Here is a 71,207-nt window from a genome sequence, read left to right as displayed (position 1 = left end):
GCAGCGGGGTGTTAGGGTGTATAGGGAGAGGTATTAGCAGTGGGGTGTTAGGGAGTATAGGGAGAGGTATTAGCAGCGGGATGTTAGGGTGTATAGGGAGAGGTATTAGCAGCGGGGTGTTAGGGAGTATAGGGAGAGGTATTAGCAGCAGGGTGTTGGGGTGTATAGGGAGATGTATTAGCAGCGGGATGTTAGGGTGTATAGGGAGAGGTATTAGCAGCGGGATGTTAGGGTGTATAGTGAAAGGTATTAGCAGCGGGATGTTAGGGTGTATAGGGAGAGGTATTAGCGGCGGGGTGTTAGGGTGTATAGGGAGAGGTATTAGCAGCAGGATGTTGAGGTGTATAGGGAGAGGTATTAGCAGCGGGATGTTAGGGTGTATAGGGAGAGGTATTAGCAGCGGGATGTTGGGGTGTATAGGGAGAGGTATTAGCAGCGGGATGTTGGGGTGTATAGGGAGAGGTATTAGCAGCGGGATGTTAGGGTGTATAGGGAGAGGTATTAGCAGCGGGATGTTGGGGTGTATAGGGAGAGGTATTAGCAGCGGGATGTTGGGGTGTATAGGGAGAGTTATTAGCAGCGGGATGTTGGGGTGTATAGGGAGAGGTATTAGCAGCGGGGTGTTGGGGTGTATAGGGAGAGGTATTAGCAGCGGGGTGTTAGGGTGTATAGGGAGAGGTATTAGCAGCGGGATGTTAGGGTGTATAGGGAGAGGTATTAGCAGCGGGGTGTTGGGGTGTATAGGGAGCAGGATGTTATGTTGTATATGGGGGGTATTGGCAGCAGCGAGATGGGTGGGGTGTATATGGGGGGTATTGTCATCAGCGGGATGGGTGGGGTTATGCCACTTTATAGAGCATTGAGACCTTACCCAGAGTTCTCTGAAGAATTACTAAAATAGTGCATGGTAGGTAACATGATATACCTCAAGGGCCACATGTGTGACCCATAAGCCCTCAAAAGGGCCACACATTACATATAGTGCACAGGCAGATGGGACGTGACAGCTGTGGGTACACGCTCCTTGATGACGGCACACTGATTACTGTCCCCCGGCTTTCCTTACACTGGGAACTAGTGATTAGCACGGCCATGAGGCAGCGGTAAGAAGCTACAATCCAAAACGGCAACATCTCTGCTCTGGGGATAGGGGGAGAGCGGGCCCCCGAGGGCCCCACACAGCCCGTGTCGCCTCTTGCAGCACATGGTCTCTACACCATAAGGCTAATCAGGAAAGATTAAATGACCTTAATATGTGCAGCTCAGAGGATGGGAGACCTGAAACCCTTTATGTATGTGACATGTTCAGCAAAGTACAGTATGTACACGAGGGAAGCATATTTCAGGGAGGAAACGTGCTAGAACCAGAAGCTATTCTCTGACGCTGGAGGGTGGCAGCTAGGGGGGTATATGAGGGAGTATCATTTCACGGAAAGGGTGGTACATTTGTGGAACAGCATCCCAGCAGAGGTGGTAAGGGAATTCAAACATACTGTAAGACTACATCCTACATTTCAAAGAGAGCCCCAAGGATCTAATGGGGTCTGAGGCTTTGCAGCAGAGACAGAAATACCCAGTCTAGGTGGGCCAAGTGGGTTTTATCTACCCCCAAATTCTGTTCAAGGTCTCATCACTAGTTTAAGTAAGAGACCCTGATTCCCGGCCGCACAAAAGGAACAGTTTTTATTTAGAAGAAACCCAGATTACAAAGTTGCAGAATTTAGGGCTGAAGTATAAAGCCGTTCTTACATGTGTCCCTGAGATCCATCGGTCCCACCCTGACTTAACCAGGTCACAGGAAGACTCGCGCAGGTTTCCCAGCTGCTCTGTAATTAGTCTCCCACATTGTACTGCACAATACACGGCTCCCGTGAAGTGTTTGTGTGGCCATGAGAACTCTGTCCTTGAGCTCCAGAGCAGTGTTATATTGTGTGTTTCCATAGGGCGCTTATTTTGTGTGTGTGTGTGTGTGTGTGTGTGTGTGTGTGTGTGTGTGTGTGTCACCCGGACTCTTTAAACTTCACAGACATACTGGCACCACTACAGAGGTAAGTATTTCTGGAAGCAGGGGGTTCCTGGAGCTGAAATTAACACAGTTCAACCCCAGAGACCACCCCCCCCTCCCCCGCTTCAGTCCTATAATGAAAAACTGAGACCTGTATTACTGTTTTCAGTTGCTTGCATAAAGATTATACACAGACCGTGGCTGGCAATCCTGCTGCCGATTTACCTTAGTTATTGGCAACATGTTAGACATGAACCAGCGTCATGCAGAGACCGGGGGAAAGGGATTACTGCGCTAAGTAACTACGTCTCCGCCTCCCGTGTTCCTGCTCCCGCTGTGCATAGTGTGGAGGAACAAGACCAGCCATAGAAAGGGGTCCTGTCGGGGTGGCACCTGGGGAGGGGTCCTGCCGGGGTGGCACCGGGGGAGGGGTCCTGCCGGGGTGGCACCTGGGGAGGGATCCTGCCGGGGTGGCACCTGGGGTGGGGTCCTGCCGGGGTGGCACCTGGGGAGGGGTCCTGCCGGGGTGGCACCGGGGGAGGGGTCCTGCCGGGGTGGCACCTGGGGAGGGGTCTTGCTGAGGTGGCACCGGGGGAGGGGTCCTGCCGGGGTGGCACCTGGGGAGGGGTCTTGCTGAGGTGGCACATGGACCCCCCTGCACCTCCCATTTGTGTAATTAGTTCAATTAGCAGTTGGAGTTCCAAAAACATCTAGGAACAATTTTGAGGCATCAAGTGTATTTTTTTCACAGCTTGGGTGTGTTATCGAAGACATTTATCATTTAGTTAAACACAGCAGAACGGTCTGCAGCTATTACAGTATCACAGAACTATCACACCTCCGGAAAAGCAGCTGTAATTCTACCCTCCCATGCAGGGCTCTGTATCTCGTGCAATGCTATAAGGACCAGCTGCGGGATGGTTGCTCAGTAACTCCTCTTCCTGCTAAATGATGCTGTGTAGGTGTCTGTATTATTGCCGGGATGGCCAACTGCAGTCCTCAAGCGCCACTAACAGCTCAGGTGTTCAGGATATCCCTGCTTCTGCACAGGTTAGTTGTTGCCTGAGCCACTGATTGAGCCACCTGTGCTGAAGCAGGGATGTCCTTTAAAACCTGTCCTGTTGGTGGCCCTTGAGGACTGGAGTTGGCCGCTCCTGGATTATACGGTTATCGGTTCATGGCGTTACGTACGTAGCAGTTGGATTTCTCACGCGTTGTAGCTTTTTTTTTTTTTTAACAAGAAATGTTATTAATGTTTCATTTACATAAAGGCGAGTAAGGGGCACACTTAGAAGTTGATAAATTCAATGTAAACATTGTATACAATGCAAGTTGTAACCTGTAGAAGTGAGCAACCAGGATTATTATTCCATTATATATTATTTATTATTATTATTATTATTATTATTATTATTATTATTATATTCCAAATGGGATTGAAAGTTACTTGTTACTGAAACTCTTTGTCCCTGGATTGTATGGCTTGGAACATTATTATACGATACAATGTGCTGCTCTGTGATTCCTCCCGATGTACTCTGCGCAAACTGTTACCCCTGTTTATCGGTCACGTGTTTCCCACCCCGTGGGGCGATGAGGCTGTGTGACGGTCTGCTCCCATGTAGCTGGGGGGAGAGGGAGACAGGATGGGCGCCAGGCTTCCTCTGTGTATATAACCTTATCAGGGTTCTGGGGGGTGAGGGAGACAGGATGGGCGCCAGGCTTCCTCTGTGTATATAACCTTATCGGGGTTCTGGGGGGTGAGGGAGACAGGATGGGCGCCAGGCTTCCTCTGTGTATATAACCTTATCGGGGTTCTGGGGGGTGAGGGAGACAGGATGGGCGCAGGCTTCCTCTGTGTATATAACCTTATCGGGGTTCTGGGGGGGTGAAGGAGACAGGATGGGTGCCAGGCTTCCTCTGTGTATATAACCTTATCGGGGTTCTGGGGGGGGTGAGGGAGACAGGATGGGCGCCAGGCTTCCTCTGTGTATATAACCTTATCGGGGTTCTGGGGGGTGAGGGAGACAGGATGGGCGCCAGGCTTCCTCTGTGTATATAACCTTATCGGGGTTCTGGGGGGTGAGGGAGACAGGATGGGTGACAGGCTTCTTCTGTGTATATAACCTTATCGGGGTTCTGGGGGGTGAGGGAGACAGGATGGGCGCCAGGCGTCCTCTGTGTATATAACCTTATCGGGGTTCTGGGGGGTGAGGGAGACAGGATGGGCGCCAGGCTTTCTCTGTGTATATAACCTTATCGGGGTTCTGGGGGGTGAGGGAGACAGGGTGGGCGCAGGCTTCCTCTGTGTATATAACCTTATCGGGGTTCTGGGGGGGGTGAGGGAGACAGGATGGGCGCCAGGCTTCCTCTGTGTATATAACCTTATCGGGGTTCTGGGGGGTGAGGGAGACAGGATGGGCGCCTGGCTTCCTCTGTGTATATAACCTTATCGGGGTTCTGGGGGGTGAGGGAGACAGGATGGGCGCAGGCTTCCTCTGTGTATATAACCTTATCGGGGTTCTGGGGGGTGAGGGAGACAGGATGGGCGCCAGGCTTCCTCTGTGTATATAACCTTATCGGGGTTCTGGGGGGTGAGGGAGACAGGATGGGCGCAGGCTTCCTCTGTGTATATAACCTTATCGGGGTTCTGGGGGGGTGAGGGAGACAGGATGGGTGCCAGGCTTCCTCTGTGTATATAACCTTATCGGGGTTCTGGGGGGGTGAGGGAGACAGGATGGGCGCCAGGCTTCCTCTGTGTATATAACCTTATCGGGGTTCTGGGGGGTGAGGGAGACAGGATGGGCGCCAGGCTTCCTCTGTGTATATAACCTTATCGGGGTTCTGGGGGGTGAGGGAGACAGGATGGGTGACAGGCTTCTTCTGTGTATATAACCTTATCGGGGTTCTGGGGGGTGAGGGAGACAGGATGGGCGCAGGCTTCCTCTGTGTATATAACCTTATCGGGGTTCTGGGGGGTGAGGGAGACAGGATGGGCGCCAGGCTTTCTCTGTGTATATAACCTTATCGGGGTTCTGGGGGGTGAGGGAGACAGGATGGGCGCAGGCTTCCTCTGTGTATATAACCTTATCGGGGTTCTGGGGGGGTGAGGGAGACAGGATGGGCGCCAGGCTTCCTCTGTGTATATAACCTTATCGGGGTTCTGGGGGTGAGGGAGACAGGATGGGCGCCAGGCTTCCTCTGTGTATATAACCTTATCGGGGTTCTGGGGAGAGGGAGACAGGATGGATGCCAGGCTTCCTCTGTGTATATAACCTTATCGGGGTTCTGGGGAGAGGGAGACAGGATGGGCGCCAGGCTCCCTCTGTGTATATAACCTTATCGGGTTTCTGGGGAGAGGGAGACAGGATGGATGCCAGGCTTCCTCTGTGTATATAACCTTATCGGGGTTCTGGGGTGAGGGAGACAGGATGGGCGCAGGCTTCCTCTGTGTATATAACCTTATCGGGGTTCTGGGGAGAGGGAGACAGGATGGATGCCAGGCTCCCTCTGTGTATATAACCTTATCGGGGTTCTGGGGAGAGGGAGACAGGATGGGCGCCAGGCTTCCTCTGTGTATATAACCTTATCGGGGTTCTGGGGTGAGGGAGACAGGATGGGCGCCAGGCTTCCTCTGTGTATATAACCTTATCGGGGTTCTGGGGGGTGAGGGAGACAGGATGGGCGCCAGGCTTCCTCTGTGTATATAACCTTATCGGGGTTCTGGGGGGTGAGGGAGACAGGATGGGCGCCAGGCTCCCTCTGTGTATATAACCTTATCGGGGTTCTGGGGGAGAGGGAGACAGGATGGGCGCAGGCTTCCTCTGTGTATATAACCTTATCGGGGTTCTGGGGGATGAGGGAGACAGGATGGGCGCCAGGCTTCCTCTGTGTATATAACCTTATTGGGGTTCTGGGGGGAGAGGGAGACAGGATGGGCGCCAGGCTTCCTCTGTGTATATAACCTTATCGGGGTTCTGGGGGAGAGGGAGACAGGATGGGCGCCAGGCTTCCTCTGTGTATATAACCTTATTGGGGTTCTGGGGGCAGAGGGAGACAGGATGGGTGCCAGGCTTCCTCTGTGTATATAACCTTATCGGGGTTCTGGGGGAGAGGGAGACAGGATGGGTGCCAGGCTTCCTCTGTGTATATAACCTTATCGGGGTTCTGGAGGAGAGGGAGACAGGATGGGCGCCAGGCTTCCTCTGTGTATATAACCTTATCGGGGTTCTGGGGGGGTGAGGGAGACAGGATGGGCGCCAGGCTTCCTCTGTGTATATAACCTTATCGGGGTTCTGGGGGGTGAGGGAGACAGGATGGGCGCCAGGCTTCCTCTGTGTATATAACCTTATCGGGGTTCTGGGGGGGTGAGGGAGACAGGATGGGCGCCAGGCTTCCTCTGTGTATATAACCTTATCGGGGTTCTGGGGGGGTGAGGGAGACAGGATGGGCGCCAGGCTTCCTCTGTGTATATAACCTTATCGGGGTTCTGGGGGAGAGGGAGACAGGATGGGCGCAGGCTTCCTCTGTGTATATAACCTTATCGGGGTTCTGGGGGAGAGGGAGACAGGATGGGCGCCAGGCTTCCTCTGTGTATATAACCTTATCGGGGTTCTGGGGGAGAGGGAGACAGGATGGGCGCAGGCTTCCTCTGTGTATATAACCTTATCGGGGTTCTGGGGGAGAGGGAGAAAGGATGGGTGCAGGCTTCCTCTGTGTATATAACCTTATCGGGGTTCTGGGGGAGAGGGAGACAGGATGGGCGCCAGGCTTCCTCTGTGTATATAACCTTATCGGGGTTCTGGGGGAGAGGGAGACAGGATGGGCGCCAGGCTTCCTCTGTGTATATAACCTTATCGGGGTTCTGGGGGAGAGGGAGAAAGGATGGGTGCAGGCTTCCTCTGTGTATATAACCTTATCGGGGTTCTGGGGGAGAGGGAGACAGGATGGGCGCCTGGCTTCCTCTGTGTATATAACCTTATCGGGGTTCTGGGGGGGTGAGGGAGACAGGATGGGCGCCAGGCTTCCTCTGTGTATATAACCTTATCGGGGTTCTGGGGGGGTGAGGGAGACAGGATGGGCGCAGGCTTCCTCTGTGTATATAACCTTATCGGGGTTCTGGGGGGTGAGGGAGACAGGATGGGCGCCAGGCTTCCTCTGTGTATATAACCTTATCGGGGTTCTGGGGGGGTGAGGGAGACAGGATGGGCGCCAGGCTTCCTCTGTGTATATAACCTTATCGGGGTTCTGGGAGATGAGGGAGACAGGATGGGCGCCAGGCTTCCTCTGTGTATATAACCTTATCGGGGTTCTGGGGGAGAGGGAGACAGGATGGGCGCAGGCTTCCTCTGTGTATATAACCTTATCGGGGTTCTGGGGGTGAGGGAGACAGGATGGGCGCCAGGCTTCCTCTGTGTATATAACCTTATCGGGGTTCTGGGGGGTGAGGGAGACAGGATGGGTGCCAGGCTTCCTCTGTGTATATAACCTTATCGGGGTTCTGGGGGAGACGGAGACAGGATGGGCGTAGGCTTCCTCTGTGTATATAACCTTATCGGGGTTCTGGGGGAGAGGGAGACAGGATGGGCGCCAGGCTTCCTCTGTGTATATAACCTTATCGGGGTTCTGGGGGGTGAGGGAGACAGGATGGGCGCCAGGCTTCCTCTGTGTATATAACCTTATCGGGGTTCTGGGGGAGACGGAGACAGGATGGGCGCCAGGCTTCCTCTGTGTATATAACCTTATCGGGGTTCTGGGGGGAGAGGGAGACAGGATGGGTGCCAGGCTTCCTCTGTGTATATAACCTTATCGGGGTTCTGGGGGAGACGGAGACAGGATGGGCGTAGGCTTCCTCTGTGTATATAACCTTATCGGGGTTCTGGGGGAGAGGGAGACAGGATGGGCGCCAGGCTTCCTCTGTGTATATAACCTTATCGGGGTTCTGGGGGGTGAGGGAGACAGGATGGGCGCCAGGCTTCCTCTGTGTATATAACCTTATCGGGGTTCTGGGGGAGACGGAGACAGGATGGGCGCCAGGCTTCCTCTGTGTATATAACCTTATCGGGGTTCTGGGGGGTGAGGGAGACAGGATGGGCGCAGGCTTCCTCTGTGTATATAACCTTATCGGGGTTCTGGGGGAGAGGGAGACAGGATGGGCGCAGGCTTCCTCTGTGTATATAACCTTATCGGGGTTCTGGGGGGTGAGGGAGACAGGATGGGCGCCAGGCTTCCTCTGTGTATATAACCTTATCGGGGTTCTGGGGGAGAGGGAGACAGGATGGGCGCCAGGCTTCCTCTGTGTATATAACCTTATCGGGGTTCTGGGGGGAGAGGGAGACAGGATGGGTGCCAGGCTTCCTCTGTGTATATAACCTTATCGGGGTTCTGGGGGGAGAGGGAGACAGGATGGGTGCCAGGCTTCCTCTGTGTATATAACCTTATCGGGGTTCTGGGGGGTGAGGGAGACAGGATGGGCGCCAGGCTTCCTCTGTGTATATAACCTTATCGGGGTTCTGAGGGAGACAGGATGGGCGCCAGGCTTCCTCTGTGTATATAACCTTATCGGGGTTCTGGGGGGTGAGGGAGACAGGATGGGCGCAGGCTTCCTCTGTGTATATAACCTTATTGGGGTGCTGGGTCCGTGCAGCTGGGGGGTGAGGGAGAAAGGATGGGTGCAGGCTTCCTCTGTGTATATAACCTTATTGGGGTGCTGGGTCCGTGCAGCTGGGGGGTGAGGGAGACAGGATGGGTGCCAGGCTTCCTCTGTGTATATAACCTTATCGGGGTTCTGAGGGAGAGGGAGACAGGATGGGCGCCAGGCTTCCTCTGTGTATATAACCTTATCGGGGTTCTGGGGGAGAGGGAGACAGGATGGGCGCCAGGCTTCCTCTGTGTATATAACCTTATCGGGGTTCTGGGGGAGAGGGAGAAAGGATGGGTGCAGGCTTCCTCTGTGTATATAACCTTATTGGGGTGCTGGGTCCGTGCAGCTGGGGGGTGAGGGAGACAGGATGGGCGCCAGGCTTCCTCTGTGTATATAACCTTATTGGGGTTCTGGGGGATGAGGGAGAAAGGATGGGTGCAGGCTTCCTCTGTGTATATAACCTTATTGGGGTGCTGGGTCCGTGCAGCTGGGGGGTGAGGGAGACAGGATGGGCGCCAGGCTTCCTCTGTGTATATAACCTTATTGGGGTTCTGGGGGATGAGGGAGAAAGGATGGGTGCAGGCTTCCTCTGTGTATATAACCTTATTGGGGTGCTGGGTCCGTGCAGCTGGGGGGTGAGGGAGACAGGATGGGCGCCAGGCTTCCTCTGTGTATATAACCTTATTGGGGTGCTGGGTCCGTGCAGCTGGGGGGTGAGGGAGACGGGATGGGTGCCAGGCTTCCTCTGTGTATATAACCTTATTGGGGTGCTGGGTCCGTGCAGCTGGGGGGTGAGTGAGACGGGATGGGCGCCAGCAACTTTGTAGTTATGAACACGATTGAATTTATTAGCAGGTTCTTAGATACACAAGTTCCCCAGATGCATTCCTGGGGAGGTGCAGATTTATACCCAGCGGTAGGGGGATAGAGACACCTCCCTGCTGGGAGCCTGTACTTATATCCCTCATCTTTCTAGGGAGCCTGACTACAAGGGCACGTCCCTATCTGAGAATATAAGAACAGGGCCACCTACCCGTTCCTAACTACTTACAGAGCTCTACACAGTGACACCCCTCTGTTGCTCTCCCCCTGGGGTTTGAGGGTGGAGTTCTTCTCTCCTATTTATAAGCTCTCTCCCACTCCCTGTCTCGGGGCGGAAATGGGGCGGGGCTAGGCCTCTGCTGAGTCGCCCTAGACCAGGTGACCCATCAGCATATTTCGGAAGCAGGGTGTGGCTTTGCAACATACTATCTAAAGCGGCAGGTGTTCAATATCCAACTCCTTCAAACCCCTGAACCCCTTACACCCACATGGTAATCCCAAAGGGAGGGGTTACAGAAGGAAAAAGAGGAATGCAGTGTTTCTGCTTTAACCGGCGGCGGGCCGCGTCTGCAGCAGCGCTGGCGTTACACTTGGAGACTCTCCCCTTCATGACAGAGACACTTTCTCTTTAATGTGTTTTTAATGCAGGTGCACATTTTGCTGCCATTTCCTGCCGTGGGGATTAGACGGGCCAGGTCTCCACCATTGGTGTGATCGGCTTTTAATGCTCTCAGGAAGATTGCTAATACTCTGTCATTACGCGATGGATGGAGGCAGACCGATAATATATTCCTTGAACGCGGGCAGAACCTTGTGTTGAGCTGTCAACTGCGGGGATTTAAACATTTCAAATGTAATCTGTTGAACGTCGAGGGGAAAAAAACTGCTACATCTGTTTTTTTTATTTTATTTTGTTCCCCGTCTGTGAGTGTTTTAGGGATTCATCCAGAACAGCTTATGTTTGAAAGGGAAAATCTATTTCAACACACATCAATGTAGCATATTTCCTAATTACAGCAGTTTCGCGGCAGAAGGATCGGTGTCGGCCGGTCCCTTACAGGATGAGGTGGAGAGGTCAAAGCCTTTGTTACCTATGGTCAATCCAGGTGGCTCCTTAAGCCACAGGGTGGCATAGTGATACAGGAGGAAGCGGTCACCCACCTGCACCGGGCCTCAGACCGCAGGCGCAGTTGAACTAAACTTGTTGAACTAGTAGTTGACTGTTATATAGAGAGAACTTCTGTCCCTACAAGAGTATATATCACATCACTGGATAGTACAGTTACACTGCTGGCAAAATAACATATTGGTCTATCCAGAATGCCCCTGTGCTACATTGTAATTCCGATTACAGGAGCACCATCTCTACTGATGAAGGGTTGGTTTGACGACCAGAAATGGCTGGTGGCAGCTACCTAGGGTGAGATGTTCTTCAACAGACCGATGTTGGCAGCATTGGCCCAAAGTGCATCTCCTCTTAACATCGTGTACGTGCTATTTTTGAAAGACATTCTCCTTTTTCCCCTCGCGTTGTGTTTTACCTCTTGGAAGAAATGTCTTCATGTGACAGACGGCCAACACGTTACAAAGCACCGTTCTCTGTCAGTCCCAACTTTTCTATAATCCTCGTGTTAACTTTTCCATGTTAGCTGCCTGAACTATCCGTCCTTTCACATGTATAAATCTCCCCTCTCCGTAGACATCGAGGGGTGGAGGTAGCAGCCTGTTCTTGCAGAATACTGTGTCATTTTTGAAGTTCTTAAACACATGTATTCCACAAACCCCACGCACCTAATCCCTACTCTGTGGAAACCAATTCACTCGGGTCTGGTTTACCAGTTTTCCATCTCCGCAACAAATCAGGATCGTTTGACCATTAGTTACTTTAAGTCTTTTAAATTCCAACATCTGGGAATGCAATTGCTACCTTAAAACAAATTGTTAAACCCATGATGGTTATACACCACTCTAATGGCTTCAGCAGACTGTCTGTCGCTGGTGTCTGTATGCATTGGGGCAGAGTAAAGGGGTTTACCTTAGGTGACCAGACAATGTATTGTTTGTGTGATGAAGTCCAGTGCACATTTGATTAAAGCGGCACCCTTCCTTTATCTTGTTTCCTTTAAGTAGGGGTACGACGCGTTCCATTGTCTGTCTGTTTTGTTACATGACTTTTGGGCGAGTGGTAAGTTCACGCCCGAGTGTAAATCACGCTCATATATACAGTGACTTAGAAAATGGGATATCCGTATCTTATTGCCTTCCCATAACTGATGTATTGTCATAACAAGCGCAGATATAACTTGGCGCAGTGAGGATCACCACGTGAGGCAAGAGTGGTTTACACCCGGAGACCATAATCCAGTTATGTCATGGAATTTGTTTCTGAGATCGCGGTGTATTTCGGTTATACAATGGCACATCTTGTGTTGTGTATTCAGAAGGTGAAACTTCTGCACAGAAAGTCCTGTTCTTGGCTTCCTAGATGAAGCATAGTAATCTATATCTATACCCGTTGGTGGCACAGCATCTTCTTGTAGCGCTCTGTTGCTCTCACGTATGTTTCTTGTGCCATGTTATATCCTGAGCCCGGTGCTAAATCCTTACATTGTACAATGAAGAGATGAATGGAACAGGTGCAATACAGAGAGAAAATAAATGTATGGTTCCCCCTAGTAACACTGCAAGGAAGGTCGTTTGGTTCCACGGGAGTGGACAGTACTAATTTTGGAAGTCTTTCTATCCTATCAGACCCCCTTCCTACCAAGCTCAGTGATAATCATTTACTTTACAGTACTTCACACTTCTATTGGGTACAATTTGTACTATTATAAAATATAATTTGTAGGTTGTGGCCCAAGGATTAAGGCGTCCTAAAATGTAGGGAATCTTGGGTCTGTGTATCTACCCCAGAAGAATAGAAGGCTTGCTGGGGTTTGTCCATGTCCTGTTTTTAGGCGACAGATACCAGCTGTAAAACTTCTGTCTCGTGTATTTCACTTGCCTCTTCTCGACCCGTTCCACCAGCTCTGTAATTTTGCCTCCACAAATACATATTGATCTGCCTGCTGATCCTGCCCCTTCCTTGCTCTTCAGATGGATACTCCTAATTATAGTGACACGCTGTCTCTTGTGGGGATGAAGCTGTCCTAAACCATTTAATCCCATTAAGAGATAACACCTATGCCCTTTTCACAGCATTTCACAGAGCTGTGCGCTTGAATTCCCTGTTGTATTCGGCTCATGTTCAGCTCTGGAAAGAAACGCCAAATCAGTTTGGTTCATTATATTTCAAACTGTTTATTACGAGCTTTTTAAAAGATTTTGTGTGTGTCGCGCACACACACACACACACACACACACACACACACACGTATTCTCATCCAAATGATACTCTTTAATAACTGATAACTATATTAAAAGTAAAACAAAACCTAGGTTTTAAACTTCAACTTGTTGCCTTTCAAACCTCATATCCCACATCGGTATCCGCAGGGGGAGAACCGTTATAGGCAACGGTATAGGAATACCTAGTGCCGGCAAAGCCGAATACACCAGGATCACTGAGAAGAAAGTGGAGATCTTCACCGTGTCATAATAAGTTTATTATAGGCTGACATCCTGTTAAACTGCTTCAGGAATGCAGCCGGCCTGCACGTATGATGAGCATACTGTGGGCGGTGCTGATCCACTTACCCTGATGGGATTAGATAATCGTGCTCAGGTGCAGCAGTCCCGCACAGCCGGTCCTGGGTTACACGGCCTGTCCTTCCTCTGTGCGTTACTTATATCACATATAACCAGGTGTGGGCGGTGTGAATGCTGCATTCCTACCTGTGAGCTGATAAAGTGCATGCATCTCCACCCTCCTGTCTTTTTGCAGCTCTTTTTAGCAATCCCAGCCCTTTTTAATTCTGTAGGTATCAGTTGCTTACAATTTTGCCTCACTGGGAGGTTAAAATGGCCACTGATATTCACTCATTGACACGAGGTTGCCATGGTAACCGCTGATGCCCGTGAACCCTCAGCAGTTCATGTTCTGCTTATCTATTTCTATCAGGGTATGTTATAACTTCATTTCGGTTTTTATGGGGCTGGTGCTTTAAGTTTTGGGACCGCATAGAATGCGTCCAAGGATACTGGAAGCGTGTAGGGGTGTGCTGGCAGCACCATTAATAACCCTATATACACAAAATGAAAATGTATAACTGCTGAAGAGGCGACTACAGGCCGGTGAGTCTGATCAGTACTAGTGACTTACATGGAAACCTCGCTGATAGAAATTAGGTGAACAGTGTAACAAAGTAATGCGGAAAGGTGTTGGGGTGTATAGGGAGAGGTATTAGCAGTAGGATATGGGGTGTATAGGGAGAGGTATTAGCAGCGGGATGTTGGGGTGTATAGGGAGAGGTATTAGCAGCAGGATGTTAGGGTGTATAGGGAGAGGTATTAGCAGCACAATGTTAGGGTGTATTGGCAGCGGGATGCTGGGGTGTATAGGGAGAGGTATTGGCTGCATGGTGTTGGGAGAGGTATTAGCAGCGAGGTGTTGGGGTGTATAGGGAGAGATATTAGCAGCACAATGTTAGGGTGTATAGGGAGAGGTTATAGCAGCGGGATGTTGGGGTGTGTAGAGAGAGGTGTTGGGGTGTATAGGGAGCGGTATTAGCAGCGAGGTGTTGGGGTGTATAGGGAGAGGTATTAGCAGCGGGATGTTGGGGTGTATAGAGAGAGGTATTGGCTGCATGGTGTTGGGGTGTATAGGGAGAGGTATTAGCAGCGGGGTGTTAGGATGTATAGGGAGAGGTATTAGCAGCAGGATGTTGGGGTGTATAGGGAGGTATTAGCAGCAGGATGTTAGGGAGTATAGGGAGAGGTATTGGCAGCGGGGTGTTGGGGTGTATAGGGAGAGGTATTAGTAGCAGGATTTTGGGGTGTATAGGGAGAGGTATTAGCAGCGGGGGTGTTAGGGTGTATAGGGAGAGGTATTAGCAGCGGGGTGTTAGGGTGTATAGGGAGAGGTATTAGCAGCGGGATGTTGGGGTGTATAGGGAGAGGTATTGGCAGCGGGATGTTGGGGTGTATAGGGAGAGGTATTGGCTGCATGGTGTTGGGGGGTATAGGGAGAGGTATTAGCAGCGGGATGTTGGGGTGTATAGGGAGAGGTATTGGCAGCGGGATGTTGTGGTGTATAGGGAGAGGTATTGGCTGCATGGTGTTGGGGTGTATAGGGAGAGGTATTGGCTGCATGGTGTTGGGGTGTATAGGGAGAGGTATTAGCACAGAAGTACTTCACGGAGAAGGTGGTGGATCTGTGGAATAGTCTCCCAGCAGAGGTGGTAGATAATATTACAGGACAGGAATTTAATGGTTGGGATAAGCCTAAGGCTTCATCCTAAATACAAAACAAAGGGATTAAATAGTCCGAGGTTTTACAATCGAGAGGAAAATGGTGACGCCCAGTGAGCTGTGGGGTTCTTATCTGCCCCACAAAATGTTTGTTTCCCTTTCATTTGTCCTCCGCTGTTATTTCCCTGGGTGAACGCTTCAATTCGTGGCATGTGGGGTATTTAGTGTATCTGGCACCTTCTCTTCCCCTCCCCCCCCCCCCACTGAACCTGTGTTGAAGGGATAAGGGAGATTCCTAAATGCCCGCAGCTTGTTTTCCTTAATGGCGACGTTCCCAGAAACTGGATGAATCTTCGGGATGCAGAGACGGGGAAAATTCTGTGGCAGGGAACCGAGGATCTGTCTATTCCAGGGGTTGAACACGAAGGTACCGTCTGGGTTTTATTCACTGCCTCTACCACCGCGATCCGTGTGCCGCCTTCTACACTGCATGACAAACCTTCACATTGTAACTAGGCCAGGGGTTCTCAGCCCCCCCCTCCCCCAGCACTCTCCCACATTCGGTCTCCGTTCTGCGCATGCGCTACGTCTCTCCACCTCCCTTATTACTTCCTCTCATTCCCGCCCACGAGACTGCACCCCAACTCTGGAATTGTCCCCCCACGCACAATCGCACTCTCCCGTACCATGCATGCCTCCATACATACAAACCTCCCTTACAGACGCACTGTATCCAACACTCTCTCCTGGCTTCTCTCTCTCTCTCTTACTTTCTAACTCCGTCCCGGTGACGGCCAAACCCTGGCTAGGAAACTCGCACATTGGGGCGGACTCGTCTTTCCTAATGTCTGTTTACCTTAACATACATGTGCTCTTTAGTCATACAATGTTATCGTCCTCCCTCCCACATTGTACTGCACTGCAGAATATGTTGGCGCTATCCAAACAAAAGATGATCTATCTTTCAAACCTGTATTGTACATCCCTAGTATTGATTGTAGTATTTGAATCCGAATCAATTTATGCAGAAAACGGTTAAAAATATAAATAAGAGCGCATTTTTTGTCATATTCCTTTAGACAATCATAATAAGCATTTATCAAGTGGGCACTTTTATTGGTAAATGCAGAATATTAACCATAAGCTGCAAGCAAACGCTGCAACATCACAAAGCAAGAACTTGATAAAAGGTGACATTAAATAACCCCACAGCAGGGGCGACAAACTCCAGTCCACAAGGGCCACCAACGGGTCAGGATTTAAGAATATCCCTGCTTCAGCACCTTGCCTGTTGGTGGCCCTTGGACTGGAGTTGGCTGCTCTAAAGCAACATCCACTTGTTAGACGGCTGAGTGAATTTCTGCGCTCTGTGTTTTTAACTGGAACCGTCTCCGGTGTTGTGTGCAAATCGCGCCCCTGGTGGTGAGGGAGGAGAATGCGCTCCCACGTAACCTCTTCCCCCTGTGCCTCTGCAGCTCGAGTACCCAAGAAAATCTTAAAGTGCAAGGCCGTGTCCCGAGAACTGAACTTCTCCTCCGCGGAACAGATGGAGAAATTCCGGCTAGAACAGAAAGTCTATTTCAAAGGGCAGTGTCTAGAAGGTAAGAGGCATTGTCGCTAGGAGTGCACGCGGCAGGACGCGCGCACGCGGCAGGATGCGCACACGCGGCAGGACGCGCGCACGCGGCAGGATGCGCACACGCGACAGGGCGCGCACTCAGGCTGCTGCCGACCTATCTTTATTCTCTTATTAGACATTCCCTTTGCTGCCAGGGAGGCCAGTAACACCTGTATGCCTGCGCTTTTTAACCCTTTGAGTGCTGCCCACGTCATGGGTGGGGGAGAGGCAGTGTAGCAGTATTTCCTAAAGTATTCAAAGGTGTTGGAGCAGAGGCGGCCAACTCCAGTCCTCAAAGGCCACCAACAGGTAAGGTTTTAAGGCTATCCCTGCTTCACAGGTATCTGTCAATGACTGAGCCACCTGTGCTGAAGCAGGGATACTCTTAAAACCTTGTTGTTGGCCCTTGAGGACAGGAGTTAGCCACTCCTGTTATAGAGGAATGGCCTACTTGACACGGGGCATCAGCCATTAGATAATAGCTCAGGGATTCCTTCTGTGATTTCCCAGAATTCCCTGGTATCTGTTTCTCCTGTGTCTTCTAAAACTCTTCCAGAAGCTTGGGGGGGGGGGAGGGGGGTTGCATGAACACTGGGAGAGTATATAGAGAGTTATCCCCACCTAAAATTGAAAGGGTAAGGTCCCCTCATGGCTGGTGTTTTCTCCCACAAAATACCAGAATTTGTCTGGGGTATAGTTTTTTCCCGTGGGTATTTAATATGGCTGCCACTGGAAATGGAATATATGAAGGCCACACAAAGTTTTATACATTCTGAGATCGGTGAACACGACGGAGATAAGAGCCCGCTAATTCCAGTTTGACTAAATCTCTGCATACTCGTACTGTTACTGGTGTTGGGTGTTGTCTGTGTTCTGTGCTTACATCCTGCTCATCCAGTCACTTGACTTTGTCTGAAAAGGTTTATTGCATTTTCTTAGCATATCAACTTACATCTCTGTAGAATGAAACCATAAATAGATTTTAAACTGTGCAGGTTTTGCTGGAAAACAGCGCGTGCGATTTTGTCCGGGTTTACATTCAGATGATCATTGTCACTTAAACATTTCTTCAGCAAACGCCCTTGGTGCTGAAAGGGTTAACCCTTGGGAGTGTGCATCTTCTTTTCTCTGCTGGACCTTGCACTGATACCCTCACCCGGCAGCAGGGAACTCTGGGAGTTGTAGTCTGGCTGCCCTGCTGGTAGTGTACAATTACAGACCGGATACAACGCCCTCCACCGCGCGCTTAGCGAAACGAGGTGCTTTCTAAATGGGGTGTCCGTACCGGTCTTAATAGAATCCAAAATATATAGCGCTTTCAAGTCGCTGTATACAAGAATATTTGGGTCTGTGGTCATGTGCCACCGATGCCACGCCAGAGGGTTTCCCCTTATCTTGTCTCGGACGCTCATGCATTATTTTATAAATGACAGCAAAGCCGAATTATCCCATCGAATGTGAAACTCTCCATTCTTAGAGCACATCGAAATATATAAACATCCGGTGACATTACTTAGTTTGAAATGTGTAAAATAAAGACAACAGATAAACCTATTGCATGCGAGCCCGTTCCGCAGTGTTTATAACGGGCCTTGCATGGGGGGTGTACAAGCTGGAGATATCAGTCGGTGGATGCTGGTAACGTGGGACTCCCACCTCTAAGGTCGGCCACATTATTGGTATCACTAATGCTCAGCGGCTCGGTAAGATCTCCAGCACGGCGCTTGCACCCGGCGTTACGGTGAGCGCGCTCCTCTTGCTTTGCAGAGTGGTTCTTCGAGTTCGGCTTTGTGATCCCCAATTCCATGAACACCTGGCAGTCCCTGATAGAGGCCGCCCCCGAGTCTCAGATGATGCCGGCTAACGTTTTAACGTAAGTCCCTGAGAGTGAGGAAACCTCAAGAGGTGAGCAGGACCCATGGCCCATCCAGGGCTTCCGGAGATCTACGTCGGGGGTGGACAACTCCGGTTCTCAAGGGCCACTAACAGGTCAGGTTTTCAGGATATCACTGATTGAGCCACCTGTGCTGAAGCAGGGATATCCTGAAACCCTGACCTGTTGGTGGCCCTTGAGGATGGAGTTACCCAGCCCTGGTGTATGTGATCTCTCTGTGACCCAGGCAGACGGAAGCTGCGGGCTGTTCTGTAGCGTGACGATGACTGAGACTGGGGAGGTTTGAGGCCCTTTCACGTGGTTCCTAGCACCTTACAGCCCGACTTGGGACCAGATTAAACTGACACTGTAATGAGAAATAATCAGGCAAGCATCAATATGTACAAATGTGTTTTTAAAATATATCCCGTAAACATTTTGTACCGTTGAGGGTAGATTTTGCTGCCATCATCTGTACCTTTCTCCTTGTCTTTTGTAGTTGGTCACTGCCATGCAGGGAGTGTGCATAACGGAGTATCTCACAGGGGTAGAGAGAACCTGGCCCTTGAGAACAATTAAAACATTTGAGACCAGCCAATGATTTCAGAATACTTACACTTGACCCTTCATTATAATTTGTGTGGGTGTCCCTCATTTAATGTTACCATATAAACCAGTCCCTGCTTTCTGTTTCACACCATTGGGGGCGAGATGCCTGATTTTGATTGGTTACTTTTACTTCCTGGTCATTTCAATGCTCTTTTATCACTTCCTTTCCAGCGGTAATGTCATCATAGAAACCAAGTTCTACGACGACGTCCTCCTCGTCAGCACATCCCGGGTCCGACTCTTCTATGTGTGAAGGGGGAGGAGTTTCTGCTTTTTTTGGGGGGGGGGAGGGGGTTCTTCTATTTTTACACAAGTCTTCTCTCCTGTTGGAAAAAGACTTCCTTGGCGGCCAGTGACGTTTGTATCGGGGCCCCATCCCGAGCTGAAGAGGGGAGCCATTTAACGCAGGCATGAGAGCCTCGATCACACCTCCTCCTCCTCCTCGCATGTCTCTGATCTGCACAGCTGACGGTTACAGACCGGTCTTGCACTGAGCGTTAAATACATTGATCCCCCGTTTGCGCCGACGACAGAGAAACCAGCAGAGCAAAGCCGGCGCCCTGGTCCCACAGCTCCGCTGAAGCACAGGGATATCCACTTGGCAGAGATGCCCCCAACACATTTTAGTTTGTTACATGCCCGTTTGGCAGGGAAGGGGTTAATGTAGTAATGCCCTGCCTGTGGTTGATGTTTCACCCTCCTCGCCTCCCCCCATCCTTCCGCCTGGGCGGGTATCGGAACGCTCACAAGCGGTGCATGGCTGTGTGCTGCAGGGGGGAGGGGAGGTGCATATTGAATCGGGGGCATTCGTGGTGAAGTCCCGCTTAGACCTTAGAAATTGCCGTTACGCGCTCTTGCTCCTCTTAAACAAATCCATCTTTTTCTTTAAATGTATCCGCACGTTGTATATTTGGGAGAGTTAATAGAGACATTTAGTTGCAGGGGCTCAAATACGGCCACCATTATTTTAAATGGCTTTAAAATCCGTTCTGATCCGTGCACCGTTGGGATCATTGCATCACCTGTTCCTCTGTGAGACATGAGACCCCTGTCTATCATGTTAAGTGCTTTGTGCTTTCCCCTGGCCCTACATTCCCACAGCTATGACTTTTTTCATAATTAAGGAAATATTTAGAAGTAGTTGCCTCATGGCTGAGCGCTTTAAATTAATTTTAAGCCCAATATTTGATGCCAAGCCAAGTGTGAGGGGGAAGAGAAAGAGGATGCGTGTGTGCGCGCTTGAGCACCTGTGGGGGGGAAGGGGATGCGTGCTTGTGTGTGGGGGGGGGGGGGGGAGAAGATGTGCACGTGTGAGGTTGAGGAGGGGGGGGGGGAAGGATACACACCTGTGTGAGGGTGAGATGCGCATTAAAGTGGAGCCTTGACAATGAATATTTTATGGATGACCTGTAACCTGTGTATATACATCTAGGTATGTATGTGGTGTATATGTATAGGGCATAGTAGGTGACATGTATGTACAGGGCTTAGTAGGGGCGTGAGCTATGTATGATGGATGTACAGGGCATATTAGGGGTGCCCTTTTTGCTGTCTCATCTGTCTGCACCTCATTGCTTTATATTCTCACTCTTCCCCAGAGACCTCAGGTTGCTGGTTTTGCTGGGTTTAGTGGAAGAGTCAACATTATATTGTTTATACAACACCCTCCCTCATACATTCTCTTAATGCAGTCGGGTTTTCTTTGCTTCATGTAGTTGTAATTGAATGTTTTCTCAGCTGGAGAACAGTCAGACCTGACCGTTTCATCTTCTTCCTCCGGCTCTTATAATTTGCAGCATGAAACCTTCAGCGAAGTAAAATCTAATGAGGATTGGAAGACACAGCTGTGTGAGTTTGTTCCCGAAATGTATACAAAGTATAAAGTGAAAGTAGTGTCACTAATAAGGACTTTGTCACCTTTCCTGGCTCACATCTGTACAATAAACAAACGTTCTTTTTTAGTAAAAACACTTTATCTAACATGAGCTAAAAGCTAGTGATTAGAATGAGTCACCTCGTTTTCAAAACCAGATGTAGACATTTTTGAGTAAACCATCTTTCCTGGTAATTTCTTGGTACAAGTTGCATCACCAACACTGTTATTTGTATGGCAGATTCCAAATCGAGCAACCAATCCAGAACTTTCAATACCTTTTTAGGGGTTAATTCTGTACCCGAAGTTAATAAGGCAATTCTCGGCTAAAATTCCCCCTCGTCTGCTTACCCCCCCAATTAATATATATTAACATTTTCGCTAATTTCCAGTGTTTCTCTCATCCTAGAGGTTTCACATCAGGGATCCCTTCTCCCCCGTTCACCCTCCGGTACCAGGAGCTCAGCCTGCAAGGAATGCATAGATAATACCAAATATCCGGTACCTCCTGCCCTGCCCCCCCCCCCCCATGTCCACTTTGTTACTTTGCACATTCCTTCTGTTGTGCGTTCTGTCCCACATTCGCCCACCTCTGAACTGCGAGGCTTGTAAAATAGACGTTCTGTCTTATACCCGACTGTGATAATAAAACCGATTTGTAAAACAAGCTGATCTGGGTCTTCATTCACTGCCCTGTATATTAGTGTGACAAGGAAAGGCGGGATCTGCAAGAGAGGAAACTGCATTCTGAGCAAAAAACAGCAATTCCTGCTAGTTTCTCTGACAGGGGCGGCCATCTCCACTCGTAAGGGTCACCAACAGGTCCAGTTTTAGGGATATCCCTGCTTCAGTACAGGTGGCTCGACTGAGCCACCTGTACTGAAGCACCTGACCTGTTGGTGGCCCTTGAGGACTTGAGTTAACCACCCCTGCCCTAAAGCAAGAATTGACATGTTTAGAAGGCCGAGTGAATTTCTATGCTCAGTATGTTTAACCAGCAAATGTGCAAATCGCGCCCCTGGTGGCGAGTGTGGAGAATGCATTAAACTGACAAATCATCTGTGAGAACGAGTACAGTCCATTTGATTTCATATGCTTGTGTTCTGCTGCCCTCATGTGGCCTAATTATAGCACTGCAGCTTATGAAAAACAATGACTTGTTTGGGGAGAAAGGTACATTTATTTTTAATTACATGGTCATTGAATGGAAGGATATAACATTGCATAAATAAATCTAATACAAATCCCACGTGTGAGCACAGCTACACGTCTGCGACAGGTCTGCAAACCTCCCCTTCGCCATTATCTCTTAGTATACACTGCTTCTACTGCAGCCAGGGATTCTGGGTAATGGCATATGCAAATGCACACACAGTGTCAATCTACAAGTTCCACAAACCAGTGTGGAATGCGTAAATAAAAAAACACAGTCTGAGGTTATTTTGAAACAGAATAACACGTGAATTTATTCAAGTCAAGTGCACAACGGAGACAGCTTCAAAACAAAAGCTCTCTAAATAATAACACGATATGCCATATATTTATACCCTAAATCCTAAAGCTCCACCCCTTAATGGGGGGGCTTGCACGTCACTAAACATTACCTCATTTTGTAATACATAACAATATTAAAGTTGATGTCATTTTGTAATACATAACAATATTGTATAACTACCTGTCAGCTAGAAACCATTCTGGGGTTAAATGGGATGTGCCTATTCTGTCGCCTAGCAATATGTTATGAGAATAAATTCTACTACAAGAATCTAAGCTTATCTCATGGGTTCTCATAACTTTTAGCCTGTTTACACTTTCAATTTGAAGCTGATTGGATGAGGAAGAGTCAATAAATTTAGCTAGGAGCGAAAAAATTCCATTCCTCTGCTTCACACATTTGTTTATACAGAAATGAAACACAGAAATTAGACTCACAAAGACAAGACAAGATGGCGGATTGAAATATTTAAAACCAGAGACATAACATAAAACACAGACAAAGCTCAGTGCACATCCAGAAAAACTTATATACGGTACAGTGCACAAACAAATATAAAGTCCCCAGCGCTATAAGTCCAAGATACCGTGACCTTAAAGGAAGTCTCTGATCTTTCAAGATTTTAGTTGGGCTTGATAAAGATGTTTCAGATGGGACGGTGTCTTTGATGTAGATGATTACACCTTCTGAAATATAGATGACAGACACACCTGATTGCGCAGCGTATTTCTACAATCAGATCCCTATCTAGGATAATACAGAATCTTACTCACATAAGTTACATCTGTATGTTCATTGGAGAGAATCTGTGGTGGCTCCCCTTCTCCTCTGTTCCTCTCACGAACCCCCGTGTGGAGACAGCTTACTGGGATCAATCACAGTCCTCGATGACGTCAGGGATAGATCCGTTGCGACACCCCCACCGACGTGAGATAAGATGGGCACAATATGGTGTAGTATGCAATTACTTTATTGAGCTAAAACACTTAAACAATGCTTTAAAATACACTCACATGGTGCAATGTGGATGATACTCCGTGCTAATGCCGTCCGCAGCTTGCAAATCCTTCCAGCACAATGGGGAGGTACACTGCTCACAGACACGCTGTCGACTCGGCGTGTGACGTCAGTGATGCAGGAAACCCTCCTCGTGTCAGGACTACAGATGCTGCGATGGCTCAAATCACTAGGCTCCTCCTCCCTACGCGTTTCGTGACACGTGGTCACTTCGTCAGGGGATGGTGGAGCCTAGTCGCTGCTAACTTTTATGCAAACCCAAATGGAGAGAGACTCCTACTGGGGGTGGAGTTAAGCTTAACAATTTACCATGGAATGTCTGCTTGGTAGTGACCGCGCGACTGGGGTTTGTGTCCATGGCAACTCCAAACACAAAATCCCTCCTGCATAGATAGTTGAATTGATATACGAGTATCACAAATATTAGGAATAAAAGAAATAAAAATACAAATTACTTATCATTGGTCTTATACAATTCAAATATGATAAATTGTAATAATGAGACATCCACTAGAATTAATAAAATAATTAAAACACTGAAATTGATGTGGTTCATTTGACATACAAAAATTCCCACTAAATTGAATAAAATGATTTAAGAATCCTTCAGAAAGGCTGCAAGATCGAACTCAATGTTAAGTCCTAGGGGGGACAGGGTTTTGAGTGTGTAAATCCAATAACTCTCTCTTTTAGAAACTGTATTAAGCCTGTCCCCCCCACGCCAGTTACTTTTTGGATTGTCGATCCCTACACATACTAGACCTTCTGGATTCTGATTATGGTGTTGCCTGAAATGATTAGAGACACTGTGTGTCTCGAGGCCCCTCCTGATGTTATAAACGTGTTCCGCGAACCTCCGTTTGAGGGGTCTCCCCGTGCCACCCACATATTGCAGGCCGCACGGGCATTCCAGCAAATAGACACAGAAATTGGTTTTGCAGTTGATGAAAGTTTTTATGTTAAAGCTTTTGCCTGTCACATTAGATTTAAAAGTCTTTGTTTTTATACTGTGTTTACATCCGATACAGTTGGAGCATGTATAGTAGCCCTTGAGGTCACTAAGCCACGTTACATGGCGGTCTCTCAGGCAATCTATCGGGCAGCTGGGAGATAAGGAAGATTTTAGATTTTTAGCTCTTTTAAACACAATCTTAGGTTTAGTGGGGAGAATGCCCTTAAGGACTGGATCTCTTTGGAGAATACTCCAATGTTTATTCATGGTCTTCGAAATGATTGGGGCTATGCCACTATACTGTGTGATAAAAAACGGAAACTGGGCCCGACCATTATCGACTGTCTGCCCTTTTTCACACAGTAGTGACGCTCTGTCTATTCCATTGACCTCTTTAATTGCAAGGTCCAGTTCCTGCTTTTGGTACTCCCGTTCAATAAATTTAGTTCTCAAATCCCCAATTTGCTGGTGATACACAGAATTTTCTGAACAATTCCTCCTAATTCTAAGTGCTTGCCCCTTTGGGATATTACGCAACCAGTTGGGGTGGTGGTGGCTGGATGCCAATAGATACGTGTTGGCATCTACCTCCTTGTGGAAAGTTTTGGTATGGATGATGCCATTAACTACATACAGGGAAAGATCGAGAAAATTTATAGAAGTTCTATTCTGACTGAACGTGAACCTGAGATTCCGCGTATTATCATTCAAATACAGCTTAAACTGTTCAAGTTGATCTAATGACCCCCTCCAGACACACAGCACATCGTCGATATACCTTTTCCAGAGCACCAGGTTTGCACCGAATGGGTTGGAGGACCTGATATGGTCCTCCTCCCAGATGGACATAAACAAGTTAGCATAACTAGGTGCAAACCTGGTGCCCATGGCCGTGCCGCATGTCTGGAGGAAGAACTTATGGTCATGGCTGAAAAAATTATGCGTAAGGATGAATCTGATTCCATCCAGAATGAAGTGTTTCAATTTCTCGTCTACTCCAGCGTCCTGTTCGAGGACTCTTTTAATAGCATCTAGTCCCATCTGGTGATCTATCACCGTATATAACGAGACTACATCGCAGGTGACCCAACAGAAATCCTCCCCCCAAGTCAGATCTCGTACGAGATTCAGTACCTGCGATGTGTCTTTCAGATAGGACGGGATCTGCACTACATACTTTTGGAGTAGATAGTCTAAAAATTGGGAAAGGTTGGAGGTAAGGGAACGGATCCCAGAAATTATTGGGCGGCCGGGGGGTCTGGTGAGGCTCTTATGGATCTTCGGGATGAAATAGAACACTGGGATTCTTGGCTGTTCAATCATAAGGAACTCCATTTCTTTATTGCTAATAATATCATCCCGAAGACCCTGATCCATAAGAGCTGCCATTTCTTCTTTGAAAGAGTCGGTCGGGTTGGACTCTAATTCTCGATAGGTGGCACTGTCCCCCAGAATTCTAAGGGACTCCTCCCTATAATAAGAGGAGTTCATCACCACGACTCCTCTCCCTTTGTCTGCCGCTTTAATTACAATCTGCGAATTGGACTCAAGGGATTTTACTGCCACCTTTTCCTCCTTGCTAAGGTTTTGTTTACGGCATTTAAAATTAGTACTAGCTTCTTCTAAATCCGAAATAACCATTCTAAAAGAGAGAGTTATTGGATTTACACACTCAAAACCCTGTCCCCCCTAGGACTTAACATTGAGTTCGATCTTGCAGCCTTTCTGAAGGATTCTTAAATCATTTTATTCAATTTAGTGGGAATTTTTGTATGTCAAATGAACCACATCAATTTCAGTGTTTTAATTATTTTATTAATTCTAGTGGATGTCTCATTATTACAATTTATCATATTTGAATTGTATAAGACCAATGATAAGTAATTTGTATTTTTATTTCTTTTATTCCTAATATTTGTGATACTCGTATATCAATTCAACTATCTATGCAGGAGGGATTTTGTGTTTGGAGTTGCCATGGACACAAACCCCAGTCGCGCGGTCACTACCAAGCAGACATTCCATGGTAAATTGTTAAGCTTAACTCCACCCCCAGTAGGAGTCTCTCTCCATTTGGGTTTGCATAAAAGTTAGCAGCGACTAGGCTCCACCATCCCCTGACGAAGTGACCACGTGTCACGAAACGCGTAGGGAGGAGGAGCCTAGTGATTTGAGCCATCGCAGCATCTGTAGTCCTGACACGAGGAGGGTTTCCTGCATCACTGACGTCACACGCCGAGTCGACAGCGTGTCTGTGAGCAGTGTACCTCCCCATTGTGCTGGAAGGATTTGCAAGCTGCGGACGGCATTAGCGCGGAGTATCATCCACATTGCACCATGTGAGTGTATTTTAAAGCATTGTTTAAGTGTTTTAGCTCAATAAAGTAATTGCATACTACACCATATTGTGCCCATCTTATCTCACGTCGGTGGGGGTGTCGCAACGGATCTATCCCTGACGTCATCGAGGACTGTGATTGATCCCAGTAAGCTGTCTCCACACGGGGGTTCGTGAGAGGAACAGAGGAGAAGGGGAGCCACCACAGATTCTCTCCAATGAACATACAGATGTAACTTATGTGAGTAAGATTCTGTATTATCCTAGATAGGGATCTGATTGTAGAAATACGCTGCGCAATCAGGTGTGTCTGTCATCTATATTTCAGAAGGTGTAATCATCTACATCAAAGACACCGTCCCATCTGAAACATCTTTATCAAGCCCAACTACCATCTTGAAAGATCAGAGACTTCCTTTAAGGTCACGGTATCTTGGACTTATAGCGCTGGGGACTTTATATTTGTTTGTGCACTTTTGTTACCAGGTTTGGAATAGCCTGTTATTATTGTCACCAAGCTGCTTTTGCTATAGATTTTGTTCTCACTTTGATGTTTATAATGACACATATTGTTTAGCACATTATCGTTAGCACTTATTAATATTTTTTTAGTGTAGGTTAGCGCTTTTTGGAGGGGTTATTTTCTTTGTTTTGTTTATATACGGTACAGTGCCTAAATATACATGTATAAATAACTAATAAATAAAATGGTCTTTTAGTTTAACATTTTGGCCAAATTGTTGTAAGCCCTTGAGCCAAACTTCACGGCAGACCACGTTCAAGGGTCCCTACACTAATATAAATTCTTAATAACCTGTGCATTGCCAGGAAGAATGATTTATAATAAATCTGTCAATATGAGTTGCAAAAGTTCTAAGTCTGATTGAAGCTTTTATTAACCTGTACATTACCAGGAAAAGCACTCTGTAATAGATTTGTCACAATCACACTGCATGCAGGCAAGTTCCCCTGATAGTTGGAGATGCCATGGAGTGAGCTTTTAACCATTTAAATGTGGGAGGGAGTGAGCTTCAATTGGATAGGAGGTTGCCACCCTCCAAAACAGCCAAGACTAGCTGCACAAGAATTATAAAACATACAGAACAGAACAGAATTGCCATGCTCAGTAGCACTTCTCTGTGAAACTTATATGCTTATATATATGTTGTGGGTATTTTGGGGGTTCAATTTGAGCTTGTAGGTGTTCTGTATGTTTTATAATTCTTGTGCAGCTAGTCTTGGCTGTTTTGGAGGGTGGCAACCTCCTATCCAATTGAAGCTCACTCCCTCCCACATTTAAATGGTTAAAAGCTCACTCCATGGCATCTCCAACTATCAGGGGAACTTGCCTGCATGCAGTGTGATTGTGACAAATCTATTACAGAGTGCTTTTCCTGGTAATGTACAGGTTAATAAAAGCTTCAATCAGACTTAGAACTTTTGCAACTCATATTGACAGATTTATTATAAATCATTCTTCCTGGCAATGCACAGGTTATTAAGAATTTATATTAGTGTAGGGACCCTTGAACGTGGTCTGCCGTGAAGTTTGGCTCAAGGGCTTACAACAATTTGGCCAAAATGTTAAACTAAAAGACCATTTTATTTATTAGTTATTTATACATGTATATTTAGGCACTGTACCGTATATAAGTTTTTCTGGATGTGCACTGAGCTTTGTCTGTGTTTTATGTTATGTCTCTGGTTTTAAATATAAATTGCCATGCTCAGTAGCACTCCTCTGTGAAACTTATATGCTTATATATATGTTGTGGGTATTTTGGGGGTTCAATTTGAGCTTGTAGGTGTTCTGTACGGATTGAAATATTCACACAAAATGGCTTCATCCTAAATGCTGTTATGTTGTTATGCCAGACCCCCTAATGTCTCAACTTCGTCACCAGATACAAGGACAGGGGTCCTGCTGAATTACTATGGTGTGCTCCCCTCCCCCCAGTACAAGTGACAAATATAGCATGTTAACATAATATATACTGATTTCGGGAACAGATGGAAATAATCTCAGTAATATTACAGAACACAAATATAACAACCCCAAATGTGTATTGGTGTGGATAAATAAACATGGAAGTAGGATCGCCGACCCCTTTCTGGGGACACGGACAAATGATCAATATCATTTTGCGCGTTTTGTAACATGCTGACATAGTTATCTCTTACTTGGAAAAAAGTGAAGTCGACAAAAGTTTACAGCAGTTTAAAGTTATGGTTTGTGTTGCAGGAGTCACATCTGATCTAGTAACCAAAGACACAGTGAGAACACACAGCACTTAGAAATATGTCTATACCAGGAGTGGCCAACTCCAGTCCTCAAGGGCTACCACCAGGTCAGGATTTAAGGATATTCCTGCTTCAGCACAGGTGGCTCAATCAGTCTGAGTGATGTTGAAGGCAATATACTCACGTCCAAAGGACAAAATATTAGCTGCTGCATGCTTATCAGAAGAGTTTTTTTTATTTAGTGGTACGAGGCAGGGGTGACCTTTGTCACCTTTATTCAATAAAGAAATTGAGCCCATAGTACAATATTTGAGGGAAATAAACGGATTTGAAGGTATAAAAATAGGCACCACAAAGCAAAAAGGGCTATGTTCGAAGATGATATCTTGATTTTTATCTCTGAACCCAGTAAGAAGATAAGAGAAATACTAGGGGCAATCTAAGACAGAAAACAGGAATGTGTGTACATCATTAAACCAGATGATGATAGAGACTTTAAAAAACTGCCTTTAAATGTAACAAAAAAAACCCTTAAGAGAAACCTGGGTATCATGTTTGAACCAGATTTGGGAAAGCTACACCAAGAAAATATCATCCCTGCCCAGATGAGTTTACAATCTGTGCTGGTGGTGCCACCTGTGGGACTTGCCCATGTTCACAAGGAGCTGACACAGAATTGAACCAGGTCCCCTGATTCACACCCGATGTCATTGTTATCAGAGTCAGTGTCTGTACTCGCTTTACCCAAAGATTTTGGGGGGAATTACTTTACCAGATATTAGAAGTTATAATCTGGCATGTTTTTTAGGGACATTTAGGTGATTGGATATTAGACAAAAACTATTATTCGTCACATAAGCTGGAGAGACAATTTACCGAGCCAGTATCGTTAGGGGAACTATTACATATGAAGTGGGTGGAAATTCCCATACAAATAAAAAATAATATTATTATAAGAGACATTATAATATCTTGGAGAGAAGGACAAGATATAAACTAATATACGTTTCAAAATACAGGAAAACAGGTCATTTATTCTAGGGACATCAGAGGAATCTTCCCAAAGCTGGAAAAAGAAAGGAATAATGTGTTTATATCATCTAATTAACAGAGATAAAAAAAAAATCCTATATCTTTTCAAGAATTCACGACAGAAAGAAATTCAAGTGATCAGTAACAATTCTTAGAACTCCCAAATAGAGGTATCAGTAGCCAAGCTTAATAATCAAAAACGAATAGACGATACCGTTCTGTGGCTAACGAAATGCTTTTATTTGTGCGAGCTTTCGAGATACACTGATCTCTTCTTCCGGCGGTGTTACATTGATCGCTTCTTCCGGCGGTGTTACAATGGATAAAGCAAGGTTTAACTTAAAAACAGTGCGTCCTGGAATGTATCTGACTGAAGCCTATCCCTCCCCCCTGTGTAGTATGCGATTTATGACTTGAGGTGTTAAATAGTGTGTGTGTGTGTATATAACTTTATACAGTGCCTTACAAAAGGTGTGTGGAGTGGGAGTGTATACCAATGGTGTGGAAATGTAAGAGGGTGTTGCATTACTAAAAGTGTGTGTAGATACTATGTGGTCGCTATTGGTATATAGGGATGGAATTACATAGATTATTTGTATGTGTAAGAGACAGCTGTACGTGCAATCATATAGCGCAGTATATGACATGGCCTTAAGCATTCATGGGAGGAGAGTTCTTGTGTCATAAGTGACTCATGAAACTGCGGTCTCGGTTTAGGCCACCGCTAAGTGTCCCGAACAGTTGCATAAATTTGTATTCATGCAATCGTCTCTCTTTCGGTGTTCTAAGATTACCTTTGAGTATGGCCACCTTCAGATCGTTCATTTTATGGCCAGAGTCAGAGAAATGTTCGCCGACAGGACTGTCCCTTGTTCCGCGGATTATCTGCTGTGCTTGGTGACCTGCTGGAGAAAAACAGATTGGAGGTTAAGTTTTCTCTCTAATTTGAATAGTTCAACCTCACTGTCAAATCGATTGGGTAGGGTAGTGGGTACGAAAGATGGACCTGTGGACAAGATGTTGATCTCCGCATCTGTAAGTGGATAATCCGACATACTGTATTAATAACAAGGTCTGTGTGTGCTCTACTGTCATGGACGCAGCACTGGCGGTGTCCTTATGCTGCCTCGTCCCCTCCTTGTCTTCTTTCTTTTCCCTTTACTGTGGGGTTTTGCCTTGTCCTAAAAAAAGTACCTCCACGTGATGTTTGGGCCTGAGCAGACTCAGCAGAGGAGCAGCTGGCTTCTGAATCACTCGTCTGAGCACCTGCAGCTTTAGGTGCAGTTCTTTGTCAGACTGAAGACACTTCCTGATGACGTCGGAATATCACGAGATTTGGAGAGGGCAGCAATGGAACAAATGGGAATGGAGATCTTACCCCATGCATCACTGTAAAGGGACGGAGAAAGACGGAAGGAAGACAATTACAGCAATCAGGGACAATTGAAGACACTTGTGGTGGGGTCTATATATATATATATATATATATATATAGATATATATATATATATATATATCTATATATATATCAAACAAAGAATAGACTGCGCTCCTCAGGTGTAAAATCAGACTAATTACCAAATGATTGTATTAAATGGATATAGCAAAGGTGAATGGCAAAAGTGAATGCAACAGTATTATGGATGATTGACTCACACTAATAAAAATACATGCAATATGTTATAATAAAATGCTGAGTGCCAATGTTTAAAAAGCTGCTGTAAACACAAATATATGCCAGTGAACAATACAAATATAATAAAATGGCATGTGTTGGTAGTTATGACTACTGCACTAATGAATCCCTCCTGAATGATACTAAATGAATGATGAATGGAAAAATACAGAAAAAATGACACTAAGTGTGTCAAAGATAAAAATAAAAATAAAAAATGTGAAAAATGTAAAAATATATCAACCAAACCAAGGGTCCATGCTAGGATCTGGCTGCTCTCATCAAGGACCAACGAACTCCCAGAAATCTGTGAACAACAAGAAAAGAAAGCGCCCGATCCTAGTGCAGCATGAAAAAATACAATTTAATAAAAATGAATATGAATAAAACCAACAAATGCGAACTCACAAACACAGGATAAATAAATGCATATAATGAGTATACTCATTCGCCAACCGCCCACGTTGTGCCTTGGATGGCGCGCCCTCTCTCTGTCTGGGTTTTCTCAGCTCTGCTGAACCGACATCCAGCAGGGGATACAGGAAAAAGCTCACCACAATGTGACCCGGAAGTCCTCCACAATGTTAGTGTATCCGGATATGAGGTCTGCAGTCCGTGACCCCGCGATGCAGGGGCTGATCAGAGAAGTCTCTCTGCACTCCCAAAGGCAGTCCGTAATGAGGTGGGCAGTGAGGATAGAGTCAAAATATATATCACCGTGTGACAGCAGCTAAAAAACGCTCTTCTCTACGCGTTTCTTCACATAAAGTGATTTCATCAGGAGATATGGCTCTATAACGGACTGCCTTTGGGAGTGCAGAGAGACTTCTCTGATCAGCCCCTGCATCGCGGGGTCACGGACTACAGACCTCATATCCGGATACACTAACATTGTGGAGGACTTCCGGGTCACATTGTGGTGAGCTTTTTCCTGTATCCCCTGCTGGATGTCGGTTCAGCAGAGCTGAGAAAACCCAGACAGAGAGAGGGCGCGCCATCCAAGGCACAACGTGGGCGGTTGGCGAATGAGTATACTCATTATATGCATTTATTTATCCTGTGTTTGTGAGTTCGCATTTGTTGGTTTTATTCATATTCATTTTTATTAAATTGTATTTTTTCATGCTGCACTAGGATCGGGCGCTTTCTTTTCTTGTTGTTCATATATATATATATATATATATATCTATCTATCTATCTATCTATCTATCTATCTATCTATCTATCTATCTATCTATATATATATATATAAAACTTTTTATATGTTCTCTCTTCATTATGCCATTTGCTATTGAGAAAGTTCCTTGAGGCCGAAATGTCAACTACTGGCTTACAATACATTATTTTTCTAGCAGAAATCCGCAGTGCCCGGGTTCCCCCTTTCACATATGATATTGGGGGTACCACGCAGATATCCGCAGTGCCCGGGTTCCCCCTTTCACATATGATATTGGGGGTACCACGCAGAAATCCGCAGTGCCCGGGTTCCCCCTTTCACATGATATTGGGGGTACCACGCAGAAATCCGCAGTGCCCGGGTTCCCCCTTTCACATATGATATTGGGGGTACCATGCAGAAATCCGCAGTGCCCGGGTTCCCCCTTTCACATGATATTGGGGGTACCACGCAGAGATCCGCAGTGCCCGGGTTCTTCCTTTCACATATGATATTGGAGGTACCACGCAGAAATCCGCAGTGCCCGGGTTCCCCCTTTCACATATGATATTGGGGGTACCACGCAGAAATCCGCAGTGCCGGGTTCTTCCTTTCACATATGATATTGGGGGTACCACGCAGATATCCGCAGTGCCCGGGTTCTTCCTTTCACATATGATATTGGGGGTACCACGCAGAAATCCGCAGTGCCGGGTTCCCCCTTTCACATATGATATTGGGGGTACCACGCAGATATCCGCAGTGCCCGGGTTCCCCCTTTCACATATGATATTGGGGGTACCACGCAGAAATCCGCAGTGCCCGGGTTCCCCCTTTCACATATGATATTGGGGGTACCACGCAGAAATCCGCAGTGCCCGGGTTCCCCCTTTCACATATGATATTGGGGGTACCACGCAGAGATTCCTGAACCAGGAGCACCGGTATAAGTATTATTGTCAATTCCTTTTGGGAGTGCAGCATTACCCTTCAAACTGTAAGTAAGGGAGCGGGCAGAGGTTATAGAGCCGGGTAAGGGAGAAGCGGAGGTTATAGAGCCGGGTAAGGGAGGGGCGGAGGTTATAGAGCCGGGTAAGGGAGGGGCGGAGGTTATAGAGCCGGGTAAGGGAGGGGGCGGAGGTTATAGAGCCGGGTAAGGGAGGGGACGGTTATAGAGCCGGGTAAGGGAGGGGCGGAGATTATAGAGCCGGGTAAGGGAGGGGCGGAGGTTATAGAGCCGGGTAAGGGAGTGGGCGGAGGTTATAGAGCCGGGTAAGGGAGGGGCGGAGGTTATAGAGCCGGGTACGGGAGGGGCGGAGGTTATAGAGCCGGGTAAGGGAGGGGTGGAGGTTATAGAGCCGGGTAAGGGAGGGGCGGAGGTTATAGAGCCGGGTAAGGGTGGGGGCGAAGGTTATAGAGCCGGGTAAGGGAGGGGCGGAGGTTATAGAGCCGGGTAAGGGAGGGGCCGGAGGTTATAGAGCCGGGTAAGGGAGGGGTGGAGGTTATAGAGCCGGTTAAGGGAGAAGGAGTGGCTCAGTGAGTAAAGACACTGATTGACACTGAGATTGCTGTCTGGTTCAATCCCGGTGTCGGCTCCTTGTGACCTTGGGCAAGTCACTTTATCTCCCTGTGCCTCAGGCACCAAAAACATAGATTGTAAGCTCTACGGGGCAGGGACTGTGCCTGCAAAATGTCTCTGTAAAGCGCTACGTAAAACTAGCAGCGCTATACAAGAACATGCTATTATTATTAAGGGAGGGGGAGGAGGTTATAGAGCCAGGTAAGTAAGGGAGCGGGCGGAGGTTATAGAGCCGGGTAAGGGAGTGGGCATAGGTTATAGAGCCGGGTAAGTGAGGGGGCATAGGTTATAGAGCCGGGTAAGGGAGGGGGCATAGGTTATAGAGCCGGGTAAGGGAGGGGGCATAGGTTATAGAGCCGGGTAAGTAAGGGAGGGGGTGGAGGTTATAGAGCCGGATAAGTAAGGGAGTGGGCATAGGTTATAGAGCCGGGTAAGTGAGGGGGCATAGGTTATAGAGCCGGGTAAGGGAGGGAGCATAGGTTATAGAGCCGGGTAAGTAAGGGAGGGGGCGGAGGTTATAGAGCCGGATAAGTAAGGGAGTGGGCATAGGTTATAGAGTCGGGTAAGTAAGGGAGCGGGCGGAGGTTATAGAGCCGGATAAGTAAGGGAGTGGGCGGAGGTTATAGAACCGGGTAAGTAAGCGAGGGGGCGGAGGTTATAGAGCTGGGTAAGGGAGGGGCATAGGTTATAGAGCCGGGTAAGTAAGGGAGCGGGCGGAGGTTATAGAGCCGGGTAAGTAAGGTAGGGGGCGGAGGTTATAGAGCTGGGTAAGGGAGCGGGAGGAGGTTATAGAGCCAGGTGAGGGGGCATAGGTTATAGAGCCGGGTAAGTGAGGGGGCATAGGTTATAGAGTCGGGTAAGGGAGGGGGCATAGGTTATAGAGCCGGGTAAGGGAGGGGGCATAGGTTATAGAGCCGGGTAAGGGAGGCGGAGGTTATAGAGCCGGATAAGTAAGGGAGTGGGTGGAGGTTATAGAGCCGGGGAAGGAGGTTATAGAGCCGGGTGCCAGTCCCTTTTGTTAATTCTATTTGGTGCGTCCCTGGGATAAAAGCGAGTGCTACAAGTTAAAAGCGATGTGACCAAGTTTCGGGGATTCGCTGGATATCCTGATTTCTTATTTATTTATTGCTGTAATGATTTCTTTCTTCATGTACTTACTCCCCAAAAACTTACCCCCTCAATAACTTCCAAATAACCTACCCCCCCAATAACTTACTCCCTCAACTTACCCCCCAATAACATACTCCCACATAATTTACCTCCTCAATAACTTACCCCCCCAATAACTTACTCCCTCAATAATTTAACCCCAAAAACAACTTATGCCGAATAATTTACTCCCCAAAACACGATTTGTTTCATTTTCGTTTTCTTTAAAATAATATATATTCTGTTTGACGCTTACTCACTTCCTGATAACTACAATTCCTATAATGCTCCAACCCTAAAGCTTCCGGAGGAAGTGACGTCACTGGAGCATGTGCAGTGGAGGAAGAGCATGGCAGACACACGTGGAGTTGTGCTGCAGCTGAGGGTGTGTATATCTGACTCTTTCTATGGGTTGTACTGTACATAGGGAGAGTTTGCTGCCCTTGTATGGTGCATTTGGGGGGGGGGGGTAATTATTGCTCAGGGGAATTTTAAATGGATGAAGCTCTTTACCATTAAGCGGAATAAATTCAGGGCGTTCTCCCCCTGATGGTAATGATTTGGGTGGGGTTAGCTGTGGGTGCATAGTCTGATTGGTATGGTATTGGGTGGGTGACTTCTGCCCTAGCCGGGTATAATGGGGGGGAATTGCAGACCTCACTGGCAGGGAAATGTTAGCGCGGCAGCTACCCTAATATCCCCCCCCTCCCGATGTCCCTGCTCCGGACCTCCCCTCATTCTTTGCCATTTCTTCCCTGTAGCGGTTCCTGCCCCTTGTGGCCCCTGCAGGCAGCTCGCCCCTCGGGTGGGGGCTGGAGCCTCCCTGAGGACAGGAGGATTCCCCTGCACAGGTACAGCTCCTATTTAGGGTTTCTCACTCACAGCCCGATGTCTCTCGTCACATTTCCCAGACCCTCGGCCCCTGCAGGGGGGGGGGGGCAGGATGAATATCTGGGGGGGTTTCTGTAAGCGCTCACCCTGTGTGCACACTGCGGCCCTTTGGCTTCCCCGGTTTTCCCGTATCGGGGGGGCCCTGCCGTGTTTGCCAGAGAGACACTCCGCAGACAGCCTGTGCCGGTCTCACTGTGACTGCTCGGGTTCGCAAAGAGAGGGACATTTGCTGAGGGGAGCAGGCTGGGGGTCAGTGTGAGACCGCTGTGTGTGCGGCGCCCGGCACTGACCGTATCCAATCGCACGCACTGGGGTCTCCTGTCTTTCCCGCCCTTGCAGGATGGCGTATTTGGGAGAATACAGGGGGGGGGGGGTGTAATTGCTGCTCAGGAGAAATTAAATGGATGAAACCCTTTACCATTAAGCAGAATACATTCCGGGTGCATTATAGGGCGTTCTCCCCGAGATTGTAATGATTGGGGGGGGGGGGGGATAAGACGTGGGTGCATAACCCCCCCTCCCCCGATGTCCCTGCTCCGGACCTCCCCTCATTCTTTGCCATTTCTGCCCTGTAGCGGTTCCTGCCCCTTGTGGCCCCTGCAGGCAGCTCGCCCCTCGGGTGGGGGCTGGAGCCTCCCTGAGGACAGGAGGATTCCCCTGCACAGGTACAGCTCCTATTTAGGGTTTCTCACTCACAGCCCGATGTCTCGTCACATTTCCCAGACCCTCGGCCCCTGCACGGGGGGGGGGACAGGATGATTGTGGGGGGGTTTCTGTAAGCGCTCACCCTGTGTGCACACTGCGGCCCTTTGGCTTCCCTGGTTTTCCCGTATCAGGGGGGCTCTGCCGTGTGTGCCAGAGAGACACTCCGCAGACAGCCTGTGCCGGTCTCACTGTGACTGCTCGGGTTCGCAAAGAGAGGGACATTCCCGCAGGGGGTCTCTGTGCGAGCGGCGCCCGGCACTGACCGCATCCAATCCCAGGCACTGGGGTCTCTTCTATCTCTGGCCCCCCCCCCCCCCCCTTTTTTTTTTTTTTTTTGCTGGGAGAGTTTGGGGTGGGCGGGTAATTGCTGATAACACTTTATAGAGCATTGGGGAGACCTCCCCAGGAGAAGGGGTGCACAAACATTTGTTTGCGCTCCCTTCTCGCGCCTCCCTTACCGGGTCGGAGCTTCGCGCCGTCATGTGACTGTGTTGGCATGGCAACGTGTTGAAGGAATTTATTTTCGCCTCATTGGATAATGTGTCACTGGGGTTGTGTGTTTGCCTTCCTCTGAGTCAATATACTGCAAGTTCGGATATAGGATAAAGTATCGGTCTAAGTTTAACATAAGTTGAACTTGATGGCGTATATCTCTTTTTCACCCTCATCTACTATGTACCAGCGCTAGAACAAGAGGTTATTCTGACACTGCAGGGGGGCGGCTAAGGGGAATGTGAGGAAGTACTTTACAGAAGGGGTGGTGGATGCATGGAATAGCTCCCAGCAGGGGTGGTAAGGGCTAATACAGTAGGGGGATTCACACAGGTGTGGGACAGACATCAGGATTTTTTCCTAAATATTAAAGCCTCAAGGATCTAATAGTGTCTGAGGTGTTACAGCCGGTGGGAATATGGGCAGACACGGGGGGCACGTGGGACAGGGATATGGGCAGACACGGGGGGCACGTGGGACAGGGATATGGGCAGACACGGGGGCCGCGTGGGGCAGGAATATGGGCAGACACGGGGGCTGTGGGACAGGGATATGGGCAGACACGGGGGGCGCGTGGGACAGGAATATGGGCAGACACGGGGGCGCGTGGGACAGGGATATGGGCAGACACGGGGGCCGCGTGGGACAGGGATATGGGCAGACACGTGGGGCGCGTGGGGCAGGAATATGGGCAGACACGGGGGCCACGCGGGACAGGGATATGGGCAGACACGGGGGCTGTGGGACAGGGATATGGGCAGACACGGGGGCCACGTGGGACAGGGATATGGGCAGACACGGGGGCCGCGTGGGACAGGAATATGGGCAGACACGGGGGGCGCGTGGGACAGGGATATGGGCAGACACGGGGGCCGCGTGGGACAGGGATATGGGCAGACACGGGGGCCACGTGGGACAGGGATATGGGCAGACACGGGGGGCCGCGTGGTTCCTATCGGCCGTCACATTCTGTGTTTCTCTCGGGCGTCTCTCCCCTCGCTTTCTTACCCGTCTCGCCCGTTTCTCTTCCCTGCTCGCCCTGTAGATTGGAGAACGTGTTGCAGAACTCCCCACAACACGTGAGGCTGAGGATGTGAGCAGCAGAGATTGGGAACGGTAAGAATCCCGCCTGCATCGTTACTCCCCCGATACAGCGCCCGAGGTACACCCCCGGACATGGAGCCTCCCTGAGGACAGGAGGATTCCCCTGCACAGGTACAGCTCCTATTTAGGGTTTCTCACTCACAGCCCGATGTCTCGTCACATTTCCCAGACCCTCGGCCCCTGCACGGGGGGGGGACAGGATGATTATCTGGGGGGGTTTCTGTAAGCGCTCACCCTGTGTGCACACTGCGGCCCTTTAGCTTCCCCGGTTTCCCCGTATCGGGGGGGCCCTGCCGTGTGTGCCAGAGAGACACTCCGCAGACAGCCTGTGCCGGTCTCACTGTGACTGCTCGGGTTCGCAAAGAGAGGGACATTCCCGCTGAGGGGAAGAGGCTGGGGGTCTTTATTTCAGCAGGTTAAAAAGTAGGCAGCAATGCCACACCACGATGGGAAAGCCAGCAGGATGTGGGGTGTATGGGGGGGAGGTATTAGCAAGATGTAGGGTGTATGGGGGGGAGGTATTAGCAGGATGTGGGGTGTATGGGGGGGAGGTATTAGCAGGATGTGGGGTGTATGGGGGGGAGGTATTAGCAGGATGTGGGGTGTATGGGGGGGAGGTATTAGCAGAAAGGGGGGGTAGGTGATGCAACTTTCTAATCGTGGTGAGACCTCATCCAGATTTCTGTGATCTGTTCCGGAGACCAGATCCCCGGAAGGATGTAAATAAATTGGAGATTGTGCAAAGGGGGAACTGAATGGGGCCTGATACAGCATTAGTCTTATCAGGAAAAACTACACAACCCTAATATGTGTGGCTTAGAGAGACGGGAAAGGGGGATATGATGGATATATATTTATTTCAACAAAGTACAGGAGGGAAGCTTATTCCAAAGAGAGAGACGCGCTAGAACAAGAGGTTATATTCCCTGACGCGGGAGGGAGGCGGCTAAGGGAAAAAGTGAACAAAAAACGCAAAATAAAACACCCAGAATCTATATTCAAAATACAAACATTTTACAATTCACAAGTATACTGAAACATTAAAAATATCCAACAGTAAAACCATAAACACTTGCTGACACAATTGTCTCGAGTGGCGATATGCGTGAGAGGAGATACAAAGTTCAAGAAGTCAAATGTGAATATTCCGGTGAGAAGGTGGATATCTAATAAGAGGCCCCGCGTATGTAATGAGAGGCCCCGCGTATGCCCCGCGTATGCCCCGCGTATGCCCCGCGTATGTAGCGAGAGGCCCCGCGTATGTAGCGAGAGGCCCCGCGTATGTAGCGAGAGGCCCCGCGTATGTAGCGAGAGGCCCCGCGTATGTAGCGAGAGGCCCCGCGTATGTAGCGAGAGGCCCCGCGTATGTAGCGAGAGGCCCCGCGTATGTAGCGAGAGGCCCCGCATGCTTTGTGAATCACGTGGATACGAGGGAGCAGTCATTAATATTGCCTGAAACAGCTCAGCTGTTCCTGTATTGAAACGGCTCTCCCCTTCTCGCTTTCTTACCCGTCTCGCCCGTTTTCTCTTCCCTGCTCGCCCCGTAGATTGGAGAACGTGTTACAGAACTCCCCACAACACGTGAGGCTGAGGATGTGAGCAGCAGAGATTGGGAATGGTAAGAATCCCGCCTGCATCGTTACTCCCCCGATACAGCGCCCGAGGTACACCCCCGGACATGGAGCAGAGCCGCGGTGCTGCTGTGCCGCCCTGTGTGCACACTGCGGCCCTTTGGCTTCCCCGGTTTGCCCGTATCGGGGGGGCCCTGCCGTGTGTGCCAGAGAGACACTCCGCAGACAGCCTGTGCCGGTCTCACTGTGACTGCTCGGGTTCGCAAAGAGAGGGACATTCCCGGGGAGGGGAGCTGGGGGTCTGTGTGAGACCGCTGTGTGTGCGGCGCCCGGCACTGACCGCATCCAATCGCACGCACTGGGGTCTCCTGAGTGGAGGGGCTGGGGGTCTGTGTGACCGCTGTGTGTGCGGCGCCCGGCACTGACCGCATCCAATCGCACGCACTGGGGTCTCCTGAGTGGAGGGGCTGGGGGTCTGTGTGACCGCTGTGTGTGCGGCGCCCGGCACTGACCGCATCCAATCGCACGCACTGGGGTCTCCTGAGTGGAGGGGCTGAGGGTCTGTGTGACCGCTGTGTGTGCGGCGCCCGGCACTGACCGCATCCAATCGCACGCACTGGGGTCTTTTCTCTTTTTTATTTGGGAGCGTTGAGGGGAGCGGCGTGTTGTTGCCACTCAATGGGAATTTAAAATGATTAAGCCCCGTACCATTAAGCAGCATACATTCTGGGGGCGTTATAGGGCGCTCTCCTCCTGTGATTGTAATGATTTGGGTGGGAGGTGCAGGTGGGATGAACTGTGGGTGCATTATCTGCCCTGGGTAGATTGGTATGGTTTTAGGCAAGATGAGCTTTTGGTGACTTCTGCCCTAGCCGGGTATAATGGTGGGGGGGGGGGGGGGGAATGGCAGACCTCACTGACAGGGAAATGTTAGCCCGACAGCTACCCTTATATCCCCCCCAGAATGCGATGTCCCTGCTCCGGACCTCCCCTCATTCTTTGCTATTTCTGCCCTGTAGCGGTTCCTGCCCCTTGTGGCCCCTGCTGACAGCTCGCCCCTCGGGTGGGGGCTGGAGCCTCCCAGAGGACAGGAGGATTCCCCTGCACAGGTACAGCTCCTATTTAGGGTTTCTCACTCACAGCCCGATGTCTCTCGTCACATTTCCCAGACCCTCGGCCCCTGCAGGGGGGGGGGGGCAGGATGAATATCTGGGGGGGTTTCTGTAAGCGCTCACCCTGTGTGCACACTGCGGCCCTTTGGCTTCCCCGGTTTGCCCGTATCGGGGGGGCCCTGCCGTGTGTGCCAGAGAGACACTCCGCAGACAGCCTGTGCCGGTCTCACTGTGACTGCTCGGGTTCGCAAAGAGAGGGACATTCCCGGGGAGGGGTCTGTGTGAGACTGCTCTGTGAGCGGCCCTGGTGTCTCCTGAGGGGAGGGGGCTGGGGGTCTGTGTGTGAGTGGCCCTGGGGTCTCCTGAGGGGAGGGGGCTGGGGGTCTGTGTGTGAGTGGCCCTGGGGTCTCCTGAGGGGAGGGCTGGGGGTCTGTGTGTGAGTGGCCCTGGGGTCTCCTGAGGGGAGGGGGCTGGGGGGCTGTGTGTGAGTGGCCCTGGGGTCTCCTGAGTGGAAGGGCTGGGGGTCTGTGTGAGCGGCCCCCAGTACAAGTCTGTTTATGAAAGCAGGATTGCTGGTAAAGGGTGTTTTCATTCTGTGTCCCGCTGACACTATCCGTGTATCTCCCCCGGGGGTAACAGTTTGGGATATCGGACATCAGGAGAGTGTTTAGGGAAAGGGACACTATGGGGATATAAGTGCCGGGAAATCCCTGCTTCGGTGTATAATACGATTTGTTCTCCCGTAACACCACCCAAACACATGCTTCTTCTAAAGCAGCGGTGCACAAACGGGGGGATTGTCTGCGGGGGTTACAGAGGCGCCGCGCGCTCGCTTCCCGAAGGCGGTTAAATTAAGTGCAGGGGAAGCGGCGGATGCCTCTGTAAGCTGCACTTACCTTGCTTCTGGTGACGTCATGACGCCGGAGCCACGGAAGGGGGGGGGGGAGGGGCGCGGCACAGGAAAAAAAGATTGCGTTCCCCTGGTCTAAAGGGATGCTTGGGGTGGACCAATTCCCTCCTCTGCTGGGGGGCGATTCCATGAATCCACCACACCTTCTAGGTATAAGACATTGTGCACCAGCTCCCTTTGATAGTGAAAGGGTTAATGTAATTTGCAGAATTTCCTCAAAATGCCGTTTCTCCATCAGAAGTGTAATAATGTTTTTGTTTTTTTTCTTATGCTACAAATGGCATTTTCCAGGTGCTGCGTCCCTTCCCTGAAGAGCTGACAATCGAATTTGCCGGAGGCGGCACAGGGAGATGGGGACTTGCTCCAGGTGGAAGACGGGGGGTTTCGGGCGCTGTTCCTGCCCTCAAGCCGCGTGTATCTGCGCTGGTACGAGGGGCGTGCAGTGCCACTACAAGCGTCCCGCTTTCTGTTTCAGGAGAATTAGCTTTATTTCCCCTTTTTCCCCTATATTGCCTGTTTCACCTCCGCGCCAGAGAGGTCTGTTTGTGTTTGGGTTTGATTGTAATGTTTATTTAACGTCCCAGACCCCGCGCAGTGTTACATGGTAACTCTGCCTTAATCTTCTTATCTTAAGCTTGTCAGAGAAGGCTCAGAGGTTACTAGTGTCACCCAGGGAGGGCTTAGCTGCCATTTTAATTTGGGTGTTGTGCTTATTGTATAGCAGGGGTGGCCAACTACAGACCAAGGGCCACCAACAGGTCAGGTTTTCAGGACATCCCTACCTCAGCACAGGTAAATCAATCAGTGGCTCAGTTGAAGACTGGGCCACCTGTGCTGAAGCAGGGATATCTCTAGTGCCTGACCTGTTGGTGGCACTGGCGTTGGCCACTCCCGTTGTATAGGAATAAAATAGTTGCACAAATTGGTGGGAGGTGACAGCCGGCCCCATATTGTACAATTTTGTGAAGTAATCTTTGAAGAAATAACCGCGGTCTCCGGGAGAATTAATGTCGCCCCCGGGGGCCCCCTACTTCCTGAGATAATTACTGGGGAAGCTCCGGCTGTGAACATCCCATTCCTGGGGAAACAAAATGGACGTTTGTATGTCCCTTGTCACACGGGCCAATAGGAAGCCGCAGCATCATTGGTTGCAGCTTCTTATTGGCCTGTGTGATGCAGGGGTCTTACACCTACATGAAGTATCGGCGTCCCCCGTAATAACCAGGGGGTACCCGGAGGTGATATGAACGCCGTTTAGTTCTGGGGACGCTCTGCTTCTTCATTTTAGGGAGGCGCGGCTCATTGAGTAAGGACTGACTCTGATAACAATGACTGAGTGTGAAGCGGGGGAACCTGGTTCAATTCCCAGTGTCGGCTCCTTGTGACCTTGGGTAAGGTCACTATATCGCCCTGGCACCAAAACATAGTGTAAGCTCCTCAGGGCAGAGACTGTGTAACATTCCTTTGTGCTGCGTAGCGCGTGTTGTACTGTCATTGTGACGCGCTTTGCGTCCCATGGGGAGAAAAGAGCTGTATGAAATGGTTATTATACATGTAAAGAAAAAGCGGAGGGACGGGAAACCGCTGTTTTTTAAAGGCCTTTTGTGCCCCAAAAAGTGGTGGGGTGATGTATACTTTAGCGCCCATTTTCACGGCAGTGAAAGGGTTAACCCAGCGAGAGGCGGTTACCATGGGAAATGTCCGTTACTCTCAGCGGGACTCCGGACGGTTACCTAGTCCTATAAACCGGCGTCCCGCGGTGTCCGTCTGCCCCCGACAGTCTTGCCGGGAACCGCGCGCGGTTTCCGCCTGTGAAAGGCTTGTTTTCCTGCGTGTTACTTTACAAACATACGGGCTTGCATTTTGGGGTGGGGCACATAAAATGGCTGCCTTTTTTGTGTGAGATGTGAGAAAATAAAAACAAAATGTTGAATATTTTGAAATGGTTGTTTGTTTTGACTGCTCGCGCCTTCTATTCCTTCTCTGAGCGCTCGCAACAGGACAGGCTCTAGGTGAAAACTGAATATTTGGGTTTTAGGAAAATGCATATTAAAAAGTATTTTACCTGAAAATAGTCTTGTTTTCTCCATTTTAAAGATTTATTTTTTTTCTTACCTACAAACATGTTACCAGTTTATTATTTTGCTTGAAATGGTCAGTGGATGAGGGTGAAAATTAAAAAAATAAAATCCCTTTAACCCATTGTGTGTGTTGCATATACCGAGGGTGCTCTGCTTGGGGGATGCCCAGGACCCCTTCCTCGCTACACCAATCTGACATGTTACTGAGACACAAAGGGTTAAGGGTCAAAATATGACTAGTACTAATGGGAGCCTGCGGGGTTAATGGAAAGCTGCCGGTCTCTTCCCGATAAGGAGCTTAACGCGTTCTATATTAGGAGAGGAGTGGCTCATCTGCTCCAGAGCCCAGACGGGTCATTGTGTGTGTTTCCTGTGTTCCATACAAAACTGTTTTTATGCTAAAAATATATATTCAAAATATGAAGGGTGGCCATCTTTAACGGACCCAGGACACCCCCGCCCCGCACAGCCAGGCCGGGTTATCAGGTGCACAGGGGCTGCTGACATGCCCACCTCTCTTCCCCCCCCCCCCAGCACCAATATACAGAGGTGTCCGGCTCTCTCCCTATACCCCCGCTCCTAATTCCTGATCTATTTACACTTGTTGCGTTACTCTGTTACTGACCATGAGCATCACACGTTCTAACGAACGGAGACAACTTGTACGTACTAACGAACGCAGGACACTTGTACGTACTAACGAACGCAGGACACTTGTACGTACTAACGAACGCAGAAAACTTGTACGTACTAACGAACGCAGACCACTTGTACGTACTAACGAACGCAGAACACTTGTACGTACTAACGAACACAGAAAACTTGTACGTACTAACGAACGCAGAACACTTGTCCTTTTCCATAACGTCTTAATCTTTCAGGGGTGATGCGTCTGTGCAGGAGATATACGCGTGGGAGATATACACGTGGGAGATATGAAGCGTGGGAGATATACGTGTGGGAGATATACACGTGGGAGATATACGCGTAGGAGATATACGCGTAGGAGATATACACGTGGGATATATGAAGCGGCGGGGAGGTTACAGCATAATAGGGCGTGTTCCTGGGGCAGGATATTAAACTTCTTTGGCAGGGGCGGCCAACTCCCGTCCTCAAGGGCCACCGTCTGGTTCTAAAGATATCCCTGCTTCAGCGCAGGTGGCCACTGATTGAGCCAGCTGTGCTGCAGCAGGGATATTCTTAAAACCTGACCTGTTGGTGGCCCTTGAGTACTGGAGGTAACCACTCCTGACCTACAGGAGAGAGCGTTGCCCCCTGTATACCCGGCCTGGCTGTAAATCACATGTATATGTGCCATGCCATCAGTGGCTATCACTTACCTTCATTCCCAGCCCACTTTTCTGGCTCCTACAGGGGGGACAGCGCCATTTATTTTTATTGCCCAGGGTAAGAGGGGGGATGACGCAGGAGCTGCCCCCCCCCAGCAAGGGGTGGGCACCTCCCTCCCGCCAAACCACATGCCCCTCCTGTGCTCTTCTAACAAGGAGGCTATTTTAGGGAGCTTTATAACCCAGGAGGGAGACCTGGCCCCAGGGAACCGCTCCCCTGAACACCCCAAGGTTTAACCCCTTCTGGGCAGCAGGAGATGCAGTTACACGCACTGTAACACCGCTGTACGCGATGCAGCGCCCGCGCGCACTATACTGTATCTGTCCCATTTTGTGCAAGTGACACAATGCTAGGTAAAAACCATATTTGAATGCTGTTTTCTGTCTACCCCTAATCAAATTAAGCGTTGCCACCTAGGCAGGGAACACCCTGTGTAGAAAACCATCTGTTTGAATGTGCCTCAGATGTGCTAATTAAGCAGACAGAACCACACTGTCAGGTGACTTTTTAGGCCCATATAACCCCAGGTAGAACAGCCTTATGCTGCCTGCAGCCCATATCCAAGTGGCACATTATAAGTGGCAGGACTACTGAACAACTCAAGTTTAAAAGGAAGTTCAGAAGAAGTGGACACCCCCATCTGGCCCTGATTCCTGCATTTGAACTACGCTGGAAAGGAGGATATCATCAATACCAGATTGCATCATTACTGCTGTGATGCCGCCTTTACCATTTATATTTGCTGTGACTTCACTTCTCAAATTATGCACTTCTTTTTACCAGCCTCATCATGTCTCTAACTCTATTCATATATCTCCATCTCTCCTTCCTTCTGCACTTTTCAGTTCACATGAACTCCTTTCTTACCTGCGCCCTCTGTCACCACACAGCTATATCCCCTGCACTAAAACACACCCTTACAAATCATCCTCACACATCCTCTTTCTATCCATGCTTCTCCTCCTTGCTTCTGGGGATATCTCTCCCAATCCTGGTCCCTGCCTTATTCCTACTTGCGCTCGTCCTCGCCTGCCAATTGCAACCTCTACTCCTGGTGTTAACCCCTCCAACCACATACCCATCCCCTGCCACCCTCCCTCCTCTCTCCCTTTCTCCTGTGCCCTTTGGAATGCTCGCTCCCTCTCTAACAAGTTCCTCTCTGTGCATGACTTCTTTCTCTCTCACTCCCTGCTCCTATTTGCTATAACTGAGACCTGGCTCACTCAGTCTGACTCTGCTCAGGAAGCTGCCCTCTCCTATGGTGGCCTTTCCTTCTCCCACACTCCGCGCACTGATGGCAGGGGTGGAGGCGTGGGGCTCCTGCTCTCCTCTCTGCCGTTACCGAACCCTTCCTATTCCTCCATCTCTTGCTTTTCCCTCCTTTGAGGCTCACACTGTCCAGATTTTATGTCCTCTCCCTGTCCATATGGCGGTCATCTATCGCCCACCTACCTCTACTCATCCCCCTTCTGCCTTTCTCTCTCACTTTGAATCCTGGCTCTCTTTCTCTCCTCAGACTCCTCTGTTCTTCTCCTTGGGGACTTCAATTGCCACATTGATGACCCCTCTCTTCCTTGGGCTTCCCGCTTTCTTTCTCTAACCTCTTCTTTTGGCCTTCAACAGTGGACTGCAGCCAGCACCCACAAGGATGGCCACTACTTAGACCTGGTTTTCACTAAAAACGTCTCGCTCTGATTTCTCCATTTCCCCTTTTCCTCTCTCTGATCACCTCATCTCATTCTCTCTATCTCGCTTCTCCCCTTCTCCACCTCCATCTACCCCCCGGTTCTGCAGAAACCTGCGCTCTATTCACTTACCTGACTTTGAGTCCACTTTACGCTCCTCCCTCTCCTCTCTCAGCTCTGCTACAGACCCTGACAATCTTTCAAAAGGCTCTTGGTTGTTGGTAGGCTGGAACAGAAACAGAGAAGAAACACCAAGGACCCACTTCTACCATCAGATCCGGTGGTTCTCGGTGCACCGGAAGTGACGTAACGGGAGCCCCGGCGTGGATACCAGTGTTTCCGGGGGAGCGGAGGAGAACAAGCAACCCAGGGGATCGCGACCCAAGGGATAACTGTTATCCGCTATCCATTACTGCCTACTTCGACTGTACTAAGTGTAAGCCTTCATTTGTGTATTCCCTATTAGAATTTTTTACCCTCTACACTATATGGTCTCTCATTTTTTCTTCCTTGGAGGTGGTGGCTGGTGGCTGCTGCAATCACATAGGCCGCATCCACCCCTTAAGTTGGATGACTGCGTGATTTTGATTACTTGAATGTGAGTAGTCAATTTTGACTTAGTTTGCACCCATTCACTGTTAAACATTATTGCACTATGTAATGTTTTCTTCTATTTTATGGCTACGAGACAAGCTCCCCTGACCTTTTGAAAGATCATCTGCGAAAAGACAAGTGGAACAGTCTTTTGTAAAGGGTTGTAGTCTGTTTTCTAGTCCTTTTCACTTATATGCACTTTATTGAGGCACGTGTGTTATTATTAATATTGTTTTATTATTCACGTTCATTATTTTCACATTAGTGGTTATATTATATATCATATTTTATTTTGGGTTTGTTAGAGCGCTATTGTCACTGTTTTTCTTGTACAGACCCTGACAACCTGGTCAGGAACTACAACTCTGCCTTGTCCTCCTCTCTTGATCTACATGCCCCGCTTTCTCTCTGTCGCCCTCGCCCTTCTAACCCTAGACCCTGGCTAAATTCCCACACGCGCATGCTGCGTTCCTCTGAACGCCTCTGGAGGAAGTCTCATACTCTCGCTGACTCCTTCACTACAAATTTATGCTATCCTGTTTCAACTCTGCCCTCTCGCAAGCTCAACAAGCCTACTTTTCTTCACTAATCAACATGCACAAGTCTAACCCACGCCGACTGTTCTCTGTCTTTGAAACTCTACTCAAACCACCCTCAGCTGCCTCTCCTTCCTTCATCTCCGCTCAGGACTTTGCTGACTATTTTAAGGAAATGGTGGAATCCATACGTCAGAACATTCCCTCTGTTTCTTCTTCCCATCCTACACCTCTTCCTAACTCTCCTCCTGCCTTCCTTGACTCTTTTTCCACTGTCTCAGAGAAGGATGTGTCGCTGTTGATCGCCTCTTCTCCCTCTACCACTTGCCCTCTTGACCCCATTCCCTCCTATCTCCTAAAACCTCTTGCTCCTACTATAATCCCTACGCTCACACACATTTTTAACTCCTCCCTCTGCTCTGGAACCTTTCTCTTCTCCTTCAAACATGCAACAGTCATACCATTACTCAAAAACAGCAAGCTTGACCCTACCTGTCTTTCTAACTATCGACCTGTCTCCCTCCTGCCTTTTGCCTCTAAACTCCTTGAACGTCTTGTATTCTCTCGCTTGCTCCATTTTCTCAACACCTATTCTCTCCTAGACCCTCTACAATTTGGCTTCCGCACTGCTCACTCCACGGAAACAGCCCTCACTAAAATAACTGACGACCTCCATGCTGCCAAAGACAGAGGTCATTACACTCTGCTCATATTATTCGACTTCTCTGCAGCATTTGACACTGTGGACCACCCTCTTCTCCTTCACATTCTCCATACTCTTGGTATTCGGAACAAAGCTCTATCCTGGATCTCATCCTACCTCTCCCACCGTACTTTCAGTGTCTCTTCTGCTAACACCTCCTCCTCTATTGATCTCTCTGTGGGGGTACCCCAGGGCTCTGTCCTGGGACCTCTTCTCTTTTCCCTGTATACACTCTCTCTAGGTGACCTAATAACATCTTTTGGGTTTAATTATCACCTTTATGCTGACGACACACAAATATACTTTCCAACACCTGACCTTACACCTGCTGTACAAACCAAAGTTTCTGAATGTCTCTCTGCTATATCATCCTGGATGGCCCTCCGCCGCCTTAAACTCAACATGGCTAAAACAGAGCTCCTCATACTTCCTCCCAAACCTGGCCCTACTACCTCCTTCCACATTACTATTGGAACTACGATCATTCACCCAGTAGCCCAAGCACACTGCCTAGGGGTCACACTCGACTCCTCTCTCACATTCGCCCCTCACAGTCAAAACATTTCTAAAACCTGTCCCTTTTTCCTCCACAATATAACAAAGATTCGCCCTTTCCTCTGTTGCTCGACTGCTAAAACTCTGACTCAGGCCCTCATTCTCTCCCGTCTTGATTACTGTAACCTCCTGCTGTCCGGCCTTCCTGCCTCTCACCTGTCTCCCCTACAATCTATCCTAAATGCTGCTGCCAGAATCACTCTACTCTTTCCGAGATCTGTCTCAGCATCTCCCCTCATGAAATCCCTCTCCTGGCTTCCAATCAAATCCCTTATCATACACTCAATTCTCCTCCTCACTTTTAAAGTTTTACATTCTTCTGCCCCTCCTTACATCTCAGCCCTAATTTCTCGCTATGCACCATCCAGACTCTTGCGTTCTTCTTATGGATGTCTTCTTTCTACCCCCTTTGTATCTAAAGCCCTCTCCCACCTTAAACCTTTTTCACTGACTGCCCCACACCTCTGGAATGCCCTTCCCCTCAGTACCCGACTAGCACCCTCTCTATCCACCTTAAGGCACATTTGCTTAAAGAAGCATATGAATAGCACTGTGGATATTCTGAACACGATACATAAAGCTTGGCCCCCTGCAGACGTACTTACCAGAACTCCCTCCTACTGTCTCTGTACGTTCTCCCTACATACCAATTAGATTGTAAGCTCCTCGGGGCAGGGACTCCTCTTCCTTAATGTTACTTTTATGTCTGAAGCGCTTATTCCCATGATCTGTTATTTATTTGATTACCACATGTATTACTGCTGTGAAGAGCTATGTACATTAATGGCGCTATATAAATAAAGACATACAATACAAATAGGGGGAAACGCGATGCAGCGCCCGCGCTCTATACTGTATCTGTCCCATTGGGAGACACGCGATGCAGCGCCCGCGCGCTATACTGTATCTGTCCCATTGGGAGAAACGCGATGCAGCGCCCGCGGCGCTATACTGTATCTGTCCCATTGGGAGAAACGCGATGCAGCGCCCGCGCGCTATACTGTATCTGTCCCATTGGGAGACACGCGATGCAGCGCTCCGCGCGCTATACTGTATCTGTCCCATTGGGAGAAACGCGATGCAGCGCCCGCGCGCTATACTGTATCTGTCCCATTGGGAGAAACGCGATGCAGCGCCCGCGCGCTATACTGTATCTGTCCCATTGGGAGACACGCGATGCAGCGCCCGCGCGCTATACTGTATCTGTCCCATTGGGAGACACGCGATGCAGCGCCCGCGCGCTATACTGTATCTGTCCCACTGGGGGAAACGCGATGCAGCGCCCGCGCGCTATACTGTATCTGTCCCACTGGGGGAAACGCGATGCAGCGCCCGCGCGCTATACTGTATCTGTCCCATTGGGAGAAACGCGATGCAGCGCCCCGCGCGCTATACTGTATCTGTCCCATTGGGAGAAACGCGATGCAGCGCCCGCGTGCTATACTGTATCTGTCCCATTGGGAGACACGCGATGCAGCGCCCCGCGCGCTATACTGTATCTGTCCCATTGGGAGACACGCGATGCAGCGCCCGCGCGCTATACTGTATCTGTCCCATTGGGGGAAACGCGATGCAGCGCCCGCGCGCTATACTGTATCTGTCCCATTGGGAGAAACGCGATGCAGCGCCCGCGCGCTATACTGTATCTGTCCCACTGGGGGAAACGCGATGCAGCGCCCGCGCGCTATACTGTGTCTGTCCCATTGGGAGAAACGCGATGCAGCGCCCGCGCGCTATACTCTATCTGTCCCATTGGGAGAAACGCGATGCAGCGCCCGCGCGCTATACTGTATCTGTCCCACTGGGGGAAACGCGATGCAGCGCCCGCGCGCTATACTGTGTCTGTCCCATTGGGAGAAACGCGATGCAGCGCCCGCGCGCTATACTGTATCTGTCCCATTGGGAGACACGCGATGCAGCGCCCGCGCTCTATACTGTATCTGTCCCATTGGGAGAAACGCGATGCAGCGCCCGCGCGCTATACTGTATCTGTCCCACTGGGGGAAACGCGATGCAGCGCCCGCGCGCTATACTGTATCTGTCCCATTGGGAGACACGCGATGCAGCGCCCGCGCTCTATACTGTATCTGTCCCATTGGGAGAAACGCGATGCAGCGCACCGCGCGCTATACTGTATCTGTCCCACTGGGGGAAACGCGATGCAGCGCCCGCGCGCTATACTGTGTCTGTCCCATTGGGAGAAACGCGATGCAGCGCCCCGCGCGCTATACTGTATCTGTCCCATTGGGAGACACGCGATGCAGCGCCACCGCGCGCTATACTGTGTCTGTCCCATTGGGGGAAACGCGATGCAGCGCCCGCGCGCTATACTGTATCTGTCCCATTGGGGGAAACGCGATGCAGCGCCTCCGCGCGCTATACTGTATCTGTCCATTGGGAGAAACGCGATGCAGCGCCCGCGCGCTATACTGTATCTGTCCCATGGGGAGACACGCGATGCAGCGCCCGCGCGCTATACTGTGTCTGTCCCATTGGGGGAAACGCGATGCAGCGCCCGCGCGCTATACTGTATCTGTCCCATTGGGAGACACGCGATGCAGCGCCCGCGCGCTATACTGTATCTGTCCCATTGGGAGAAACGCGATGCAGCGCCCGCGCGCTATACTGTATCTGTCCCATTGGGAGACACGCGATGCAGCGCCCCGCGCGCTATACTGTATCTGTCCCATTGGGAGAAACGCGATGCAGCGCCCGCGCGCTATACTGTATCTGTCCCATTGGGAGACACGCGATGCAGCGCCCGCGCGCTATACTGTATCTGTCCTATTGGGAGAAACGCGATGCAGCGCCCGCGCGCTATACTGTATCTGTCCCATTGTGGGAAACGCGATGCAGCGCCCGCGCGCTATACTGTATCTGTCCCATTGGGAGAAACGCGATGCAGCGCCCGCGCGCTATACTGTGTCTGTCCCATTGGGGGAAACGCGATGCAGCGCCCGCGCGCTATACTGTATCTGTCCCATTGGGGGAAACGCGATGCAGCGCCCGCGCGCTATACTGTATCTGTCCCATTGGGAGACACGCGATGCAGCGCCCGCGCGCTATACTGTATCTGTCCCATTGGGAGACACGCGATGCAGCGCCCGCGCGCTATACTGTATCTGTCCCATTGGGAGACACGCGATGCAGCGCCCCGCGCGCTATACTGTATCTGTCCCATTGGGGGAAGTTATTATATCATGTTTGAAACTACTCTCTTCCTTTCATCTGCTGTTTCATTCCTCTCCTCCTGTCCTATCAGTCTCCTCTCCCCACCTCTTTTTTCTTTGCATCTCTCCCCCCTCTCTTCTTATTATGTCTCTCCCCCCTCCCCTCTTATTCTGTGTCCCCCCCTCCCCTCTTATCCTGTCTCTCCCCCTCCCCCTCTTATCCTGTCTCTCCCCCCTCCCCTCTTATCCTGTCTCTCCCCCCTCCCCTCTTATCCTGTCTCTCCCCCTCCCCTCTTATCCTGTCTCTCCCCCCTCCCCTCTTATCATGTTTCTCCCCCTCCCCTCTTATCATGTCTCTCCCCCCTCCCCTTATCCTGTATCTCCCCCTCCCCTCTTATCCTGTCTCTCCCCCTCCCCTCTTATCCTGTCTCTCCCCCTCCCCTCTTATCCTGTCTCTCCCCCTCCCCTCTTATCCTGTCTCTCCCCCTCCCCTCTTATCCTGTCTCTCCCCCTCCCCTCTTATCATGTTTCTCCCCCTCCCCTCTTATCATGTCTCTCCCCCCTCCCCTTATCCTGTATCTCCCCTCCTCTCCTCTCATTCTCTCCACCTCTTCTTTCGTAGCACCTCCCCCCTCCCCTCTTATCCTCTCCTCTGTCCCTCCCTCTCCTGTCATCCTCCATCTTCCTTCACTGCTCTCCTCCTCCCCTCCTCCCCCTGCCATCCTGTCCCCCCTCTCTTCCCCCATCCTGTGACTCTTCCTTGTCTCCCTCCCCCAGTTCCTGTTTCCATGGTAACACAGTCCCCGGATGGCAGGAGGGGGGAGGGGAAATTCTGGGGAAGTTGCCATAGTAACAATGACTGACATATCACCACTCCCCCAGCAAGGTGCCCAATGTGAATGCCCCCTCCTCTCCCCGCCTCCCACCAACCCACAGGGCAGTGGTGGGAGAACTTAACCCTTCAATATCAGTCTGGGCCACCTATGCTGAAGAAGTCAAATACTGAGCCACCTGTGCTGAAGCAGGGACTGATTGAGCCACCTGTGCTGAAGCAGGGACTGATTGAGCCACCTGTGCTGAAGCAGGGACTGATTGAGCCACCTGTGCTGCAGCAGTCAGTGGCTCAGTCTTTGACTGCTGCAGCACAGGTGGCTCAGTCTGAGCCACTGATTCAGCCACCTGTGCTGAAGCAGGGATATCCATAAAACCTGACCTGTTGGTGGCTCTTGAGGACTGGAGTTGGCCATCCCTGGCCTAATGTGTAGCCCTGAGACCCAAGGAGATAAGGGGACACTGCAATTCAACCCATATACCCACCGCTGCTGCCTTAGCTGGAGGGTCCAAGCTTCAGCCAATGGGAGGACGGCAGCCTAACTGGGCGCTGTCACGGGCAGGATTAGCCTTTAATGGACAATATGTCCAGTGTCTGCTAAGTGGGGACAGATGGTGGGGACGCAACATCATCCAATCAATACGCTGCTGGCAGCACAGGGGTTAAAGTCCAGCATTTTGGGGGGGGGGGGGGACCGTTTGTTACAATAGGCGTTGGTCTGGGGACCCAATTGAGGGGAGGAGGCTGTACTGATCCTGGCTCCATTACAGACCATATCTCAATAGTGGGCGCCATCTTTAGGGATACCGGCCAAAGATTTCTTCACATGAATGTCTCCCGACATTAGGAAGAGCTGCAGGGTGAGGGGGGAAATGTCCAAATCCATTCTGGCCTAAGTCAGTGGACGTCGGGGGGGGGGGGGGGGGACACGAGACCCCCTGAGAGAGATCTGGTAATGTTAGTGTTCAAGACAGAATACTTTTATTTAGCGTTTTCTAAATATAATAAAACCACTAGTTTATCCGCAGTATTCGGGCGCATACATTTTTTAAGGGGCACTCCCTGCATTACGCACTGTGTTGCTGCTCCCGTCCTGGCAGCGAAGGGGTTAAAAGAATATATACATTATTTTCTTATGAATACATCCGGTTGCCATGTAACAGGACATTCTCTGCAGAGGAATAAACACCCTGGGGGGCTCCTTGTTAGATAAATAAAACACATGGGTCACAGTTAGAAATGAGCAGGAGGGGGGCGTGACCTGTTCCCCAGACACAGTATGTGGGGGTAAGACACCCCAATACCTAGGTATGGCCTGGAACACGGGCGAAGGGAAGGAAACGGCCGTCATGCCACATAGGATCATTAGTGCCGGCACCCGAGGCGTCTTACCCCACTGAACTAATCCAGTAACACCCCAACACGCCCAGACACATTAAACGCGCACGCGCACACAGTGTTTTTGCTATATGGGGCAGTGCCCTATAGGGGATTTAACATCAGCTGCTGCACTTTGTTTGGGCCTTGTTTAATCTCTTGTTCTAATTGGACTCTATTTACACAGACTCAGGAGAGGAGCCCGGGCTCATTATCTTTAGCACTGAGACTGCATCGCTTTGGGGTTAAAAGCAATTATTATGATTATAAATGGTGTGTTTCCATATACTCTGACCTCAACGTACCGGTTAGATTATAAGCTCTTCGGGGCAGGGCTGCCAGTGTCTGCTGCACTTCCCCTCATTTACATCATTCTCCCCCGTTTTGTCTCGTGTAATATCTCTGCGAAGCAGTGTGCATTACTGGCATTAAATAGAAATAAAACAAGCAATAGCTGACAGACACTGTGCACCAACATAATCAATAGCGCAGTACAACATATGGCAGTGAGATTGTATAATGATGTGGGGTGTTTATCTAACCCCTTACCTGCCAGAGGGGTAGACACAGAAGGCATAGCTTACCCCTCTGTCAGAGGAGGGGTTAATTTTCACAAGTATATGTCTGATACTTTGTATCCGACATATGAGTGTTCTATCTTGCTGTGTACACTGGAAGTACTGGGGTATGTAATACTGTACTGGGGTATGTAATACTGTACTGCGCAACACGACCCTGCTTCCAGTCCAGGGTTTCCATCTCTCCTCCCAGAGCGCCGGCATCATCACATGGAGGGGAAATCCAGGGGACTGGAGCTGTCCCCGATGATCAGCAAGAGGAGTCTAGGCGCTTTCTGCAGGTAACCTACCTCTGTCAGTGCATCAATAAATTCACATAGACCAGTGTTAATGTGCAGCCCGACCACTCTTTCTTTTTGCTGACCCGCTGCTGGGCTTTAGATTGCCGGTCCTGGTTTTGCAGCTCTCCCCCACAGCGCTCGATGCCGCTTTATTATCTGGGGTGGGAGGTGGAAATCCAGGACTGGATCAGTCGCTTCTTGGAAACATGGAACCCCAGCCGAGGAGCACGGGTTATGGGTATTAACCCCCTTTGTTGCCAGAGGGGGCCTGCAAAGCAATACGTTGCTGGCCCCTTTGAATCTGAAGGGGTTAAGTTATGAATGTAATAATATATACACTATGTATTTCTTTTTATACTATATATAATTAGATATTATTAACCCCTGCAGTGCGTGAATACATTATCATAACACAGGAGTGGTTAACTCCAGTCCTCAAGGGCCACCAACAGGCCAGGTATTAGGGATATCCCTGCTTCAGCACAGGTGGCTCAATCAGTGGCTTGTGCTGAAGCAGCGGTATACTTAAAACCTGACCTGTTGGTGGCCCTTGAGGACTGGAGTTGGCCGCCCCTGGTATAATATATGGAATAATGCAGATAAACGGATACTTTCAGCATATTCCTGTGTTCCGCCCCGTTCGTGGCTGCACTAGGCGGTGTTACGTGGCCGGGGGTGTACGTGGGAGGTATCGGAGTCTCTCCCCTCCCCCCTCCCCATTAATATCTCATGCTAGTGGGACTGCAGCAGCCGCAGGGTTTCTCCTGGTGTAATCAGCCCAAATCCTTCCCTGCGAGGGACGCGGCAATAAGTACACAGAACTGCCATTGTACTCGGCAGTAACGTGTGTGTGTGTGTATATATTACATAGATTTTCAATTTTAGATTGCAAGCTCCTCGGAGCAGGATCTCCCAGTCCTCACGTACATGTACTCGTTACTGTTATTGCCCTTCCTCCCACTTTGTACTGCGCTGGGGAATGTTTGCATCACACACAGGATAATATATATATATGTATATAAGTTATCAGGGATTCCCCGCTCCCCTCTTCTCCCCTTTTAGTTCTTGCTGTCTCTTCTCCCTCTCCCCTCATTTCCTCCCTCTCCCTTCTCTCTCCCCCACTAGCTGCCTTTCCTTTGATTATTTTTTCTTCTATACTTTAGGGCAGTTTCTCCTGGGGGTCTGTCAGTCTCTTTCAGTCACTGTCTGTAAGTCTCTTTCTCTCCATGTGTCTGTATCTCTCTCCCCTGCTCTCTTTCTCACTGTCTGTGTGTCTCTTTCTCTCCCTATCACTGTCTATCTGTCAGAATCTCTTTCTCTCCCTTTCTTCCCTGTCTCCCGTCTCCCTCTCCCTGACTCTCTTTCCCTCCCTCTCTCCCCCTCTGTCTGGCTGTTTCACTCTCCATCTGCCTCTCTTTCTCTCCGTTTCTTTCTCTCTCCCCATGCTCTCTCTCTCTCTGCCTGTCTCTCCTCATCCGTGTCTCTCTCCCCCTCCCTCTCTTCTCTCCCCTCTCTCTCTGTTTCTTTCTCCCCCTCCCTCTGCCTGTCTCTCTCTCCCTATCTTCTCATCCCTATCCCTCTCCCTCTGCCTGTCTCTTTCTCTTCTCATCCCTCTGTCTCTCCCTCTGCCTGTCTCTTTCTCTCTCGCCCTCCCTCTGCCTGTCTCTTTCTCTCTTCTCATCCCTGTTTCTCTCTCTCCCTGTCTCTTTCTCCCCCCCCCCTCTTTTATCTCTCCTTTTTGTGTTAGTGTGTTTGAATCTATCAGACACCCCCTCCCCCCCCCAAATAACATTGAGGGTTTGAATATAAGGGGGGAGCTGTCTCTCCAGCAGTAACCCACAGGGAAGGAGGGAAAGGAGAGAGAGAGGGGGGGAGCGGAGGGACAGCAGCCTGAAGACTGGAAGAAAGATAGAGGGTGGGGAGGAGAGAGTATTAATACGTAGGTAAAGGAAGAGCGCAAGAAAGAAAAGAGACGGGCGTGCAAGAAGAGCGCTAGAAATCCGGACTCATGGCTATAAGGGAGAGTGTTATACGCAGGGAGGGGAAATACTCGTCGACGAGGAGGCGGACAATATATTGGACTGTAAATGGCCCCCTTTTGTGCGCTGCACAGCGCTGTGTACACAGGCGGGGATAATGACAGAGCGGCGGAGCCTGGCAGCGAGCTGGACAATACCGAGAGAATCCTGCGCAAATAACATGTGCTGTGCTTTCTGTTCCGCTGTATACAGGAGAAGAAGAGAGAGGTACAGAGGCAGAGTATACCTGTGTATAGAGGCGGCAGAGTATACCTGTATATAGAGACAGCAAGCAGAGTATTTATTTTATAGAGACAGTGCAGAGTATACCTGTGTATAGAGGCAGTGCAGAGTATACTGTAACCATTCCTATGTGCTGTGTGCCGCACTCCATACTGTAATTGTGACGCGCTTTGAGTCCCATTGGGAGAAAAGTGCTATATTAAATAAAGTTATTAGACTTGTGTATAGGGACAGTGAGCAGGACTAGCTACCTCGTGTACTAGAGACAGAGCAGCAGTATACCTGTGTATAGAGACATAGCAGAGTATACCTGTGTATAGAGGTAGAGAGCAGAGTATACCTGTGTATAGAGGTAGAGAGCAGAGTATACCTGTGTATAGAGGTAGAGAAGCAGATGTAATGGTGGGATTATTTGTGGGCTGGGATATTTGGGAGATTTAGCTAGCGCCTTATTCTATTGTGTAAATGCGTCCGCTGCAGCTCATATAGGAATAAATACAGATATTATACCTGAAAGGGGGACAGTGTTGTCAGTAAGGGGAGACCACTGTCAGTAAGGGGAGACGCTGTGTCAGTAAGGGGAGACACTGTCTCTGTAAGGGGGGGACACTGTCTCTGTAAGGGGGGACACTGTCTCTGTAAGGGGGGGGACACTGTGTCTGTAAGGGGGGACACTGTCTAAGGGGGGGACACTGTCTAAGGGGGGACACTGTGTCTGTAAGGGGGGACACTGTGTCTGTAAGGGGGGGACACTGTGTCTGTAAGGGGGGACACTGTGTCTGTAAGGGGGGACACTGTGTCTTGTAAGGGGGGAGACACTGTGTCTGTAAGGGGGGACCACTGTGTCTGTAAGGGGAGACACTGTCTGTAAGGGGGGACACTGTGTCAGTAAGGGTGGACGCTGTGTCAGTAAGGGGGGGACACTATGTCAGTAAGGGGGGGACACTGTGTCAGTAAGGGGGGACGCTGTGTCAGTAAGGGGGGGACCGCTGTGTCAGTAAGGGGGGGACGCTGTGTCAGTAAGGGGAGACGCTGTGTCAGTAAGGGGAGACGCTGTGTCAGTAAGGAGGGACAATCTGTCAGTAAGGGGGACGCTGTGTCAGTAAGGGGGGGACGCTGTGTCAGTAAGGGGGGGAAGCTGTGTCAGTAAGGGGGGACGCTGTGTCAGTAAGGGGGGACGCTGTGTCCAGTAAGGGGAGACGCTGTGTCAGTAAGGGGAGACGCTGTGTCAGTAAGGAGGGACAATGTGTCGGTAAGGGGAGACGCTGCGTCAGTAAGGGGGGACCCTGTCGGTAAGGGGGGGGCACTGCGTCGGTAAGGGGGGACGCTGCGTCGGTAAGGGGGGACGCTGTGTCTGTAAGGGGAGACACTGTCTGTAAGGGGGGACGCTGTGTCAGTAAGGGGGGGGACACTATGTCAGTAAGGGGGGGACACTGTCAGTAAGGGGGGACGCTGTGTCAGTAAGGGGGGGGAACGCTGTGTCAGTAAGGGGAGACGCTGTGTCAGTAAGGGGAGACGCTGTGTCAGTAAGGGGGGACGCTGTGTCAGTAAGGGGGGGACGCTGTGTCAGTAAGGGGAGACGCTGTGTCAGTAAAGGGGAGACGCTGTGTCAGTAAGGAGGGACAATGTGTCAGTAAGGGGGGACGCTGTGTCAGTTAGGGGAGACGCTGCGTCAGTAAGGGGGGGGCACTGCGTCGGTAAGGGGGGACGCTGTGTCGGTAAGGCGGGGACCCTGCGTCGGTAAGGGGAGACACAGTAGCAGGATACACACGGGAACGTCCGGGTAAGAACAAAATGGAGATGTAGAGAGAGACACAAAATGGCGGCAGGCTGTGTTTCCACATCCCGCCGCTAGCGCGCGGCGAGCAGCAGGATGTGGCAGCCGCTCCATGTCTCCATACAGAATCATTATACGCGGGGGGACGCGCGGAGATAACGCGCTCACTGCATGTAAAGCCAGGCGCTGGCGCCCGCCTGAGCGGGGGGAGGGGGGTAAATACAATATGGGGTAGGGGTGGTAAATACAATATGGGGTAGGGGGGTAAATACAATATGGGGTAGGGGGGTAAATACAATATGGTGGTAGGGGGGGTAAATACAATATGAGGGAGGGGGGTAAATACAATATGAGGGAGGGGGGTAAATACAATATGGGGGAGGGGGGTAAATACAATATGGGGGAGGGGGGTAAATACAATATGGGGGAGGGGGGTAAATACAATATGTGGGAGGGGGGTAAATACAATATGTGGGAGGGGGGGGTAAATACAATATGAGGGAGGGGGTAAATACAATATGGGGGAGGGGGGTAAATACAATATGAGGGTGGGGGGTAAATACAATATGAGGGTGGGGGGGGTAAATACAATATGAGGGAGGGGGGTAAATACAATATGGGGGAGGGGGGGTAAATACAATATGAGGGAGGGGGGTAAATACAATATGAGGGAGGGGGGGTAAATACAATATGAGGGAGGGGGGTAAATACAATATGAGGGAGGGGGGTAAATACAATATGGGGGAGGGGGGTAAATACAATATGGGGGAGGGGGGGTAAATACAATATGGGGAGGGGGGGTAAATACAATATGAGGGAGGGGAGTAAATACAATATGAGGGAGGAGGGGAGGGGGTAAATACAATATGAGGGAGGGGGGGTAAATACAATATTGAGGGAGGGGGGGAGGGCGGTAAATACAATATGAGGGAGGGGGAGGGGGGTAAATACAATATGAGGGTGGGGGGTAAATACAATATGAGGGAGGGGGGTAAATACAATATGTGGGAGGGGGGTAAATACAATATGAGGGAGGGGGAGGTAAATACAATATGAGGGAGGGGGTAAATACAATATGAGGTAGGGGGAGAGGGGTAAATACAATATGAGGTAGGGGGGAGGGGGTAAATACAATATGGGGGAGGGGGGTAAATACAATATGAGGTAGGGGGTAAATACACTATGAGGTAGGGGGAGGGGGGTAAATACAATGTGAGGTAGGGGAGAGGGGGGTAAATACAATATGGGGGGAGGGGGTAAATACAAAGTGAGGTAGGGTGTAAATACACTATGAGGTAGGGGGAGGGGGGTAAATACAATGTGAGGTAGGGGAGGGGGGTAAATACAATATGGGGGAGGGGGGTAAATACAATATGGGGGAGGGGGGTAAATACAATATGGGGGAGGGGGTAAATACAATGTGAGGTAGGGGGAGGGGGTAAATACAGTATGGGGGAGGGGGGTAAATACAATGTGGGGGAGGGGGTAAATACAATGTGAGGTAGGGGGAGGGGGTAAATACAGTATGGGGGAGGGGGGTAAATACAATATGAGGTAGGGGGGTAAATACAATATGAGGTAGGGGGACGGGAGTAAAAACAATATGAGGTAGGGGGTAAATACAATATGAGGTAGGGGGACGGGAGTAAAAACAATATGAGGTAGGGGGTAAATACAATATGGGGGAGGGGGGGTAAATACAATATGGGGGAGGGGGGTAAATACAATATGAGGTAGGGGGAGGGGGGTAAATACAATATGAGGTAGGGGGGTAAATACAATATGAGGGAGGGGGGTAAATACAATATGAGGTAGGGGGAGGGGGGTAAATACAATATGAGGTAGGGGGAGGGGGGTAAATACAATATGAGGTAGGGGGAGGGGGGATAAATACAATATGAGGTAGGGGGAGGGGGATAAATACAATATGAGGTAGGGGGAGGGGGATAAATACAATATGAGGTAGGGGGTAAATACAATATGGGGGAGGGGGTAAATACAATATGAGGTAGGGGGAGGGGGGTAAATACAATATGAGGTAGGGGGTAAATACAATATGGGGGAGGGGGTAAATACAATATGAGGTAGGGGGAGGGGGGTAAATACAATATGAGGTAGGGGGAGGTGGGTAAATACAATATGATGTAGGGGGTAAATACAATATGAGGTAGGGGGAGGGGGTAAATACAATATGAGGTAGGGGGAGGTGGGTAAATACAATATGAGGTAGGGGGAGGTGGGTAAATACAATATGAGGTAGGGTTGCAATGTTAGGAACATGTGGGATAGATTCAGCTTGGGGGGCTCAACTCCCATCCTCAAACCCCCACCCCTCCCTCCCAACAGGTCAGGTTTTCAGGATATCCCTGCTTCAGCACAGGTGGCTCAATCGAAGACTGAGCCTCTGATTGAGCCCGCTGTGCTAAAGCAGGGACTGATTGAGCTACCTGTGCTGAAGCAGGGTCTGATCGAGCCCCCTGTGCTGAAGCAGGGAGTGATTGAGCCGTCTGTGCTGAAGCTTAAAACCTGACCTGTTGGGGGTGTTTTGATGACTGGAGTTGAGCCCCCTTAGATTAGGATCAGGGGGGGGGGGTTGAGCAAGCACAATGTGAGTCCAGTTTAGGATTTATTTGACCAGTAAAGTCCTCTCTCTCCTCCCCTCACATGTCCGTGTACAATGTCCGTGCCCTGTGTGTCACACGCATGTGCCAAGGCTGCAGGATTCTGTTTCACTTCTCATATTTCGGAAGCTGCTCCCCCCCCCCCCCCCCACCCCTGTAACACGGGCAGCGGTATTTAGTACACACGTACACACATAGCCGCACATGCGTAGACACACGGTCACACACACTAGAGACACAGACCAGAGACACACATACAAACACACACCAGAGACACACACGCACACGTCAGAGGCATGTACACAAGCTGCAAATACAACACATGCACACACACACATTACACTGGAGCCAAGAACAAAAGCGCAGAGCTAGTAGGGGGGGGGGGGGGGGCAGAAGGCGCCACAGATAAGGGGGGGGGGGGATAACAGGCCCCAGTCTGTCTGCACCTCCCCCCCTCTGCAGGACCAGCCCTGGGCTCTTATCTCAGAGCAGCTCCGGGTTAATAATACTCTAGGCCTGGCCAAGCGCAGCTCTGGGCTGCAAGATGGGGCCAATGTGGGCTGCAGTTGAAAGCGGCTTATTGCCGCCATCTTTAAAACAGCCTCCTGATTTCCTTTGCCTTGTACCTGCGTTACCTTCTGCATCAGATACACCCGCAGCATAAATAGTGATCCAGAGCATTACAGGAGCAATAAAACCTGGTGTATATCAACGTAAATACACAACATCTGCTGTCGTCCATATATACCGTATATAGCAGTGATTACAGCAGCAACCCGCCTTCATCATCCCATAACTCCAGCAGTGCCGTGTTTACCCTGTGCTGCCCAAACACATTCCTTATTCCTGTGGTGTGGCAAAGAGGAGAAAGGAAAGAATCACTGAACCCCACAAAGTAGGCGCATGAAACCGCGCTAATAATGCGCTAATAATGCATTTCTGCGGGACATGCTGCGGCCCGTGCAGTGAGGGAAGGGTTAAGGGACCAGCATTTATTGGCTAATGCGGCTTTGGTTTAATGAGTGATCTTTAAATAAACAGGTTTCACCTGAAGGGGTTGTGTCTCTTTACTTTGTACTGTCACCGCGCCTGCTGCCCAGCCTGCAGTGTCCTCTCCCTGGGGACACCGGGTGGGGCTGCTGTTGTGAAAGCACTTAGCCATGCAACATATTCTCTACCAATGTCACAGCAGCAGGTGCAGACTGTGGGGCTTAAATGTGCAGGGCCATATGGCAGGGGGCTCAACTCCAGTCCTCTTCCCCCCCCCCAACAGGTCAGGTTTTCAGGATATCCCTGCTTCAGCACAGGTGGATCAATCAGAGGCTCTGTCTTTCGACTGAGTCTCTGATTGTGCAACCTGTGCTGAAACAATGACTGATTGAGCCACCTGTGCTGAAGCAGGGATATCCCGAAAACCTGACCTTTGGGGGCAGTGGGCCTTGAGTGCTGGAGTTGAGCTCCTGCCATATGGGACGCCTCAGGGTAATACAAGGGGGGGACAGATTTGTTTACACTAACCTCCGACACGTTTACCTCCTGTTCAATTATCTGTGCCCCTGAGATGTTATTTCCTTAGAATTGATTCCAAAATATAATAATGACCTCTACAATATACTCTCTGTAATAATGACCTCTACAATATACTCTCCGTAATAATGACCTCTAAAATATACTCTGTAATAATGACCTCTACAATATACTCTCCGTAATAATGACCTCTACAATATACTCTCCGTAATAATGACCTCTAAAATATACTTCCCGTAATAATGACCTCTAAAATATACTCCGTCATAATGACCTCTACAATATACTCTCCGTAATAATGACCTCTAAAATATACTCTCTGTAATAATGACCTCTACAATATACTCTCCGTAATAATGACCTCTAAAATATACTCTGTAATAATGACCTCTACAATATACTCTCCGTAATAATGACCTCTAAAATATACTCTCCGTAATAATGACCTCTAAAATATACTCCCCGTAATAATGACCTCTAAAATATACTCCGTAATAATGACCTCTACAATATACTCCATAATAATGACCTCTAAAATATACTCCCCGTAATAATGACCTCTAAAATATACTCCCCGTAATAATGACCTCTAAAATATACTCCGTAATAATGACCTGCAAAATATACTCTCTAATAATGACCTGCAAAATATACTCTTGGTAATGATCAAGCCTGAGTTTCACTTCTGCAAATGAGACACAGAAGCCAACGGTTTCCAACGCTCGCTGGGGGCTTTTAACTGAAAGGCCATATTTTGACCCCACCCCAACACTTAGCAAATATTTAATGTAATATACTTGCATGCGCTTAACTTAACAGTGAGTTTCAGTGTAATAAACGGCACTGAGAAACAAATATGACGTGAGCAGAGCAGCAGTAAGCAGGGGAGCAGTGAGCAGAGAGCAGGCAGCAGGGGAGCAGTGAGCAGAGAGCAGGGGAGCAGAGTAGCAGGCAGCAGGGGAGCAGAGTAGCAGTAAGCAGGGGAGCAGAGTAGCAGTAAGCAGGGGAGCAGAGTAGCAGTAAGCAGGGGAGCAGAGCAGCAGTAAGCAGGGGAGCAGAGCAGCAGTAAGCAGGGGAGCAGGGAGCAGGGAGCAGGGAGCAGAGCAGCAGTAAGCAGGGGAGCAGAGCAGCAGTAAGCAGGGGAGCAGAGTAGCAGTAAGCAGGGGAGCAGAGCAGCAGTGAGCAGGGGAGCAGAGTAGCAGTGAGCAGGGGAGCAGTGAGCAGAGAGCAGGGGAGCAGAGAAGCAGTAAGCAGGGGAGCAGGGAGCAGGGAGCAGGGAGCAGAGCAGCAGTAAGCAGGGGAGCAGAGCAGCAGTAAGCAGGGGAGCAGAGTAGCAGTAAGCAGGGGAGCAGAGCAGCAGTGAGCAGGGGAGCAGAGTAGCAGTGAGCAGGGGAGCAGTGAGCAGAGAGCAGGGGAGCAGAGAAGCAGTAAGCAGGGGAGCAGAGCAGCAGGGGAGCAGAGTAGCAGAGAGCAGGGGAGCAGAGCAGCAGTAAGCAGGGGAGCAGAGCAGCAGTAAGCAGGGGAGCAGAGTAGCAGTAAGCAGGGGAGCAGAGCAGCAGTAAGCAGGGGAGCAGAGCAGCAGGGGACAGAGCAGCAGGGGAGCAGAGCAGCAGGGGAGCAGAGTAGCAGTAAGCAGGGGAGCAAGAGAGCAGTGAGCAGGGGAGCAGAGCAGTAGGGAGCAGAGCAGCAGTAGGGAGCAGAGCAGCAGTGAGCAGGGTAGCAGTAAGCAGGGGAGCAGAGCAGCAGTAAGCAGGGGAGCAGAGCAGCAGTAAGCAGGGGAGCAGAGTAGCAGTAAGCAGGGGAGCAGAGCAGCAGTAAGCAGGGGAGCAGAGTAGCAGTAAGCAGGGGAGCAGAGCAGCAGTAAGCAGGGGAGCAGGGAGCAGAGCAGCAGTAAGCAGGGGAGCAGAGCAGCAGTGAGCAGGGGAGCAGGGGAGCAGAGCAGCAGTAAGCAGGGGAGCAGAGCAGCAGTGAGCAGGGGAGCAGAGCAGCAATAAGCAGGGGAGCAGGGAGCAGAGCAACAGTGAGCAGGGGAGCAGAGCAGCAGGGAGCAGAGCAGCAGGGGAGCAGAGCAGCAGTAAGCAGGGGAGCAGAGCAGCAGTAAGCAGGGGAGCAGAGCAGCAGTAAGCAGGGGAGCAGAGCAGCAGTAAACAGAGCAGCAGGGGAGCAGAGCAGAGCAGCAGTAAGCAGAGAGCAGAGCAGCAGTAAGCAGAGGAGCAGAGCAGCAGTAAGCAGGGGAGCAGAGCAGCAGTAAGCAGGGGAGCAGAGCAGCAGAGCAGCAGTAAGCAGAGGAGCAGAGCAGCAGTAAGCAGGGGAGCAGAGCAGCAGTAAGCAGGGGAGCAGAGCAGCCGTAAGCAGGGGAGCAGAGCAGCAGTAAGCAGGGGAGCACAGCAACAGTGAGCAGGGGAGCAGAGCAGCAGTAAGCAGGGGAGCAGAGCAGCAGTAAGCAGGGGAGCAGAGCAGCAGGGAGCAGAGCAGCAGTAAGCAGGGGAGCAGAGCAGCAGTAAGCAGGGGAGCAGAGCAGCAGCAAACAGAGCAGCAGGGGAGCAGAGCAGCAGTAAGCAGAGAGCAGAGCAGCAGTAAGCAGAGGAGCAGAGCAGCAGTAAGCAGAGGAGCAGAGCAGCAGTAAGCAGGGGAGCAGAGCAGAGCAGCAGAGGAGCAGAGCAGCAGTAAGTAGGGGAGCAGAGCAGCAGTAAGCAGGGGAGCAGAGCAGCAGTAAGCAGGGGAGCAGAGCAGCAGTAAGCAGAGGAGCAGAGCAGCAGTAAGCAGGGGAGCAGAGCAGCAGTAAGCAGGGAAGCAGAGCAGAGCAGCAGTAAGCAGGGGAGCAGAGCAGCAGTAAGCAGGGAAGCAGAGCAGAGCAGCAGTAAGCAGGGGAGCAGAGCAGCAGTAAGCAGGGGAGCAGAGCAGCAGTAAGCAGGGAAGCAGAGCAGCAGTAAGCAGGGGAGCAGAGAGCAGAGCAGCAGTAAGCAGGGGAGCAGAGCAGCAGTAAGCAGAGGAGCCAGTAAGCAGAGCAGCAGTAAGCAGAGTAGCAGGGGAGCAGAGCAGCAGTAAGCAGGGGGGCAGAGCAGCACTATGCAGGGGAGCAGAGCAGCAAAGCAGCAGTAAGCAGGGGGGCAGAGCAGCAGTAAGCAGGGGAGCAGAGAGCAGAGCAGCAGTAAGCAGGGGAGCAGAGCAGCAGAGCACCTAAGAGCCACATGACGAACCCTTTGAATGCCTCCGGCACTTGCTCTCATGTCGTCGCTCCGTCATCTCTTAAAGTAAAATCGTATTAAATGTTCCCCTACAAAAACGAGGAATACGTTTGGTGAAGTCAGTCTGTCCCGGGGTCTCTGAGGTGCTAGCACCCCGGGATGTAGACACCGTCAAACGGAGGATAGGTGGGGGGCCAAATCTTACATTTGACAGCAAGACTCAGGCTGCAACATCTCTCCCGCCCCCCCTCACCTCTCTCCCATGCAATCACCTCTCTCTCCCCTCACTTCCCCCCCACCTCTCTCCCACTTACTTCCCCCCCCTCACCTCTCTCTCTCTGGCCCCCCTACCTCTTCCCACCCTTCCTCACCTTTCCCCCCTCCCCCTATTCCCCCCCCCCCCCCCAGCGAAGGAGCTAAAACAAAAGATTCACATGTACATAGCCTGGTACAGTAGGTACATAGCCTGGTACAGTAAGTACATACCCTAGTACAGTAGGTACATACCCTAGTACAGTAGGTACATAGCCTGGTACAGTAGGTACAAAGCCTGGTACAGTAGGTACATAGCCTGGTACAGTAGGTACATAGCCTGGTACAGTAGGTACATAGCCTGGCACAGTAGGTACATAGCCTGGTACAGTAGGTACATAGCCTGGCACAGTAGGTACATAGCCTGGCACAGTAGGTACATAGCCTGGCACAATAGGTACATAGCCTGGTACAGTAGGTACATAGCCTGGTACAGTAGGTACATAGCCTGGCACAGTAGGTACATAGCCTGGCACAGTAGGTACATAGCCTGGCACAGTAGGTACATAGCCTGGCACAGTAGGTACATACCTTGGTACAGTAAGTACATAGCCTGGTACAGTAGGTACATAGCCTGGTACAGTAGGTACATAGCCTGGCACAGTAGGTACATACCTTGGTACAGTAGGTACATAGCCTGGTACAGTAGGTACATAGCCTGGTACAGTAGGTACATACCTTGGTACAGTAGGTACATAGCCTGGTACAGTAGGTACATAGCCTGGTACAGTAGGTACATACCTTGGTACAGTAGGTACATAGCCTGGTACAGTAGGTACATACCTTGGTACAGTAGGTACATAGCCTGGCACAGTAGGTACATACCTTGGTACAGTAGGTACTACATACCTTGGTACAGTAGGTACTACATACCTTGGTACAGTAGGTACGCACAGCCCTTTTAGAGTATCCAGCTTTTTTTGTTTGAAGTGGCTTAAAAAGCAGTGGTTCTGTGCCTAATGTAAACAAGTTCTGCATGTAATAAACACCCGGACAGGGCTCTCCGTGTTTCAGAGAGATGTAAGCAATGTGACCAGCATATTAAAGGTTAATCCCAGCCATTGCCCCAACCAGTCAAGATGGATGCCGAGGTTCTAGGATACTATCCCATCTTATTGTGGCCAAGATGGCCGACCTGTATATTGCTGTGTGCACTGTAAATGTTAATTCTACCCCTGTGTGTAATGTGATGCTGAATTCTGTGTACCTTTTGGGTGCTGGGGTGGTAAGTCACTTAGCCAGCCAGCAATCCGGGTTTTATTATCTAAATGTGGGAGGGGGAGTGCTTGGGACACTGGAGGAGTGGGGAGGGGGGAGTGCTTGGGACACTAGAAGTGGGGAGGGGGGAGTGCTTGGGACACTAGAAGTGGGGAGGGGGGAGTGCTTGGGACACTAGAAGTGGGGAGGGGGGAGTGCTTGGGACACTAGAAGTGGGGAAGTTGGAGTGCTTGGGACACTGGAGGAGTGGGGAGGGTGGAGTGCTTGTGACACTAGAAGTGGGGAGGGGGGAGTGCTTGGGACACTAGAAGTGGGGAGGGGGGAGTGCTTGGGACACTGGAGGAGTGGGGAGGGTGGAGTGCTTGTGACACTAGAAGTGGGGAGGGGGAAGTGCTTGTGACACTGTAGAAGTGGGGAGGGGGGAGGGCTTGGGACACTGTAGGAGTGGGGAGGGGGGAGGGCTTGGGACACTGTAGGAGGGGGGAGGGCTTGGGACACTGTAGGAGTGGGGAGGGGGGAGGGCTTGGGACACTGTAGGAGGGGGGAGGGCTTGGGACACTGTAGGAGTGGGGAGGGGGGAGTGCTTGGGACACTAGAAGTGGGGAGGGGGGAGTGCTTGGGACACTAGGAGTGGGGAGTGCTTGGGACACTAGGAGTGGGGAGGGGGAGTGCTTGGGACACTAGGAGTGGGGAGGGGGAAGTGCTTGGGACACTAGGAGTGGGGAGGGGGGAGTGCTTGGGACACTAGGAGTGGGGAGGGGGAAGTGCTTGGGACACTAGGAGTGGGGAGGGGGAAGTGCTTGGGACACTAGGAGTGGGGAGGGGGGAGTGCTTGGGACACTAGGAGTGGGGAGGGGGAGTGCTTGGGACACTAGAAGTGGGGAGGGGGAGTGCTTGGGACACTAGGAGTGGGGAGGGGGGAGTGCTTGGGACACTAGGAGTGGGGAGGGGGGAGTGCTTGGGACACTAGGAGTGGGGAGGGGGAAGTGCTTGGGACACTAGGAGTTGGGAGGGGGAGTGCTTGGGACACTAGGAGTGGGGAGGGGGAAGTGCTTGGGACACTAGGAGTGGGGAGGGGGAAGTGCTTGGGACACTAGGAGTGGGGAGGGGGGAGTGCTTGGGACACGGAGTGGGGAGGGGGAAGTGCTTGGGACACTAGGAGTGGGGAGGGGGAAGTGCTTGGGACACTAGGAGTGGGGAGGGGGAAGTGCTTGGGACACTAGAAGTGGGGAGGGGGGAGTGCTTGGGACACTAGGAGTGGGGAGGGGGGAGTGCTTGGGACACTAGAAGTGGGGAGGGGGGAGTGCTTGGGACACTAGGAGTGGGGAGGGGGGAGTGCTTGGGACACTAGAAGTGGGGAGGGGGGAGTGCTTGGGACACTAGAAGTGGGGAGGGGGGAGTGCTTGGGACACTAGGAGTGGGGAGTGCTTGGGACACTAGGAGTGGGGAGTGCTTGGGACACGGGGAGGGGGGAGTGCTTGGGACACTAGGAGTGGGGAGGGGGGAGTGCTTGGGACACTAGGAGTGGGGAGTGCTTGGGACACTAGAAGTGGGGAGGGGGAGTGCTTGGGACACTAGGAGTGGGGAGGGGTGTGTGCTCAGGTCGAGGGAACTGTGACTCGGAAAGCGGACCCTTTATTCATCCCAGACTCTGAGGCGCCCATCTCAGAACGAGGCTTGATCGAGTAGGCGAGTGGTAAGTTTGCTATTCTCCGAGTAACATGCCCTCTGGTATTGAGGCACCAGAGACCCGCAGAGAGTGCAAGCTCACCTGGGTAAGCCTATTGAAGCGGTGCCCAGCACCAAGCTGTGATTCCCCCGTAACCCCGTTTTGGTGAGTTTGGACTGTACATCTTGTATTGTGTTGTGTCTGTTGGCTTCGGCCGAAATAAACTTGTTTAATTTGACTCCTCCGTTCTGCCTGGTGCTTGTGATGAAGGTGTCATAGTCCTTGTCTCCCGTGACAGGCTTTTTCTGCTGGCAGCGGTGGGATCGCTAGACTCAGCGCTGAAATTCTTACGGGTATTTCAACACTGAGTCGGTCTTGATTTCGAGACCGCAGAATGAGACGATTCCGGCACTCCATACCCGGTTACGGTTCATCTACCCCCCCCCCCCCAGTAGTTATCTTTAGTCCGCCAGAAAATGGACCAAGAAGATGGCGTCCAAGTTCAGGTCTTGGACCACGGCCTACATAATGCTCTGCTGCGAGGAGTATGAGCTGACGGCGAGATGGCGGGCAGCCATAGCAGGCCTCGTTGCAGAGACGGATGGTATTCTGTCCCCGGACCACCCTTTCGGAAGCTCAGTCCTCTAGCTCAGAGTACCGATGCCAACCGGATTGTGG

At 50.3% G+C, this 71,207-nt stretch overlaps 1 protein-coding gene and 2 long non-coding RNA genes across 13 annotated transcripts in view; 2 read left to right on the top strand and 1 right to left on the bottom strand.

Moving 5' to 3' along the window:
* PDE6D (phosphodiesterase 6D) overlaps positions 1–21,459 on the top strand; it is a 26,821-nt gene extending 5,362 nt beyond the window's left edge. The window contains exons 1-5 of one of the 3 annotated variants that reach the window (XM_075570967.1): positions 2,770–2,887; positions 15,158–15,246; positions 16,295–16,420; positions 18,205–18,310; positions 19,091–21,459. In XM_075570967.1, the coding sequence (XP_075427082.1) occupies positions 15,165–15,246; positions 16,295–16,420; positions 18,205–18,310; positions 19,091–19,172 (396 nt within the window). In that variant the 5' untranslated portion in view covers positions 2,770–2,887; positions 15,158–15,164 and the 3' untranslated portion in view covers positions 19,173–21,459. Of the gene's footprint in view, positions 1–2,769; positions 2,888–13,253; positions 13,532–15,128; positions 15,247–16,294; positions 16,421–18,204; positions 18,311–19,090 lie in introns of those variants that run through there. The other 2 variants (XM_075570965.1, XM_075570966.1) reach the window with 2 other exon arrangements.
* A 6,780-nt stretch (positions 21,460–28,239) lies between these two features.
* Positions 28,240–50,531, bottom strand: LOC142466148 (uncharacterized). Of its 6 annotated transcripts, XR_012788076.1 has the most exons (4): positions 36,404–36,617; positions 31,062–31,256; positions 30,662–30,772; positions 28,240–29,901 (listed from the first exon to the last, which is right to left on the bottom strand). It is a non-coding gene; the product is annotated as an uncharacterized LOC142466148 (long non-coding RNA). The 6 variants fall into 6 exon arrangements; XR_012788073.1 differs by lacking the exons at positions 28,240–29,901; positions 36,404–36,617 and adding an exon at positions 47,463–50,531 and having other exon boundaries at positions 30,084–30,772; XR_012788071.1 differs by lacking the exon at positions 28,240–29,901 and having other exon boundaries at positions 30,084–30,772; positions 36,404–36,619.
* On the top strand, positions 32,191–44,154 carry LOC142466147 (uncharacterized). Of its 4 annotated transcripts, XR_012788068.1 has the most exons (9): positions 32,191–32,607; positions 35,728–35,811; positions 36,188–36,277; positions 36,893–36,982; positions 38,560–38,729; positions 39,676–39,768; positions 40,166–40,236; positions 41,209–41,298; positions 42,503–44,154. It is a non-coding gene; the product is annotated as an uncharacterized LOC142466147 (long non-coding RNA). The 4 variants fall into 4 exon arrangements; XR_012788067.1 differs by lacking the exon at positions 39,676–39,768 and having other exon boundaries at positions 32,200–32,607; XR_012788069.1 differs by lacking the exons at positions 39,676–39,768; positions 40,166–40,236 and having other exon boundaries at positions 32,196–32,607.
* Positions 50,532–71,207: the final 20,676 nt, after the last annotated feature.

This window comes from Ascaphus truei, chromosome 14 (genome assembly GCF_040206685.1).
Source record: "Ascaphus truei isolate aAscTru1 chromosome 14, aAscTru1.hap1, whole genome shotgun sequence".
Classification (NCBI taxonomy): Eukaryota; Metazoa; Chordata; class Amphibia; order Anura; family Ascaphidae; genus Ascaphus; species Ascaphus truei.
This window is presented reverse-complemented; position numbering and strand designations above follow the sequence as displayed.